Source organism: Lithobates pipiens, unplaced genomic scaffold, assembly GCF_037356315.1.
Source record: "Lithobates pipiens isolate NorthernLeopardFrog02 unplaced genomic scaffold, aLitPip1_a1.2 Scaffold_25, whole genome shotgun sequence".
Lineage (NCBI taxonomy): Eukaryota > Metazoa > Chordata > Amphibia > Anura > Ranidae > Lithobates > Lithobates pipiens.
In genome coordinates, this window is record NW_027507787.1 from 24,364,610 (window position 1) to 24,436,698 (window position 72,089).

Below are 72,089 nucleotides of genomic sequence, written 5' to 3' on the forward strand. Positions count from 1 at the left end.
TGCAGAGGCAGCAACCTTCCTTAAGTTTTGAAGATTGCACAGCAGAATCACAGAGAAATACAGCTCTGTATTTGAAAATAGCGCCATTGTGGCAGCTAATTGACGCTCTGCGCATGCACAGAAGCGTCCCGAGTGTTCCGGCGCCATTTTGGATAAGGGAACACACATTGAAAACATAGGGGAAAAAAAAAAAAAAACACTAGCACTGCACGTGCTCAGAGTGGCCGAACGGCGCCATCTAGGCTGGAATTACAGCATAGAGAAAACACCACTGAAGGAGAAACAAACGGCGGCCATGACAGGGGACTACAAGAGACAGCAATCCCAAAGGTAGAGAAAAAAAGGGAATATAAACCACCACTTACTATAGGAATAAAAGATGGATATTATTTAAATAAGAGGAATTAATAGGCAAAGGAAGAAGGGGAGTCCACTGCAAAGGTAAAAAAGCTTCTTTAAAGCTTTGGTAATGCCAGAAATCCAGTAGCCCCTTGAGACCACCAGAGCGGGGGTTCCCTCCATAGAAGCTCCTTTAGAGACTGTACAGGAGGGACTTCCAAACAGGAGAGGCTTGAACCTGCTGGGGCGAATGCGGTAGAGGAAAACTCTGTCCGTCCATCCTGTCAGGTGAGGATAAAAAAAGAGAATGCAGCAGGGTGTCTCCCCTTCAAATTTATAGTTAATCCAATCCTGTCAGGTTGTGGGGGCGGAGTCACAACCCAGTGTGTGCTGCCATGAAGGCATCAGGAAAATGTTTTTTTGACTGGAGCTACACTTTAAAAATGTACCGGTTCAAAATTACAAACAGATTCTTCTTAACAACAAACCTACAGTCCCTGTCTTGTTTGCACCGCCTGTATACTGCTGTTTTAAATGACTTTTATTCCTTTAAAATTTTAATTTTGTGCAGGGATTGTTCTAAGCACGGGAAACATGTGCCACTTTACAGGCATACTATAGACACCCCCAGGTACGATATTTAAAGGAATATTTCACTTTTTTTTCACTTTAAGCATCATTAAAATCACTGCTCCCGAAAAAATGGCCGTTTTTAAAACTTTTTTTTGCATTGATACATATCCCCTGGGGCAAGACCCCAAACCCTTTTTAGGACAAAAACTTGCATATTAGCCTTTAAAATTATCACTTTTGATTTTGAAAATTCGAGTCCCATAGTCTTTAACAGGGTTCTAAAGTTCACACAAATTTTCGGTCCATTCGCAGGTTCTGGATTGTTGCTCATCCCTACTCTGGAATATGCAGTTCTCTTTTCAGCTGTACAAAGGACTTTAGTTCACCATTATTATCATATAGTTGATGTAGATATGTCAGCCAAAAATTTGGCCCACCTAAATCCATCCTCTAAGGGAAAAATTGTGTTTAAACATGGGTTAAACCACAATGTAGCATTAGGTAATAGGTGAAGAGGAGTGTCCATCATATGTTTTATGCAGATCCCCAGGATCTGCTTAGCAGATCTGAGCATCTCTCTACCTCCTACAGTGGGGACCTCTCCTCTAAAGAAGAAATTTTGTAAGGTTTTATAAGAGGTTACCACTGCCCCTTCCACTGCAACTGCAGCATTATTCAACTGTGGGAACATTCACCAGTGAATATGTACCCTAATTGGGAGGCTAGATAGTATAGGCATAGATCAGAAACGACTGCATATTAACACGGTAACCCTCATACAATAAAAAGTATATGTATTGAATAACCAATAACCAATATGATGAGTTACTGCAGCAACAGCCGTTATGATGCCAACCAAAAAAAAAATGTAATTTAAAGGCTGGCAAAAAACAAAATAAAAAATGTAAAACTGACCAAAAAAGAACCTAAATTAAAGGCTGGCAAAAAACAAAATAAAAAATGTAAAACTGACCAAAAAAGAACCTATGGCCAATTATGCCACAGCTCAAATATGAAACAAAAACATCCATACAAGAATTTTGTTTCCAAAAACTTTAGAAGGACATTTTCACTTTGCAAGGGAATTTTCCCTTAGTGAATAAGATCATTTCATAATTTGGTAAGTTTTTTTGCATAGTACACTTTGTTTTTTACCTTAATAAAAGGGATAGACGAGATCTTCGAGGCTTGTGCTATCACACATTTGACAACTGTGAGTGATTCGTTTGAACTGAACAACTGTACATGTTTGTATATGGTAAAGCCAGGCACTGTTAATGTAACAAAATTAAACTTACTACGTGCCCCCAATAAATCCTCTAAACATTAATACCCAATTCTAAAATCATATCAACATGCCTTATCATAATATCTAAAACTGAGCTCTTAAAGAGGAAGTAAACCCTGATGGGTTTACTTCCTCTTTGATTCCCTGCAAAGGTAAAGCATAATGGACTACTATGCATTGCATATCGCATTATGCGTCACTTACCTAACACAGGATTCAAAAAGAACCAAAAACACTGCGCTATTCGAATGTGTAACCAGTATACAAACAGCAGCTAACACAACATCTAGGTGTACAAATGTGACATAATAAATTTTTGTGAAAAACGTGTAGCGCTTATTTGTTTTTACCACATTACAATGTGACCAATGTAATCAATACATGTGTTAGACTGTGCACAAAACACATAAAAAAGAAATATATAAACACTCAATTACTGTATATGTAAAGCTAGAATGTCCAAGTAAATAAATATGAAAAAAAATGTGTCCACAAAAGTGGAAAAACAGCATGAAAACAGATGAAGAGTTCTCCAGATTTTCCAAGGTTACTGTGTGTGACACGATGAAGTGAAAAACAGTCCTACACCTTCTCCAAAGGATAATCACACAATCACCGCGTGAACCCTCCACCACATAAAATGGGGGCTTACCAGATTTAATGGATCCTACTCAAAATTATATTTGGAGGATCATATGTGCTTGTAGGTATACATAGGCTATTTTTGGAGTGTTGTCTTTTTCTGGAAGGCTTTCAAGTGTAGCTATTTTCTCTGCGGTATGTCTCCATCCACATAGATCATCATAGGTAGTGGGATAGATATAAAGGAAGAGAGCAGGGACCAAAATAGTGTAACTCCGTTTTTCGTTTCAAATAATTTAATTAAAAATTATCAAACTCACGTGTACAAAGAACATAAGCGCTTTTTCAGTAAAATCTCAGGCTGCAGTGAAGTCCCGACGCGTTTCGTCTTAAGCAGACATCATCTGACCCCAGATGATGTCTGCTTAAGACGAAACGCGTCGGGACTTCACTGCAGCCTGAGATTTTACTGAAAAAGCGCTTATGTTCTTTGTACACGTGAGTTTGATAATTTTTAATTAAATTATTTGAAACGAAAAACGGAGTTACACTATTTTGGTCCCTGCTCTCTTCCTTTATATCTATCCCACTACCTATGATGATCTATGTGGATGGAGACATACCGCAGAGAAAATAGCTACACTTGAAAGCCTTCCAGAAAAAGACAACACTCCAAAAATAGCCTATGTATACCTACAAGCACATATGATCCTCCAAATATAATTTTGAGTAGGATCCATTAAATCTGGTAAGCCCCCATTTTATGTGGTGGAGGGTTCACGCGGTGATTGTGTGATTATCCTTTGGAGAAGGTGTAGGACTGTTTTTCACTTCATCGTGTCACACACAGTAACCTTGGAAAATCTGGAGAACTCTTCATCTGTTTTCATGCTGTTTTTCCACTTTTGTGGACACATTTTTTTTCATATTTATTTACTTGGACATTCTAGCTTTACATATACAGTAATTGAGTGTTTATATATTTCTTTTTTATGTGTTTTGTGCACAGTCTAACACATGTATTGATTACATTGGTCACATTGTAATGTGGTAAAAACAAATAAGCGCTACACGTTTTTCACAAAAATTTACCTAACACAGGAGCCAGCGAAGTCACCGCTATCCCCTTTAGTCCGGAGCATCCATCTTCTCGGTGGGTCTCGCAGCTCCGCCGCTGTCATTTGCATGCGCACGGGAGCCGCCACTCACGGTATATCCCTGTTGACAGCGGCGTGCTCAGTGCGCCTGTGCGCCGCTGTCTACGGCTCATGCGCCGTAGATAGCGGCGCCTGTCTTTCAGCAAATATCTCCTAAACCGTGTAGGTTTAGGAGATATTTCTTGGACCTACAGGTAAGCCTTAATCTAAGCTTACCTGTAGGTCAAAGTTGGTTGTAAGGGTTTACAACCACTTTAATATTTCCTCCCCCACTTGCCCCTTCCCCTGACTTCCCTGTCAAGATCAATGGCACATCTATCAGTCCATCCCCACATGCCAGGGTGCTAGGGTTAACCTTAGAATCTGAACTGTCCTTTCAAGCCCACATACAATCTCTGTCCAAATAATGCCGCCTTAGCCTTTGCAATATTTCCAGAATATGCCCTTTTTTAACTAATGACACCACCAAGCTTCTAATTCACTCCCTGGTTATCTTTCGCCTCGACTACTGCAACTCCCTCCTCATTGGATTACCTTTATATAGACTATCCCCCCTTCAGTCCATAATGAATGCCGCTGCAAGACTCACCCACCTTACCAACCATTCAGTGTCCTCCACCCCTCTCTGCCAATCTCTCCACTGGCTTCCACTCACCCAACAAATAAAATTCAAAGTACTAATAATAATTCACAAAGCCACCCATAACTCAGCCCCCAGTTACATCACTAACCTAATCCCAAAATACCAACCAAGCTGCTCTCTTTGATCCTTCCAATACCTCCTGCTCTCTAGCTCCCTTGTCACCTCCTCCCATACTCACCTCCAGGATTTCATCAGAACTTCTCCTATCCTTTGGAACTCCCTACCCCAATCTGTCAGACTGTCCCCTAATCTATCCATCTTTAGACGATCCCTGAAAACCCTTCTCTTTAAAGGAGCCTATCCTGCTTCTAACTAACACTGTTTTACTTCCTCATCAGATCATCCCCCACAGCTATTATCTTTTGTATGAATTGACCCTTCCTTTTTATTTGTAAGCTCTAACGAGCAGGGCCCTCTGATTCCTCTTGTACCAAATTGTAATTTAACTGTAATGTCTGCCTTATTTTGTTAAGTGCTGTGCAAACTGTTGGCACTATATAAAACATGTATAATAATAACAATAATAATAATACTAATAATAATATTATTCATGTGAAACTTAGACTATAGAGCTCATAAATTCTTAACACAAAATGCTGTGAAAAATGCTTTAAAAAAGTTTTTTTCAAAATTGCGTGCTAAGGTGTCAACAAGTCCCATAAACATGTATATAATCATAAGATTGCTGAAATATATATACTCTGGATCAAATAAAAAATAAAACCAAAAAGCAAAAATCCAATAATGATAATAAAATATATATAAAAACACACAATCCAGTTTACTGTGAAATCATGACAGTCTTTATGGCCATCCACCTTGCTGTATATTGAAATAATCATGCTCTTCTTCAGATATATCAAGCACCCACCAGAGCGCCTAGGTCACAAGGACCAATATCACCTTTTGTAACTTTAAAGGTTTTAAACCTCTTCCACAGTCATTAGCAATATTCCTCAGGCAAATATTACCAGTTATCATGGAATAAAAAGATAACAAGATGATTGTGCAACGCCATTTAATAAAAAAAAAACTATTTAAAACAAAGCAACAATCATTCTACTTACATTTAAAAGTGTCACTGGCCGAGAACCCGCTCTAAAAGCCTGCACAATGCCCCTGGCAATCTGGATCCGGTTTCCAAAACCGCTCTTCATCGCCGTTTACTGTAAACCACGCGTGTGTTCCGCGATAGCTGAATATGACATCACTGGTTATCCATGGCAATAGACAGCAACCCTGATTTCTATGTATTTTGCCTATAGAGGCATCATCAGGAAATGTTGAAACCTAAGCATGTATTTTTAAAAGTTTTTTATATAAAACATTTTTTGTGTTAAAAATGTATGGGCTCTATGGTCTAAGTTTTACATGAATAATATTGCACTTTTCCGAGACAGAATACCGATCGTACAAGTTACAGGTCTGGCCAGGAGTTTACAAAAATCCTGGAAATTCAGGCAGTCTAAATTTAAGAAACCTGCAAAGGATGGTTCTTCCAGCAACTGGGATTCCACTATGTCTTTTTGAGATTGGGCCTGCTCAGGCATGTCAGGTGGGGACTCATCTTCTCCACTTTCGGCATGTCTGGGCGGCCTCAATTCATGACTTCTGGACTGTCAAAACGGTCTCCTCAGGTCACACCCGGGTCTTCAGCAGCACCCCCAGGGTCAGTTTCATTTCTATGACTCTTCCATGTTCAGAAAAAAAGCAGATCCTATTAGCCTACTTAAGCTCCTTGTTGGAGCAAGGCACAGCCATTTCTGGTTCGGATGGCGAATGAGGCAAGGGCATGTATTCTCCTCTGTTCATGATACAGAAAAAGAATGGCACATGGAGACTGATCATATATTTGACTCATTTCAACCACTTCATCCGAAAAGAAAAATTCAAGATGGGGTCTTTACAATCCAGCAGTCGCTCCATCCAGGACCGGTGTCGATCGATCTGAAAGAGGCCTACTTCCACGTTCTGGTGGCAGCGGACTTTCAACAATTTCTTCGCTTTGCAGTAAGCAAACAGCACTTACAATTCACCTGTCTCCCCTTCAGTCTAACAACATCACCTTGTGTCTTCTCCAAGGTCTTGTTAGGTGTGGTGGCTTTGCTCCAAGTCAAAGGGGTTTGCCTTCATCACTACCTAGATGACCTCCTTCTCCTAGCTCAAAACAAATGTCAACTTTTATAGCATACAGGAGCCTGGTCATCTCCATCCTTCAAGAGTTTGAGTGGCTCCTGAATCTAGAGAAGAGTCATCTGGAACCCACACAGTCCCTCATGTTTCTCGGAGCTCACTTCAACACGGTGGAGGGCTCCATCTTGCTGCCCGAGGAGAAGATTGTAGTAGTCCGAGACAGAATTCGCTCAGCCCTCGCTTCATCTCATCTCTCTGCTCTCCAGTGTCTGAAGGTGGTTGGCACCATGGCAGCTACTATTCCCATGGTGAAGTGGGCACAGTGGCACACACGGCCCCTCCAAAAAAGGTTTCTACAAAAATGGTCTGAAAGCAAGAGCCAGCACATCCACCTTACTCCAGCTATGAGAGTGTCCCTCGTTTGGTGGCTTCAGGGAAAAAATCTTTGCAATTACCACTTGATCATTCCCATTACATGGGTTACGATACCCTCAAATGCCAGCAACAGGGGCTGGGACACTCGTTGCCTATCAGAAGTAGCACAGGGCAGATGGAACTCTCCTTCTCACAGGATTCTGTCCAACATCCTGGAACTGTGGGCTGCCTTTTAGATGCTTCTAGTGTTCCATCATCTAACAAAGAACTCCTAAGTGATGCTAAGGTTGGACAATACAACTGCAGTGGCCTACATAAGGAGGCTGGGTGGAACCCACAGCTGGTCCCTGCTACAGGAGGTGGAACAATCATGAGCTGGGCTCAGAGAAACTTGTCAAGGATCTCAGCAGACTATATACCTGGGATCCAGAATGTACAAATGGACTTCCTTTCTCGTGTTCAGATGAACAACAATGGGTGGTCTCTCCACAAAGGGGTGTTTGAATGGCTCCTGGAGGTGTCCTCAGAAGTTTACCTCTTTGCATTCATGTGCAACTACAAGTTGGCCAAGTACTGCTTGTGGCAGTAGTACTACTACAGGCCATGGTTTCCTCTCTTGACACTTCTCAGTTATTGGGACTCAATTCCCCTGCCACTCAGGCTGGATCAACTATCTCAGGGCACAACTCTGCACCCCTGTCCTTTTCACCTGCACCTCAGGGTTTGTTTCTTGAGGTGGGAAGGCTTGAAGCTCTAGTTTGTCCAGAAGAGGCCATTCTGACCCAACTTAATCCCAGAAGGAAAAGCACCAACAGGGTCTATGAATGTATATGGACCAGGTTCACAGACTACATGTCTTCCAGGCCTAACCCTTGTAATGCTCCACAAGTCCAGGACATTCTTCAGCTTCCTACAATCAGGTCTAGACCTGTCTCTAGCAGTGAGCCCACTTCGGGTACAAGTATCGGCCATCTCGGCATTCACAGGAGTTTTATGGGCCCATCACTCCCTTGTTCACCAGTTATTTAAAGGTGCTATCAGGCTTAGGCCTCAGAGGAAAGCAAGGTTCTGCAAGTGGGACCTCTCTCTTGTTCTGGCTTTCCTTTATAAGTTTGGATCAGATCCCGACAAGCCTCTCTCATTGAAAGATCTTACACTCAAGACCACCTTCCTGGTGGCTGATACTTCAGCAAAAAGAGTGTCTGAAATCAGAAATCTGGGTTGAAAGAAGCCTTTTGTAACTTTTTTTCCAGACAGAGCAGTGTTAATTCCCATGCAGGGGTCAAACCCTAAAGTGACCACAGTTTTCCATGAAAATCAAGAAATTGTGCTTCCCACCTTTAGGTCAACGGAAATTCAAGCTGCCCATCCCCTTGATGTGGGGCACACTCTGAAACAATACCTGGAAGTCACGACTCCCTTTAGACAATTTGGTTTCTTTGCTCAGAATTTGCCCACCCGGGTGTGTATAGCGAGTTATTTTCCACATGTATGCTGCCATGGAGCCTGTCAGGAAAACAGAAAATTTCTTATCAAATGCTTACCGTAATTTTCCTTTCCTGATAGGCTCCATGGCAGCAGGAGTCCCCAACCAATGCCTGGAGTAGACTAGTTACGGAACACAGCTGGTAGCCCAGAGCAAAGATTTATGGGAGAAGTGTCCTATAGGGTAGTTATGGAGACGGGGCTAACCCAGACATATGCTGCCATGGAGCCTATAAGGAAAGGAAAATTATGGTATTTGATTTTTTTTGTGTCTCACCTAAAAATCTCTCTACAGCTCAATATTTAATATCACGTTTAATACTGAGAATTACTAAAAATTATATTATTGACACTATTCTTATATATTCTAGATTACATAATATGTTGTATACAGTTTAAGAGTAATGTTAAAAAGATAAAGGATTTTCTCTTGACAAGTTGTGACATCTACATGGCACTGCATTAGTTGCATCTATTTACAGACCTAAAAGAGTTGATTATAGTTACTTTTATATACAAAGCTTTCATGTTGCTGAAAAGCATCTTGAAGAAACATCAAGGTTTCTGTGATATAGAGTATCTTAATCTGCTTTTGACAATTTGCAAGTATTGTTCCTCGAGGAATTGCTGAGGTGGAATCCGCTGTTTTATGATATTTCCTTCATTTTCTTTGTTTGTGAAAACTGCTCAGTTACTGCACATCAATAAATCACACACTTCTTATCTGCAAGGGCATTTCTATATCACTCCATTGTGGCTTTATGCTTGCTCAGAGCTGGAATGTTCAGTTGTAAAAATCATATTGAATAAAAGGCTGCATCTTGATCTGCCACTATAACGTACTGTTAACTATTTAAAGTATATGTCAGTCGTGACAATGAACTGCTCCTGATTTCCTTCTTTCTGCTCTCTTAATAATAGCATTGAAAGAACTGGCCTTGTCAGAAATTCAGTTCTAATCACCTGTTCACCTGTCTTGTTTACTCTGTCCTTGTTATCTCAAGAAACCCAATCAGCCCTCCCAGTTTTATGTTGCAGAAATGGAAGAGGGAAACAGGCTTTAAAGAGACCTTCATAGAAAAAAATTTGCTGCGCTAAGATAGTCTACCTGCAGCAGTCTCTAAACAGGCAAAACTCAAAAAAATGTACGTCTGCGCTTGGTCTGGTAAAACTAGCGTTCATAATGGATATAGCACATTCGTCATGCTGCAATTTTAAAAATTATTTAATGCAGCGCATTCTCTTTTTCTTTATAATGCTAGAAGAATGAAGATGTGTTGCTGCTCATATTCACACAGAGTTCTCACAAACTTCTTGCTTTATTATTTCTCCTGATTTCATGAATTTATATATTTATAATTTATGCTGCTATTTTTATTCATCAGATCTCCCTAATCATTTTTAATTTTTATGTTTTAATATTTTTTTAATCTAGAGCTCCTTTATTTATTTTGGTGATCTCCTTTTTTTTATTTTGGTGATCTCCAGAATTTTTTTGTGTGTCAACTTACCACAATGCCATTATTATCTTTTTATTTTATTTTTTAATCTCAAGGAGGTTGTTTGGTGTTGATGTCCCTTGTTCATTTGAGTATTTCTTTAGCAAAAAAAAAACTTTATTAGGGGTCATAACCAAATAAAGAGGAAGGCAACGCTGGAGAAACTGCTGAAATTGGCAAAGCCTTTGGCCCCCAGGACACATCAATTATTTAAAGGCAAAATTGGTGGCCTGAGGAGTCCATATATAAGGGAGCACAATCTGGTCCAGAAGTGCAAAAGATCAGGAACAGCAGCAGATGACATATCTGTCCTCAGGCTGTGGTCATACAAGAGCCTGCATCTTTTGTCAGACCAGACTGAACCCAGGCCATCATTCTCTGGTATTCCTTCCATGCTTTCTTCCAGGCTGTGGCTGTGGTGTTGGAGGTGTGGCAGAAGGAGGAGGGGGGTGGTTCAACTCACATAGGTGAGTTTTGTTGGTGAGTTGTCGTCTCAACCCCTTATTTAGTGTGATATAAATTAGTTCCTCACACAAGAGGCATTTTCCCTCCTCCATTTTATGCATTTTGCATGCAGCCAAGGAGGCAAAGGCCTCTTGAAGAGTGGGGGTGGTTTTGAGGGGCGCAAAAGCCTCCCCAATCAGCCTGAGTGCTGACTCCTCCACGTTCCTCCCCTTGCTGGGCCTTTTGGTTGGAAGGCGGAGGGGAGGGACCTGGGATTCTGTGAGGCTTCTAGGCTCCTTTTTTTTCCAAAAAAAGTGCACTTGTAAGACCGCTGCACAAATACGGTGTGAAAAAAGTATTGCAATGACCGCTATTTTATTCTCTAGGGTGTTAGAAAAAAACAGTATATAATGTTTGGGGGTTCTAAGTAATTTTCTAGCAAAAAAACAGTTTTAAACATGTAAACACCAAAATCTCAAAATGGGGCTGGTCCTTAAGTTTTGGAGAAAACTTACCTTAATATAGTCCTTCTGCAGGACCTGAATAATGGCAGAACAGGTCTCTGGAATAATGATCCCCAGAGCCTGGGGGGAGATGCTTGTGGAGAACTTGAGGTCCTGCAGGCTTCTCCCAGTCGCCAAGTACCTCAACGTGGCGACTAGCCTCTGCTCCAGAGTGATGGATTGCTGCATGCAGGTATCCTGACTGCTGATATAAGGGGACAGCAAAGCCAACAGATGGTGAAAAACGTGGTCGGTCATCCTGAGATTCCTGAAATCATCAGGATTATTTTCCCGGATCTCAAGAAGCAAAGGCATGTGCGTGAATTGGTCACGCTGGAGCAACCAATTCTTCCAGTCCATGAACTCCTCCCCACCTTGTTCATGGATTGGGCTTGTGTCAAAGCTAGAAGCCCAAAATCCAAGCCCCTGCACAGCATGAACTCTATGAAGAGTACATCCACGCAACATGGCTTCAAAATGGTCAGCTGGTCAGAACGGACTAACAGAAAGCACTGATAAACAGCAAGGCCTGAAAGAACGAATTGAAAATCAGCAACGAGCAGACAAGAACGCACTGAATATCAAACACGGTACTATAAATAGCACGAAGGAATAAAGGTGTAAAAAAATACTGCGCTGTGAAAAGATGTGTTCTACCCAGCTGCCAACGCTACTGAAGACTACACAGTAACATACAAAAATTAAAACAAAAAAGTGTGGCGCTTAGGTGGCAACAAACCACAGGAACCAGTAAGGCACTAATTCAAGCAAAGAAAATGGCATACACTTCAAAAAAAAAAAGAAAATATGTGTAAATTCCGTTGTATATCAAGAGATCTTACTCCCAGGTGGAAGAGTGCATGAATCTCATGCACACAAAAGGTTAAGGTAAAATTAATTTAACATATACAGTCCATCAAGTGAACATCTAACAGTCCTTGAAATGTGTAATATCAATCACAATTCCAAACTTGAGGTGACGTGAAAAAAGGTGAAATTCAACTTCTGATGTGTAGAATAATACCACCACCACCGTGATAAAGAAGGGGAGAGGAGGCTTACCAAATGACGTGGACTCAGAGGAAGGCTTACGCCTCTCGAGTCATATGGGCCTGTAGGTTAGCAAACCAGATAATCATACATCTAGTATGTAATCTCCCGCAAGTCTTCAGGTCATGAAATCATCCGTAGCGATCCTCCTATAGTGCTCATCCCACGAAAATAGGGGGCTCAGGTATCAAAGACCATGGAAGTAGAAAACTAGCATAGCGTGATACTGTTTTAACATCCAATTTATTAAAAAATAATAATAAAATTACACTCACATTTGGTTCAATCGTAATAACATAGTCAGAAAGTAGCGATGTCTGTAAGGGGGTCCACCCTTGGACCCCCTTACAGACATCGCTACTGGACTATATATGTTAAATTAATTTTACCTTAACCTTTTGTTTGCATGAGGTTCATGCACTCTTCCACCTGGGAGTAAGATCTCTTGAGATACAACGGAATTTACACATATTTTCTTTTTTTTTTTGAAGTGTATGTAATTTTCTTTGCTTGAATTAGTGCCTTACTGGTTCATGTGGTTTGTTGCCACCTAAGCGCCACACTTTTTTGTTTTAATTACTATAAATAGCACGCACTGACAAACAAATGCGAACTGACTACACACACTGAAAAGCAGATACAAACCCACAAGCACAAACTGAAGAGCAGTAATGATCTAAAGTACAAGTCTGAAAAGTGCAAATCGTCTCTAACCAAACTTCTACTAACACGCGATAAACACAAGATCAGCGGAAGGAGCCCAAAGGGTGGCGCACGTGATGCTGAACCTCCCTTTTATAATCCCATCGTATGTGTTGTACACCACCGCGTTCTTGACAATCAGAAATTCCAACAACTTTGTGCGACTATGGGTATGCAAGACAAGTTTGAGCCAACAACCGTTGCAAAAAATCTGATGGATTTTGTTGTCGGAATGTCCGATCGTGTGTACAGGGCATAACACTTCTTTTGAAATGATAATAAAAGAAATACAGGAGGAAGTAATAAAAATATTTTAAAAAATGCTAATTCCTTCTTACTCAGATGTCATCAGAAGAAATGTCCCCATTAGAAAATGTTCACTATATTTCTGTTCTCACAGTGTATTCACAGAGTTTTCTATATTAATATATATTAATATATAAGTATGTAAAGTTTATAATCTGCTACATTTGTTTTGTTTTTGTGATAGTTATAGGAGATTACACTGACATCATGGTTTGGTTAAAATATAATTGAAACTGTATTTATTCATTCATTCACACTTTTCTTAATGTAGTATTCATTGTAATAATATTATTTGTTTTCATTACTATAGAAAAGCATATATTGTGGTTTTTAAATTATTTATGTATTCTATATGTATGACAATTTTATTGAGGTATTTGAAATTATTATCTTCAGTTGCTGGGATGGATATTTTGGGTGGAGATCAAAGAACCATAGATTTAGATGAATATGTTTAACCTATAACAATAGAAAACTGTGGATAATTTGGAAAATGGCTTGGAAATAATAATAAAAAAAAAATGCACTTATGCTGGTACAGTGCCTTGAAAAAGTATTCACACCCCTTGACATTTTCTACATTTTGTCATTTTACAGCCAAAAACATAAATGTATTTTATTGGGATTTTATGTAATAGACCGATGCAAAGTGGCACATAATTGTCCAGTGGAAAGAAAATGATAAATGGTTTTAAATTTTTCAAATATATATGTGAAAAGTGTGGCGTGCATTTGTATTTCTCTCCCCTGAGTCAATACTTTGTAGAACCACCTTTCGCTGCAATTACAACTGCAAGTGCTTTAGGAGATGTCTCTACCAGCTTTGCACATCTAGAAAGTGATAATTTTGCCCATTCTTCTTTGCAAAATAGCTCAAGTTTGTCAGATTGGATGGAGAGCATCTGTGATTTTTTTCACACTTTGACACAGATTCTCAATTGGATTTAGGTCTAGACTTTGACTGGGCCATTCTAACACATGAACATGCTTTGATCTAAGATATTCCACTGTAGCTTTGGCTGTATGTTTAGGGTTGTTGTCTTACTGGAACGTGAACCTCCGCCCCAAGTCTTTTGCAGACTCTAAAGCCCCATACACACTATCAGATTTTCTGCAGAGTTTTTCCTTCAGATTTACCAAAACCATATAGTGCAAGGGCCTGCCCTATTGCATACAAATTGAAACTCCTAAGGTTTGACCTCATATTAATTGGTTTTGGTAAATCTACAGGAAAAAATCAGCAGAAAATCTGATAGTGTATATGGGGCTTCACAGGTTTTGTTCTAAGATTGCCCTGTATTTGGCTCCATCCATCTTCCCATTGACTCTGACCAGCTTCCCTGTCCCTGCTGAAGAAAAACATCCCCACAACTTAATGCTGTCACCACCATGTTTTGCTGTGGGGGTGGTGTGTTCAGGGTGATGTGCAGTGTTAGTGCTCCGTCACATATAGCGTTTTTATTTTTAGGCCAGAAAGTTACATTTTCGGCTAATCTGACCAGAGCATCTTCTTCCACATGTTTGCTGTGTCCCCCTCATGGCTTCTTGCAAACAGGATTTCTTATGGCTTTCTTCTAGCCATTCTTCCATAAAGGCCAGATTTGTGGAGTGCACAACTAAAAGTTGTACTGTAGACAGTTTCTCCCACTTGAACTGTGGATCTCTGCAGCTCCTCCAGAGTTACCATGGGCCTCTTGGCTGCTTCTCTGTTTAATGTTATCTTTGCCTGGCATGTCTTTCCATTTTCGGGTGATGGATTGAACAGTGCTCCATGAGATGTTCAAAGCTTGAAATATATTTTTATAGCCTAACCCTGCTTTAAACTTCTCTGCTTTGGCCTACATGATAATCACTAAGGTTCTCTAACAAACCTCTGAGGGCTTTACAGGACAGCTGTATTTATGCTGAGATTAAACTACATACAGGTGGACTCTATTTACTAATTAGATGACTTCTAAAGGCAATTGGTTCCACTACATTTTAGATAGGGTTATCAGAGTAAAGGAGGCTGAATACAAATGCACGCCACACTTTTCAAATATTTATTTGTAAAAAAAAAATTAAAAACATTTATCATTTTCCTTCCACTTCACAATTATGTGCCACTTTGTGTTAGTCTATTACAGTGATGGCGAACCTTGGCACATCAGATGTTTTGGAACTACATTTCCCATGATGCTCCACTACACTACAGAGTGCCTGAGCATCATGGAAAATGTAGTTCCAAAACATCTGGGGTGCCAAGGTTCTCCATCACTGGTCTATTACATAAAATCCCAATAAAATACATTTATGTTTCTGGTTATAACATGGCAAAATGTGAAAAATTTCAAGGTGTATGAATACTTTTTCAAGGCTCTGTATATATTTACTATTGAGAGGTACATCAAGGAAGGGGTAATGCCCAGGAGGTTACAATAGGATGTTCCACCAAACAATGCTGTGGAATAAAGAGACACCCTGTCCAATAGTTGTGTAAATCTTATGCTGCGTACACACGTAGCAGACTATCCGGCGGACTTAGTCTGGCGGACTTTCTGCCGGACTGTCCGCTGGACTTTCCGAACGAGCTACTTGCCCACCCACGGCACTTTTTCAGCAGACTAATATGGCGTACTAAGTCGGACTATCTGTCGTACTTTTGAAATGAACGGACTCGCGGATGAAAGTCCGCTCATTTTGAGCGCGTCTCTAGGTAGCCGGGGCCAGCGAAGGAGGCGTCGCTGGCCCCGTCACCTGGTATGGACTTAAAGGGGAACCCCTACGCTGAAAAATCGGCTTGGGGTTCCCCCCAGCTCCATATCAGACCCTTATCAGAGCACGCTACCTGGCCGGCCAGGAAAGGGGGTGGGGGAGAGCGAGCGCCCCCCTCCTGAGCCATACCAGGCCGCATGCCCTCAACATGGGGGGGTGCTTTGGGGAAGGGGGGCCGCGCAGCCCCCCACCCCAAAGCACCTTGTCCCCATGTTGATGAGGACAAGGGCCTCTGTCCGACAACCCTGGCCATTGGTTGTCACCAACGCCTTCTTCTAGCTCTTTTACAAGCGGTGGCCCGGTCTTCTGTCGCCACTGTCTTCTGGCCTTCTGTTCTTCTCTTCTGTTCTTCTCTTCTTCTCTTCTGGAGATGCTGCTTCGTCGCTCTCTACGGTCACAATAACAGAGAAGCGGCGTGTGGCGACTTATATAGGATGATGTCCCCGCCCATTATGATGTCACAGTCCCAGAGGATGCTGGGACTGTGGCATCATAATGGGCGGGGACATCATCCGGCGATGTCCCTATATAAGTCACCACGCACCGCGTCCCAGCCATTGTGACCGGAGACCGCGACAAGGCAACATCTCCAGAAGGAAAAGAAGAAAAGAACAGAAGAACAGAAGACAGCGGCAGCGGCGACAGAAGACTGGGCCACCGCCTGTAAAAGAGCTAGAAGAAGGCGCGGTGGCCTGGCAAGAAGAACCGAAGAGGGGGACAAGACCCCCGAAGTCGGAAGAAGAGGGAGGTGGTGAAGAAGAAAGCCGGTCTCGTCCGGCGAGAAGAACCCCGAAGACGAAAGAAGACCCCCGGAGCTGTGCAATAAACTATTTTACCCCTTGTGTGTTGTTTTTTTTAAACTTTTTTTCACAGGTGAATGGGTAGGGGTACATTGTACCCCATACTCATTCACATAGGGTGGGGGGCCGGGATCTGGGGGCCCCCTTATTAAAGGGCGCTCCTGGATTCCGATAAGCCCCCCGCCCACAGACCCCGACACCCCTGGCCGTTGGGGACAAGGTGCTTTGGGGTGGGGGGCCGCGCGGCCCCCCTTCCCCAAAGCACCTCCCATATTGAGGGCACGTGGCCTGGTACGGCTCAGGGGGGCGCTCGCTCATCCCCACCCCCTTTCCTGGCTGGCCAGGTAGCGTGCTCGGATAAGGGTCTGATATGGACCTGGGGGGGACCCCCACGCCGTTTTTTCGGCATAGGGGTTCCTCTTTAAGTCCATACCAGGTGACGGGCCAGCGACGCCTCCTTCGCTGGCCCCGGCTACCTAGAGACGCGCTCAAAATGAGCGGAATTTTCTCCGGGCGGGAAAAGTCCGTTCATTTCAAAAGTGCGGCAGACTGGCACACACACGGCCGGATTGTCCGCCGAAATGCGAGTCCAGCGGACAGATTGGATCACAAAAATACTTTCTTAGTCCGCCGGACTTTTGGGTAAAAAAAGTCCGCTGAAGCCCACACACAGCGGGATTGTCCGGCGGACTTGAGTCTGCTGGACTTTTCCACCTGATTGTTTGATCGTGTGTATGAGGCATTTGTGAAGAGCTAAGGTAATACAAGCAAGCTGGGCAGAATTGAGAAGGAAGGTCACATCCTGAAAGGTGCATTAGTGATAGAATATGTACACATAGTTGAGGCCGCGTACACACGCGGGGACTGTTCGCCCAACTTTGTCCGCTGAACAGTGTTTCGGCAAACAGTCCGCTCGTGTGTGGGCTTTCAGCGGACAGTTTCAGTGAACAGTCCGCTGAACAAGGTTTTTCGGAATTTCCGAAAAACTGTCCGCTGAAACCTTGTTTCAGCGAACAGTTCCCTCGTGTGTAGGCTTGTTCGACAAACTAAGTTCCGCGCATGCTCAGAAAGGCTTTACACGCCGAAAGTTATAATGCAGTGTATAGGACGTCGTATTTTTCGTCCCGTCGTACGTGCCGTTCACGTCATCGCGCACGGTTTCAGCAAACTGTTCGTACGTCGTGTGTGGCCATGTCCGTCCATGCTAATTTTGAGCGGACTGTTTGCCGAAACTGTTTGACGGACAAAGTTGGGCGAACAGTCCCCGCGTGTGTACGCGGCCTTAGATTACCTTCTAAAGATGCATGATCTGAGTGCACTTTTTTTGTAAGTATATTTCTTTATTTTTAATAAAATCCTTTTAAATAATAAACATGTTATATTGACCTGCTCTGTGCAGTATTTTTGCACAGGGCATCCCGAATCCTCTTCTTCTAGGGTCTTCCACTAATGTTCCTGGCTCCTCCTCTTCGTGGTGTGCCACCAGAGGAAGCCACTTCCTATGGTGCCAAAACTGCGAGCTCAATCCCAAGCCAGGCTACCTGTGTTCATAGACATAGATAGCAGGACTGGGCCCCACCCACTAATCTCTGGATTTAATTGACTATAGAAGGAACCAATGACTTCCACTGCTATCCATCTGCTCTGTGAGAAGGGACAAAGTGGAGAGAGCCACTTCTCTGGGGCACGGTACTGGATTGAGATTGAGCTCAGGTAAATATAAGGGAGGACTGGTGGGGGGAAATTAACACAAAGTTATTTACCTTAATGCAGAGGATGTATTAACCACTTCAGCCCCGGACCATTTGGCTGGCCAAAGACCAGAGCACGTTTTGTGATTCGGCACTGCGTCATTTTAACTGACAATTCCGCGGCTATGCGACATGGCTCCCAAACAAAATTGACGTCCTTTTTTTCCACAAATAGAGCTTTCTTTTGGTGGTATTTGATCACCTCTGTGGTTTTTATTTGTTGCGCTATAAATAAAAATAGAGCAACAATTTAAAAAAAGCATTATTTTTTACTTTTTTTTTTACTTATAATAAATATCCCCCAAAAATATATATCATTTTTTTTTTCCTCAGTTTAGGCTGAAACATATTCTTCTCATATTTTTGGTAAAAAAAAATTGCAATAAATCGCAATCGCAAATGAGTTTATTGATTTGTTTGCGCAAAAGTCATAGTGTCTACAATATAGGGGTTAGTTTTATGGCATTTTTATTAATATTTTTTTTTTACTAGTAATGGCAGTGATCTGCGATTTTTATTGTAACTGCGACATTATGGCGGACACATTTTTGGGACCATTGTCATTTTTACAGCGATCAGTGCTATAAAATTGCACTGATTACTGTAAAAAAAATTGACTGGCAGTGAAGAGGTTAACCACTAGCTGGCTAGGAAGGGGTTAAGTGTGTCCTAGGGAGTGAATATAACTGTTAGGGAGCATGGCTACGAGTGACACATCACTGGTCACCGCTCCCGATCACAGGGAACTATGATCAGTGACAGTATCACTAGGCAGAATGAGGAGATGCTTGTTTACATTGGCATCCCCCCGTTCTTTCTCTCCGGGTATCCCCACGGACATCGAGTCCGCAGGGCCCGCAATCCTACTCACGGAGCTTGCTGCCATTCTGCCAACATATATGTACATGCGGAGGTCAGACAAGCGGTTATGGTAAAAAGCCTTCTGCCTTTAGAACCACTTTAAGTTGTCTATGTTTCCTGTTGGTATCTATTCACCCATATTTTGGAAATTGTATTGATTGCCCTTGCATATTGCATAACAGCTGAAGATGAGTTTTTTTATTATTATTGAGAGTAGAATGGAACCCCAAGGATGTGTTTGGATCAGCACAGTCTGCACAGACAGGTGGAACTATAATGCCCTGTACACACGGTCGGACTTTCCGACGGAAAATGTACGATTGGATCTTGTTGTCATAAAATAAAAAACAACTTTGTTCGACCGTGTGTATGCAAGACAAGTTTGGGCCAAAATCCGTCTGAAAAAAATGAGATGGATTTTGTTGTCGGAATGTCCGACCGTGTGTACAAAGCATAAGTCACACTTTGTGCTTAAAGGAACCTACTAGGATTTTTGTCTTTTAGACTTGATGACCACAATAGATTATACTGTGATGTAAAAATATGTCATTGCAGTCACAGTGAATTTGTTAATATGTTTTCATCTTTTTCACTGATGAATTATATAATTGAATATGTGCTATAATTGTGTACATTTATTGTGTTTTTGTGGTGGTTATAAATAGGGATGAGCCGAACACTCCCCGGTTCGGTTCGCACCAGAACTTGCGAACGACCCCCCGCGTTCGGTACGAACGTTAGAACCCCATTGAAGTCTATGGGACTCGAACGTTCGAATTGGAAAGTGCTAATTTTAACGGCTAATATGCAAGATACTGTCCTAAAAAGGGTTTGGCGACCTGCCTCCTGCCTCAGGGGACATGGGTCACTGCAAAAAAAAGTTTTAAAAACTACCGTTTTGGCGGGAGCACTGATTTTAATGACGATTAAAGTGAAAAAAAAAAAGTGAAATATTCCTTTAAATATGGTGCCTGGGGGGTGTCTGTAGTATGCCTGTGAAGTGCCACGTGTTTCCCGTGTTTAGAACAGTCCCTGCACAAAATGACATTAAACGGAAATAACACCATTTAAAACTGCTTGCGGTTTTAATGTTATATCTGGTTCCTGCAATATGGTTGAAAATCATTCAGAAAAATGGCATGGGTAGCCCTCCCTGCCCATTACCAGCCCCTTTGGGTTTCGTACGCATATTAAGGGGAACCCTGTACCCATATTAAAAAAAAGGAAATGCGTGTGGCCCCCAGGCCCTATATACTCAGAACAGCAGTATACAGGCGGTGCAAACAAGACAGGGACTGTGAAGGTTTGTTGTGTTAAGTTGAATCTGTTTGTAATTTTCAACTGGTACATTTTTAAAGTGTAGCTCCAGTCAAAAAAACTATTTTTAAGCTTTTTGGAAAACATAGGGAAGGGTTATCACCCCTGTATAATATGTTTTGTCGTCCATCTTTTTTCATCTCACTTGCTGTTGTCTCCTTCCGTTTGCAAGTAGGAGATGTTTGTAAATTGGATGTTTGAAAGTAGGGGCCTGCCCTATATGCTCTGCAGAAATGGCGGAACAAGGTGTTGGTTTTGCAACAACATTGTAAGCCCTCAAAGTGACTCTTGGTGGGCGCTGGAGCGCCCTGCTGTGAACGATTATATCAAGAATTGTAATTACATGCCATTGTTGAACAGTGGTAGAAAAATTGACCTTTGGTGGTTGTGGTGCTGGTGCCACAACACTATAAGTCCTCACCGTTACTCTGGGTGGGCACAGGAAGGGGCCCTCCTGTGAAATATTATATCAAGAATTGTAATTACATGTCCCTGTTAAACAGGGGAAGAAAAATTGGGCCTTAGGCACTGGTGCCATCACACTGCAACCTCTGCCATATACTCTAGTTTTATTGCAGGAATTAGCCCTGCTGCAAAGCATTGCATCAAAAATTTTACTTAAACGCTCCTGTTAAACAGGGGCAGAAAAATTGGGCCTTAGGCACTGGTGCCATCACACTGCAACCTCTGCCATACACTCTAGTTTTATTGCAGGAATTAGCCCTGCTGCAAAGCATTGCATCAAAAATTGTACTTAAACGCCCCTGTTAAACAGGGGCAGAAAAATTGGGCCTTAGGCACTGGTGCCATCACACTGCAACCTCTGCCATACACTCTAGTTTTATTGCAGGAATTAGCCCTGCTGCAAAGCATTGCATCAAAAATTTTACTTAAACGCCCCTGTTAAACAGGGGCAGAAAAATTGGGCTGCTGGCATCACCCAGAACCAAAAATGTTCTTCCAACATATCAGCGGAGGAGGAAAAGGATAGACAATCAACATAACAGGACAGTCACTCAGCATCAGCATAGGCAGTCTTGAAGGGATGTGGTATTTCAAAAAAAATTATTCGGTTACATCAGCTTCAGGTGCTTGGTAGCTGTGGGTGATCCAAGACTGATTCATCTTGATGAAGGTCAATCGATCAACTGATTCGGTGGACAGGCGCACCCTGTGATCGGTAACGAAGCCACCAGCAGCACTGAAGGTGCGTTCCGAAAGAACGCTGGATGCAGGACAGGCCAGTAGCTCAATTGCATACTGTGCAAGCTCTGGCCAGTGATCCATCCTCAAGACCCAGTAAGCCAGAGGATTTTCAGTGGGAAAGGTGTCCAAGTCTGACCTTGCCCCTAGGTATTCCTGCACCATGTAAATTAGACGCTGGCGATGGGTGCTGGAACCAATCATACCTTGGGGCTGCGGACTAAAAAATTGTCTGAAAGCATCAGTCAGACGGCCACCTTCTCCACCGCTCCTTCTGACTGATGCCTCAGCAACACGTTGTCCAGGACCAGGAGTTTGTGACCTCCCAGTCTCTGGGAATGCGTTGCACAGAGCTTTCTGCAAGGCCTCCCGGAGATGTCTCATCCTCTGCTCCCTCTGCGATGGCAAGATAAGGTCGGCAACCTTACCCTTGTACCGTGGATCAAGGAGAGTGGCCAGCCAGTAATGGTCCCTCTCCTTGATCCGAAGAATACGAGGATCCTTCCGCAGGCTTTGCAGGATCAGGGAGGCCATGCAGCGTAGGTTAGCTGAGGCATTCGGTCCGGAGTCCTCTGGGTCACTAAGGACAACATGATCCGCAGCTACCTCCTCCCAGCCACGTACAAGTCCACGTGTTTCTTGGGACTGTAAATCATCCCTATAAGAATGCTGCTGCTGATGCTGATGCTGAGTGCCAGCCTCCACCTCCATGCTGACACAATCATCCTCCTCCTCCTCTTCCTCCTCCTCACCCTCTTCCTGTGTGATGGGTGGCACAGCAGGAACACTGTCTGGATAAAGGGGGCCTTGAGAGGCAAGGAAGTCCTCCTCTTCCTGCCTCTGTTCTGCCTCAAGTGCCCTGTCCATTATTCCACGCAGCGTATGCTCCAAGAGGTGGACAAGAGGTACAGTGTCACTGATGCATGCACTGTCACTGCTCACCATCCTTGTGGCCTCCTCAAATGGTGACAGGACAGTGCATGCATCCCTGATCATGCCCCACTGGCGTGGTGAGAAAAAACCAAGCTCCCCTGACCCTGTCCTGGTGCCGTAGTCGCACAGGTACTCATTGATGGCCCTCTGCTGCGTGTGCAGCCGCTGCAGCATGGCCAATGTTGAGTTCCATCTGGTGGGCATGTCACATATAAGGCGGTTCTTGGGCAGGTTCAACTCCTTTTGGAGCTCAGCCAGCCGAGCACAGGCATTAAATGATCGGCGGAAATGCACACAGACTCTCCTGGCCTGTTTCAGGACATCCTGTAAGCCGGGGTACCTGCCCAAGAACCGCTGCACCACCAGGTTAAGGACGTGAGCTACACAGGGCACATGGGTCAGTTGTCCCTGTCGGAGGGCGGAGAGGAGGTTGGTGCCATTGTCGCAAACCACCATTCCTGGCTTAAGCTGGCGTGGCGTCAACCACCTCTCGGCCTGCCCCTGCAGAGCTGACAAAACATCCGCCCCAGTGTGGCTCCTGTCCCCCAAACAAACTAGCGCAAGCACGGCATGGCATCGTTTTGCCTGCGTACTTGCGTAGCCCCTGCAACGCCTACGGAGCACCGCTGGTTCTGAGGACAGAGCACTGGAAGAGGCCATGGAGGAAGAAGAAGAGGAGGGGGTGGAGGAGAGAGGTGTGTCACAACCAATAGTAGCATTTTGGAGGCGTGGTGGCGGAACAACCTCCAACACTACTGCACCTTGTCCTGCATCCTTCCCAGCAGCCAGAAGGGTGACCCAATGGGCCGTGAAAGACAGGTAACGTCCCTGTCCATGCCTGCTGGACCATGAGTCAGCGGTAATATGCACCTTACCGCTGACCGCCCTGTCCAGCGAGGCAAGGACATTGCCTTCCACATGCCGGTAGAGAGCCGGAATCGCCTTCCGTGAGAAAAAGTGGCGTTTGGGGACCTGCCACTGAGGAACTGCACATTGTACAAACTCACGGAAGGGGGCCGAGTCTACCAACTGAAAAGGCAGCAGTTGAAGTGCTAGCAATTTAGCCAAGCTAGCATTCAACCGCTGGGCATGTGGATGGCTGGGAGTAAACTTCTTCCGCCGGTCCAGCAGCTGGGGCAGGGACATTTGCCTGCTATAATCGGATGTGGATGTACCACTAGCAGAGTTCCCGGAAGTACTTGGCTGTGACACACCTAATTCTACACCTTCATTCCTCTCAGAGCAGGTTTCAGAGAGGACTGAAGGTCTAGTGGGGTTAGAGATGCCAGCTGATGAGGAGCAAGGAGAGGTCCGCTTTGTTCTTTGGTGTGGGTCTTTCAGGTACGCTTGCCAACGAGCTGCATGGCAGGTCAACATATGTCTGGTCAAGCATGTGGTGCCCAAGCGGCTGATGTTTTGGCCACGTGAGATACGCTTGAGACATATGTTGCAAATAGCAGCGGTGCGATCTGATGCACTCGTCTCAAAAAAGGCCCACACCAAAGAACTTTTAGAATAACGCGCAGAGGAAGCGCTCTGCGCAGGCGGAGCTCTGCGGTGTGATTCCGTCGGTGTGCTGCCCCTAAGCTGGCCCCCGGAGGGCATCCTGCCTCGTTGGACATGTGCCTCATCCTCCTCCTCCTCCTCCTCCCTCCTTCCAGGCACCCACGTGGAGTCAGTGCCCTCATCATCCCCTCCCTCTTCATCACTGTAGCAAACCTGGCAGTATGCTGCAGCTTGTGGAACATGACTGCCAGATTGCTGTGCTTCTTGAGCATCCTCTCTCTCTGCGCTCACGCTACTGCCTTCCTCTAGCTGAGTGTCATCATCAGAGCCCACCAAACACTGGGCATCCTCCTGGAGCATGTACCCAACACTGTGCTCAAAGAGTTCAGGAGACTCCTCAGGAGGACGTGGTGGGTCTAGGGAAGGAGTCACTGATGATGACATTGAGAGGAGGGACGACGATGTGTTGGCAGCTGCTTTTCTACTACCCTGAGACTGGGTGAGAGAGGAGGAGGAGGATGAAGAGGGCTTGGTCATCCACTCTACCAAGTCGTTGGCATGTTGCGGTTCAACATGTCCAGCTGCAGAAAAGAAGGACAAGCATGTCCCATGGCCACGTGCTGATGACAATGCACCGTGTCCACGACCAGCACTGTTGTCTCTAGACACAGAGCCTGCTTGCCCTCTTTTATCGGCTCGCGCCTGTCTGCCTCTCCTTGCTGGCCTTCCAGACATGGTAATGGCCTGAAGGGAGTTGGGTAAAACAGTGGTTGGGTAGTTTATATTGTGCTGGAGGCACACAACACCCACTAACTCCTGCAGATGCCTTTTTTAAAGAACAGCAGAGTTAAAGGGGTATATACAGATGTATACTGTGCTGTGCTGGAGGCACACACAACTTCCAATAACTCCCGCAGATGACAATCAGGCCCAAATAGAGAACAGCTATGTAGGTGGATAATAGCGGTATGTACTGGGTACAGAGCACGCACACAGCACGCACTATCTCCTGAGTGACACTACTGACTGCAAGCTCTATTGTTAAAGATGGACCACTAGCTATATAGGTGAGGTGAATATCACGGTGTATACTGCGGTCAGGGCACGCAGACAATAACCAGAAAACAGCAGAGTTAAAGGGGTATATACAGATGTATACTGTGCTGTGCTGGAAGCACAGCACAACTTCCAATAACTCCCGCAGATGACAATCGGGCTCAAATAGAGAACAGCTATGTAGGTGTATATAGTGGTATGTACTGGGTACAGAGCACGCAGACAGCACGCACTAACACTACTGACTGCAAGCTCTATTATTAAAGCTAGATCACTAGCTATATAGGTGAGGTGAATATAGTGGTGTATACTGCGGTCAGGGCACAGACAGTAACCACTACACAAGAGCAAAATAGTAAATCAGCCAAAAACGATTGGTGTGTAACTGTGTTGAAGGTACACAGAACACCCACTGCTTCAGATGCTAACAAACACTACACGAGGCCGCCTGAAAGGCGGCTTTATATAGTGTGGGGCGTGCACTACACAGGCTGAGCTATGATTGGCCACAGGCAGGATGCCTGTGTCCAACCATTGCTCTCCTCGCTGCTGGCGCTGCGATTGGCCAAGCATGCGGGGTCACAGTGCATGCTTGGCCAATCGTGAGACAGCAATGCATTGCGCCATCGCAGTGCATTGTGGGCCACACGAATTTTGCCGCGAACGGCCCAAACGTTCGGAATTCGGCGAACGCACGAACGACCGATGTTCGAGTCGAACATGCGTTCGACTCGAACACGAAGCTCATCCCTAGTTATAAATGTTTACACTGCAGAATCTGGTTTGTTCACTTGAGCACATATGATTGACACTGGGTTCACTCATTTACAGTTCATGTAATGTCACATAATACCACAGTTATTATTACTATTGGTAATAGTTCAGCACTTATTATGGTTATAGGGAACTGTAATGGTTTATCGCTACCCAGATACTGTGGAGACAGCTGTAGCACACTTTATCTATAGCAATCAACTTCTGGTATGTGTTATATACACCTTTTGGTATGCTTAATTGCTATAGAACTAATGTGCCTCCAGAACCTTCTTGCCAAGATTTGAGCTAGCCACCCATTCCCCCACAGGTGTAATGGATGTGCAGTAGATATGTGAATATGTTTTAGTCCGAATGCAATTTCGCCCGAATCTCGGGTATTTTCGTTACCGTTTTAACAAATGATAACGTGCATAATCCGAAAACCAAAAGATCCGACATGAACAAATGCTTTATTTTCGTTTTCATTGTGACAACAGTTTGACATGGATAGGAGATTCAACATAATGCTGACAATTGACATCTGTGTCCATCGAACCTGTGGTCGAATGTGCCTAACCTTAGCTCTATTAGTCCAAGATTTTTCTACATGGAGAGAAAAGATTCAACATAGAGAGAAAAGGTTCGACATTGAGAGAAAACATTCAACATTATAGAGGCAATAGCAAAAAAGGTTGAATGTGTCTAACCTAACTCTTTTAGTCCGAGATTATTCGACATAGAGAGAAAAGATTTGACATGAAGATTTGACATAAAGATTCGATGCAGCAGTCGCCGCAAATGGACATTTATGGTGAAATGCTCCACCCATAGGCTATAGAAGAATTCTAATGTTGGTTGACTAGTAATAATAAATAATAAATATAATTATTACTAGTGTCATACAACATTAGAATTCTACTATAGCTTGTAGGCAGAACATTCGACCAGAAATGTACGATTGCAGCGTCGTAAAGTTTAGCTGCTCCATCGAATCTTCTTAGAACATTCGACAGACAACATAAGCCTTCAATGACAGATTCTACCTTAATTATTTTGGAATTTTGGACTAATGCATTTTTTAACAAAACAAAATAAATAAAAACGCATTTTGGGATTAACTAAATAAAAAAAATTTCGAACGAAAATTAAATTTCAAAACGAAAAATTTCAGTGTGTACATGTCTAGTGTGCAGACATAACTAGGTGTATTGAGCAAGCCTGGGAAGTAATAAAGTGGTTGTAAGGAGATTCCATAATACATTGCATTATTGATTGTTGATTCTGAATATTGCTTTTATCCTGCTTATCTGCTTAAGTGATTCAAAGAAACTTTTCTTGATACAATTTAGAGAATCTAATTCAAACTCATGACAGTATTGCTTAATAACTGAATTATCTCATGGTCATGTCTATCTATTTCTGTTAAATGTCTTCATTTCAGGAAGCATCTGTATGTGGTTTTCCTCTCTGTACACTGTTACTGGGTATGAACAGGCTAGATTTGGTTTTTAGGAAGTTGTGGCCGGTCAGCAGACGGTGACAGAGAGTAAGGAATTATTGAACTGGAATAAGCTTTGAAATACAGAGGTTAAGGTTAAGGTCACAAGACATTACAGAATAATGAGCTAATGAACAATGTGAGCTAATGTGTATAATTTTGATTGGTCCCCAAAATTGGGGCAGAGTCTTGTAAAAATAGTATAAAACGGCAAAACCAGAATTAAAGAATGTAACCATTTCAGCATACCAATTGTGTCTGTATGATGAGTCATTGGTTATCCGCCGGCGAGGACCTCCACTGAGCCATCTCTAAGAGCCTAGGCCATAAGGAGAAGACGGGCGACCTAACAGTTTTGGTACCAGGAGTGGGGTCTGGCGTTTGTTTGAACAGGTAAGACACATTCTGCTCCTTTTTACCTATTTTTGGTGAACTGGTGTTGGTGCTTGCCTTGTTCAAATAACCTTGTATATCCACCCACTTACATAACTGTGCCTTCGCAACGGGCTAGGCTGGCCCCTTGGAAGGTTAGAGGGGCTCGCAGGTATTTTGGTTTTTTTTAGAGTAGTCTGACTAGGCTGGTCTGACTGTATTGAGTATGTTAGGTAGAGGTAGAGGTATATATAATAAGTGTGTTTAAAACTCGGGAAGTATAGGATACGCCCGCAGTATAAGGAGTGGCTGAGTGGACGCCCAATCTTTTTGGGGAAATATTGTGCACTTATAATAACATGTTGATATAATGTAACTTTATTTGGCCATTGTATATATATATATATAGATTTTTGCTTGTTTTTCTTTTAGGTACCACCGTAAGTATTTAGGGTGTATAGAGAATTAGAGATAAGTGTATGGTATATATATGTATGACAACTGAATGTAAAGTATTGTATTGATTTGAAGGGTTTTATTAAGGCATTACACATATATGCACTAAATGAACAACATAAATCAGGAACCCGATTGTAGTGAGATAGCGCCCGCCTGCCCACGTTGCACCTTTGGTTTACTGTTCCTTAGTGTTGACAGGACGTGGATCCTGCTAACTACTAGACCAACTGGGTTCTCATACCGACTTGGTGCAAGGGGAGTATATCCTACCACGAGGAGGGGTTTCCTATACCGAGTACTGAGGGTTAACCTTCATAGCTATATCAGCCCCACAGCAATAACAGACGAGGGGACATATTCACAAGTCAGGGAACAGATTATAGCACAAACAGGTTGCTTTCATCTCTGTCCCTGTACTAGACACACCCTACCAAGGTTATTAGATGGGGAATTCTGCAGCAACCCAGACCACGGCCAACCCATCCCCCTATGAGTATGTTAAAAACACACTACCGGGGCCACAGGTAGAACCTTTTTGGACACAGGTCAGAGAACGGTGCCAACAGCTGGGAATACATGACCCAGGACCACTAGGTCCCTGTTCAGAGGATGAATGGAAAGAGGTGAGCAAGGTGTGTCAGGTGCACAAGCACTCTTATCCACCTGGGAAATGGGAAGACACCCAGTACATGAAAGATTGTTACAAAACATGGAATAAATGCTTAGCCAAGTACAAAACAAAGTATGTAACTAAAGTCCCCACAGTAAAGCCTGTAAACTCACCCGCCCTATCTCAGCAACCTGAGGCACCACCACCCCCCCCTTATGTGATGGTTAAACAGGAAGATGGAACATTGGGTCCATGTCTTCAGCTGTATCCATCTTTAGACTCAGCAGTGTTGGCCACCATAGTGTATGGGGCAGCTGATCAGGCACAAGTTACACGATGGGAAAACGAAAGTAGAAGCAGGAAAGAGGAAGTCCGGGCAGAAGGTATACAAAGTAGGGAAGAAGAGAGGATTAGAAAAATGGAAAGGGAATTAGAAGAGAAGTTAAAAGAGCTTAGAGAAAGAAAGGAGGAAATAGAGCAGAAAATGTCTAGAAGGGAGGAAGAGCTAGAAGAGTACAAAAGAGAGCTGGATAAGAGGGAAGGTGAGATGAGAGAATATTCTGCGATAACTAAGGAAGAAAGGGATGGAAAGACCCTGAAAGAGGGGGAAGAGGAAGGAGTCGGGAAGTTGAGCCCCAGGGAAAAGGAATGGGAGGAGAAACAGAAAGAATTTAATAAGAGACAGCAGGAAGAGGAAGAAAGGATACAGAGGAAAAGGGAAGATTTAGAGGCATACGAAAGGAAACTAGAGAAAGAGGCAAGAAGGATTGAGGAGGCCAAGGGAAAGATAATTTCACAGCCATCCACCACACTCAGAAGCCAAACGAAATCGGCCATAAGCCAGAAACCCCCACAGGAGGAAAGGGAGCAGGGTGAAAAAGAAATAGACATGGAACAGGAAAGTCTAGGTGCCACCTTTAAAGCACCGCTTATGCATATAGGGGAGACGGAAGTCCATATTCCCCTACCTTTAGGCACACTGTCAAAAATAAAGGAATTATGCCCCAGCCCAAAGAAAAGCCCAAGGGAGGCTGGCGCTTTCCTTGCAAAATACAGTGCAGGGACAAGCTTGGATAAGGAAGATATAAAAGGGATCCTTAGTATAATTGACCCTGACAGTCCAGAAGGGCATCCCGTAGAGGCCTTATGGACAGCCCACATAAAGGAAGATAAAGATTGGGTATCTTTTTGGAAAAGCATGGGGAATCACTGGTCTACTATATACAAGGGTTCATCCGCACTCCAGGAACTTATCCTAGCAAAACAGGGACCAAAGGAAAAATTCTATGAATTTTGTACCCGGGTGTATGGCTTGTGGAAAGCAATAGATAACGCTACCCCCCAATTGTTCACCTCCACCATTATGGCTGGTGGCGATACGAAGGTGACACAGCTGCTTAAATTCACTAATCCAAAGTGGGCAGAACAAGCCCCAGATGAATTTATGAAGGATACTAGATCACGAGAAACATCAGGGGTATTTGAGCAGAAGGGTGGCATTTTTCCCTCCCTGACACCAACCCAGACTCCGCCCACCCACATAATGACAATGCAACCTTATCCACCAATGCAATCTTATCCCCCAGATCAGGCTTACCCACCAGACAAGGGATGCTTTAACTGTGGGGAACTGGGACACTGGAAGTCCCAATGTCCCTACAGAATTGGAACAAACGCTCAGAGAGGAAGAGGTAAGAATCTAAACACCACCCCACATCGCCTTCAGGATATCAGGTATCCTCACCCACCACAACCCCAATACCAGCCTCAGCCTCATAGACCACCCCCACGCATCCCGATGCAGTGGCCATCCGCTCGGCGGACCCCACAATAGGGATGCCAAGAGAATGTCCCGTCCCTCAGCCTTGTGTGTTATAATCCATCGTGGAAAAGTCTTCCGCAGGTACTATTGCGGGTAGACAATCACCTGATATGTCTATTATTAGATTCAGGGGCTACATTCAGTAGTTTGAATGATGCCATATATGACACACCGCACTGTACTGAGGGAAACTCTATTGGTATAAATGGGACATCAATTACCCACCCCATCACTCCACCATTGCCCGTGGCTACTCCAGAAGGGCAGGAACTATGTACCCAGAGTTTTGCTGTCCTTGTGGATTGTCCAGTATCTTTAATGGGGAGGGACCTACTCTCAAAACTGAATATCACCATTAAATTTGACAGAGGGGGCTCCCTCACTGCCAGCTCACCATTTTGCGATTTACATGCTCCAAAGAGACACACTTACAGGGGACTCTTTGCATCATTACCACCCACTCTAGAAACACATGCCATATGGGCAGAAAACAAAGGGAGTGTGGGTTTTATTAACTGTACACCTTACACACCACAAATGCGTCCAGACGCCAAAGTACAATATCATAAGCAATACCCCCTGCCACTCGAAAAAATTGAAGGCATCACACCATTAATCGATGATTACATAGCAAAAGGGATTCTGAAACACATTATAAGCCCCTGGAATACACCAATCTACCCTGTGAAAAAGGCGAATGGGGAGTGGAGGCTTGTACAGGACCTAAGGGCCGTCAACAAGCAGGTTATACCTCTGCCACCTTTGGTGGCAGATATTTCTTTCATCTTTTTGAAAATACCTGCTGATTCCCTTTGCTACACAGTAGTGGACCTGGCAAATGCATTTTTTAGCATCCCGATCGATGAAGGGGTATTGCCCATGTTCTCATTTTCATGGGGGAAAAAGCAGTTGACCTGGTCAAGATTACCGCAGGGGTATGTGGACAGTCCGGCAGCCTTCTCCATGGTCCTTAATGAGACAGTTAAGTCATGGACTGCTGAGCGCGGGTCGGTACTAATACAGTATGTGGACGACTTGCTCCTGTGCAGTCGATCTGCTGAAGATTGTGCGGTCGATTCCACATCTCTGTTACATCACCTGGCCAGGTCTGGCCACCTAGCATCGCGGAAGAAGATACAATGGTGTCAAAGTCAGGTAGAATACCTGGGATGCATTCTGAAGGAGGGAACCAGGCTAGTATCCCCCAAACGTGCCGCAGCCCTGCAGGCTCTCAGTCCTCCGAGAGACAAAGCAACCTTGCTGTCATTCTTGGGCGCAATCGTATATTGCCGCCAATGGATCCCAGATTGTTCATATTATGATGGCATTCTGAGGGAGGCTACCTTGTCCACCGCCCCAAAGACAATAGATTGGACAACAGAAAGGCTCCATGCTTTTCAGGCCTTGTTAAAAAGTCTGACTCAGGCCCCCGCCCTGGGATTGGTAGAATATGGCAAACCTTTTCAATTATACTGTGTGGTGTCGAGAAATTCTTTTGCTGCGGTTTTGACACAGCAACATGGAACCGGGTACCGGCCAGTCTCCTATCTCTCAAAAAAGTTGCCTACCCAAGTACAAGGGATGCCATCTTGTTTACAAAACCTTGCTGCTTGTGCAATGGCAGTTCAAGAAGCTAACAAATCAGTATTAGGCCATGAGCTGACTCTCTACACTACTCATTCAGTGACTCACCTCCTGCAAAACATGAACACGCAGCATATGACAGCACAAAGGCTTAGTGGGTATGAGATCACACTTCTGAATACTGATAACCTCACCCTCAAACACACACCACCAAGTAATCCCACTGTCCGCCTTTTGCATTCTTTGCTCAGGCTGCCACGAGACCCTGATCAGAAACACAATTGTGTTAAACAGGTTGCAGCAATAACCAGCCCTCGCCCAGATCTCACTGATATTCCCCTGCCAGGAGTACAGGACGTCTTCATAGACGGCAGCTGCTCCCGCCCCTCTGATGCAACATTCCTGACAGGGTACGCCATTGTCCAACTCCCTGATGTGGTGTTGGAAGCAAAAGCTTTACCACCCTCCTCGGCACAGGTAGCAGAATTGGAGGCGCTCACAAGAGCTTGCATACTTTTCTCAGATCAGGAGGTAAACATCTACACAGATAGTAGATACGCTTTTGGGGTCACGCATGACTATGGCGTAATATGGGCAAATAGAGGATTTAAAACTGCTGACAACAAGCCAATTGCTAACTCTACGCAAATTAAAGCACTCTTGCAAGCGATTCTTCTCCCAAAGCGGATAGCGGTCATCAAGGTAAAGGCACATTCATCAAATAACAGCAGAATTTCCAAAGGAAACGCGCTGGCAGACAGAGAAGCAAAAAAGGCCGCTGCCCTATACATTGGTCAGCCAGCCCCCACAACAATGTTCTTCAAAGAACATTTTACATCACCCAACTTTAAAACCATTGTGGCACAAATACAGGGATTAGCTACAAAGGAGGATGTTTCTTTTTGGGTCAAGGATGGCTTGACCAAGGACCAAGAAGGTCTTTGGTCAAAAGAGGGGAAGATATTGGGCATACCAGAAGCAAGCAGTGTTCTCATACTTTCCTATCTCCATGGTCCAGGACATATAGGTACCACCGCCCTAACAAACATATACACAAAGTCTTTCTGTACAAACAACTTAAATAAACAGGCAAAACTCCTCACCAGCAGTTGTATGACCTGTGCACAAAACAATGTCCAAGGGAAACATCATGGATTACATGGCCACCTGCCCCCACCCCTAGGTCCCCTAACAGATTTACAAATAGACTTTACACACATGCCCAAACAAAGAGGCAACTTGAGATGCCTTTGCGTGATCGTATGCAGGTGGTCAGGCTGGGTTGAAAGTATTCCGTGTACAGGTGAGACCGCTAAAATTGCTGCCAAATGCATACTGAACCATTGGGTTTGTAGGTTTGGAATACCAACGGCCATATGGTCAGACAGAGGACCTGCCTTCAGCTCCTCTGTTACACAGACTTTAGCTAAGCTACTAGGCTTACAGTGGAAACTGCACATCCCTTACCACCCACAAAGTGCAGGGGTAGTGGAAAGAATGAACAGGAACATTAAAGACAAGTTAAAAAAGGCTACGGGGGGCACCATGAAAGGATGGTTGGATTACCTTCCTTCTGTCCTATTTCAGATCAGAACAACACCACATGCCAGAACAAAACTCTCGCCCTTTGAGATTTTGATGGGAGTTCCTGCAAACATAGAGCTGCCCCTCTTAGATCAAAACACTGACATTAACATCTATTCCCAACAGGAAATGTACGTGAAAAATCTGGTAAGTATGCTACAGGAAATGAACGAACATGTCTCTGTCACTTTTTCTCCTCTTTCCACAGAGCCGACACACCCCTTCATCCCAGGAGATCAAGTGCTAGTCAAGCAACTGGCCCACAAAAAGAGGATCGGACCAATCTACTCTGGACCTTGGAAGATAGAGAAGGTTTCCAGAACTGCTGTACTGACCGATCTAGGAAACACCTGGATCCACGCCAGCCGGCTAAAGAAGTGTCCACAGCAACCCCAGACCCCAGACCCGCCTCCAGCACCCCAGGACTCCTCTGACCAGGAACAGCAACCAGATTTGAAGGACGTTCAAGAAGGCATAAAGCAAATCTCTCTGAACAACGAGACAAATCCCTCACCCACAGGAAGAAACGAGTAGCAGAACTTTGTACACAGTACCTGACAAAAATGATTTCCACTTTTGTGTCAGGAAAAACATTATGCTTCTGGACATGTCTGATTCTGATAGTATTCATACCTGTTTGGTTAATAGCAAATTGTGTGTACCATCCAGAAGATTCAGGGCTACTAGAAGGCATATGTGGGAAAGCACAGACAGCCAATGCACCACCTAGTTTAAAATATAAAAGAAGTATACACCCCACTGAACCCCCTTCAGGTTTCACCGACAGGATGTTGTTGTTAAAGTTTAAGTACAGTTATGCACAAAAGTCTGGTTTTGAGAAATGTTGGATATGCAGCAAACTCCACCCTAGTACAGCCAGAATCCCATTAATGGCCATTCCCTTAAACATCACTCCTTTCCTGAATGGAACACCCCCTATTGTTCTTGCCAATGTCATAAGGAAAAGTCCCAAAAAGCCCCTCAGTTTTCAAATCGTGGGTAGAAGCCATGCTCCAGATTGGTGTTTCATAATGGGAAACATTTCCAGGGGAGCTGAGGTGTGCAAATGGTCGAAACTTAATGTCTCCATGGCTTCCCTTACCGATAACTCATTTTTTCACACCACAGACCCTGTGATTAATGCTACCATCTATGACCTTTTTAATTCTAGCTCCCACTCCCCGGTCACACAGTTATTAGCTCTGCTGATGACATCTGGATATTCAAAAGGCGCAAGGACTATTGTTAGTCAACGACCCTTAGCACTAGGCAACACAACCTACATCTGTTGTGGCAAGCTCTGTTACCCATGGATTCCTGAGGAACCCCAAGGGTGGTGTTATCTTGCTAAAATAGTCCCTATAATGGGAGTAGTGGGGGATAATGGACAAGGACACCTACTTAAAGCTAGTACCCACCCAAGATACCCTCTAAAACACCATGTGAAAAGAGAAATGTTCCTAGAAAAAGACATGACCTGGGCCTGGTTTCCTTCCTGGACAGGATGGGGAATAGATTTGATGAAGAAACTAAACAACTACACTTCAATCATAGATGAGATCTTGGAAAAGGACTCTGATGACATCACAAAACTAAACCTAGAAACCAGAGCAATTAGAAAACAACTAGAGCTACATGACCTGGCTATAGAAAGCATGAGTGCAGCCCTCACTGGCCTCTGTGAAATTACTGAGGACTATGAATGCTGCACCTGGATACATAACACGAGTATCGAGATCCCTGATTACTATGACATAATTGCACAACACAGAAAAGAGGTAAACAAGCTACAACAGGATGCAAGGGACATTGGGAAAACATGGGACCCTTTCTCTACAGGGTTCAGTTTAGGAGGTCTCACTTCATGGTTGAAGAACACTGCAATGACTATTTTCACCATACTGCTTTTCGTATTGTTCTTGTATGCATGCTTCATGTTACTCAAATGCCTCTGCAGGAAGGGTAGCGAAGCACGTTCCGAAACCATGAAGCTGACTTCCATTTCCAGAGATCCCACTGTATGGTACGAGAGTCAGGAACATGAGGCCGGAGGATATGAATCCATGAGGCCTAACAGAAAGGTAGAGAATGACCATTTCGATGATATCGAATGGTCAAAGGGAGGATTGTAAGGAGATTCCATAATACATTGCATTATTGATTGTTGATTCTGAATATTGCTTTTATCCTGCTTATCTGCTTAAGTGATTCAAAGAAACTTTTCTTGATACAATTTAGAGAATCTAATTCAAACTCATGACAGTATTGCTTAATAACTGAATTATCTCATGGTCATGTCTATCTATTTCTGTTAAATGTCTTCATTTCAGGAAGCATCTGTATGTGGTTTTCCTCTCTGTACACTGTTACTGGGTATGAACAGGCTAGATTTGGTTTTTAGGAAGTTGTGGCCGGTCAGCAGACGGTGACAGAGAGTAAGGAATTATTGAACTGGAATAAGCTTTGAAATACAGAGGTTAAGGTTAAGGTCACAAGACATTACAGAATAATGAGCTAATGAACAATGTGAGCTAATGTGTATAATTTTGATTGGTCCCCAAAATTGGGGCAGAGTCTTGTAAAAATAGTATAAAACGGCAAAACCAGAATTAAAGAATGTAACCATTTCAGCATACCAATTGTGTCTGTATGATGAGTCATTGGTTATCCGCCGGCGAGGACCTCCACTGAGCCATCTCTAAGAGCCTAGGCCATAAGGAGAAGACGGGCGACCTAACAGTGGTGAACTTTGAATACAGGCAAGGTTTAAACAGTGATGAAGCAAGCCAGGCATCCATCTCCAGGAACAAAGACAGGAGTTTAATCAACAGTATGCCACTGGTCAATGCCAAGGGATACATAAGCCATGTATCAAAACCAAAACATAATATAGAGTAAAGATCAGATGGTCCTGCCACAGTAGAAGAAGTATCAGAACACCCAAAATAAATATGTACTAAGAAAAATCAACCCCTAGCTATTCATATACCACCCAACAACTCCCTGTATGGATGACTCTGTACTATTAGTGACACATCACAGGGCATACCCTTTCGGCTTACAGATGCTGGAGTCAAGGAAAGACTAGATAAACTTAATATAAATAAATCACCAGGACCAGATGGCTTACACCCAAGAGTCCTCAATGAACTCAGTAAGATTAAAAGCCAGATCATTGTTCCAAATCTTTGCAGACAGCATACGAACAGGAATTGTACCAACTGATTGGGAAAAAGCCAATGTAGTACCAATGTTCAAAAATGGACAGAGACAAATCCCTGGAAACTACAGGCCAGTCAGCCTAACATCAATCATAGGTAAATTATTGGAGGGGATGATTAAGGGACTATATCCAAAAACTTTATGAAAAAATAAATAATTTGTAGTTTTCATAATGGGTTTAGGAAAGGTCCTCCCTACCATCTAAACTGGGGAAGGCCTGTCTATTTAGTTTACCTGGATTTTGCAAAAGCATTCGATACAGTCCCCTATAAGCACTTAATTTCCAAGTAGGTATGTAGGCATGGACCATAAGATTTGTTCTTGGGTATAAAACTGGTTACAAGGGTGGGTCGAAAGGGTGGTGATAATTAACGTGTACTCAGACTTGTCTGGAGTGGTAAGTGGGGTACCCCAGGATTTTGTCTTGAGACTAATTCTATTCAATTTATTAATAAATGATATAGAGGATGGAATAAATAGCTCCATCTCAGTTTTTTGCGGATGACACAAAATTAAGCAGGGTGATAACTTCACATCAGGATACAGAAATTTTACAGAAAGACCTGAATAATATAATGGAGTGAGTTAATACATGGCAAATGAGGTTTAATGTGTAGAAATGTAAAGTAATGTACTTGGGGGCAAAAAAACATAAAAGCAAACTACTCACTAGGGTGATAACCACTGGGGGAATCAAGGATGGAGAAAGATTTAGGGGTCCTAGTAGATGACAAATTGAGCGCTATCATGCAATGTCAGTCTGCAGCTACCAAAGCCGGCAGATTATTATCCTGCATAAGAAAACCAATATTTTTTACTTTTTGCTATAATAAATATCCCCAAAATGTAAAAAAAAAAAAAAAAAAAAAAAAAGTTCTTCATCAGTTTAGGCCAATATGTATTCTTCTACATATTTTTGGTAAAAAAACCACAATAAGCATAGACTGATTGGTTTTCACAAAAGTTAAAGCGTCTACAAAATAGGCAATAGATTTAGGGCATTTTTATTATTTATTTATGTTTTACTAGTAATGGTGGTGAGCTGCGACTTGTAGTGGAACTGTGACATTGCGGCAGACAGATCAGACACTTTTAACACTTTTTTAGGACCATTGACATTTATACAGGGATCAGTGCTATAAAAATGCACTGATTACTGTGTAAATGTCACTGGCAGAGAAGGGGTTAACACTAGGGAGCGATCAATTGGTTAAATGTGTTTCCTCATGTGTGTTTCTAACTCTGGGGGATGTGACTGGCTCGAGGAGGAGACAGATCGCTGTTCCTAATTACTAGTAACAACAGGTCTGTCTCTCCTCCCCTGTAAGAAAGGGGATTTGTGTGTTTACATACATGTAGCACTAACCCCCGAAGGAGCTGCTGGTTATTTATGGGCTTACCGTTAACTTCCGTTCTCCTTGTGACACGTCTAGGGGATGTCCCATGGTAGATGACCCAGTAACTTGAGACTGACTATAGATCCACTTGAATGGATTTTATTTGCAAAAACTCAAACCATTGAACAGTCTTTCAACTTGGGATCAGAGGGTTGGAAAAGGTAGTTCAGGTACTCACAATGTCAAAGTCCAAAAAACGTTAAAGAACTTGCATACTTTGACTGCAGCCAGAGAATAGCCATTCGCAGCTGGATGAACACTCAGGTTGGACAGTCCCTCTCTCACAAGGCCTAGCAACCATCAAGGTGCTTACTCAAGAACAACGTCTTTGTCACAGATGTTGTTGCAGAACACGTAGAGAAACTAAGCTGTAGAACACTTGTGGGATACCTGGATCTTTCAGCCTGCTTGGCGATATCCACAAGACCGGATTCTTTCAGTAACTTCAGCCCTTCCAGGCTCTTGTCAAGAAAACCAACCCATATGTGGTATTCTTCTAAAGTGTCCTCCCCTGGAATGCTCGAAGTACAATGGGTCTCTCCCGAACCAGAGACGGCACCCAACCACCTCAGAATCCTCCTTTTAGTTTCCTTGCCCTGGGCTAGCCAGCCCCGAGGCATCAATGTTGGGTGGATCCGCACCCCAGGCCATAGCCTTCCTAGGGGCCAGTCAGGAGGACCAGGACCATGTAATCAGCACATCATACTGGACCGGAATCCCGAACCACGTGACGTCTGCATCTTAAATACCCTCTCCCAGAGGGCACTGCAAGAGGGCCACTCCCACTGACCTGGCTCTGAAAGAGAGTAACTTAAGCACCTCACCAGACCATAGTTCCACACCTGCCACCCGAGACAGTGCCCCCTGTGGCCAGGCTGAACATCTCACAGTCCAGTCAGACTGTCAGACAGTCATTAGACTGATACATAAGTCTAATTTAGGCAAATAGACCCAAACCAAACTGTAGTTTGGGTAAAGTTTCATTTTGAAAAACACATAGCGCTTGCTCTTCAGGAGCCTGCCGCTACATACACAAATATCCATTCTGGATCTTGTGCTCGTGATCGCGGGTGGCCGGCAGACTTTGCGGCTGCCAGCCATGCACATTGAGTCCCCCCTGCCTGCTATGGCTCTTAACCACTTTGCGCCCGTGCTATAGCCAAAAGACAGCTGCAGCACGGACGCTAACTGCCGGGAGGCCATCCCTGGACGTCCTCCTGTTTACTTCCCCAATGCGCTTGCCCCCGCTAGCGTGCATCGGGAAGTTCTGTGCTGGCCATGTCCCCCGGACACAGCCAGTCACAGATCGCTGTAAACGGCCAATCACAGCGGCCATTTACAGTGTGATCGGCGTGCCCAATGAGAGATGATCTCATATGTAAACATATGAGATCACCTCTGATCGCCGGCTCTCCCTCCTCACACAGACAGCGTGTGCGGAGGGAGAGATGAACCGCTGCATCTCTGCAGCGGTCTGTGAAAAAATAAATAAATAAAAATACAGTGCCCATCTGTTCCCACTGCCACCTGTCCCCACTGCCACCTGTCCCCACTGCCACCTGTCCCCACTGCAATCTGCCCCCACTGCCACCTGTCAGTGCCATCTGTCCCCACTGCCACCTTTCATCAGTGCCATCTGTCCCCAGTGCCACCTGTCATCAGTGCCACTTGTCATCAGTGCCACCTGTCATCAGTGCCACCTGTCCCCAGTGCCATCTGTCCCCAGTGCCACCTGTCTCCAGTGCCATCTGTCCCCAGTGCCACGTATAAGTGCCATCTGTCATCAGTGCCACCTGTCATCAGTGCCACATCAGTGCCACGTGTCATCAGCGCCACATAGTGCCATCTGTCATCAGTGCCATATCAGTGTGACATGTCATCAGTGCCACAGACTAGTGCCATCAGTCATCAGTGCCACGTATCAGTGCCATCTGTCATCAGTGCCACCTGTCAGTGTCACGTGCCATCTGTTACCAGTGTCATATGTCATCAATGCCAGGTATCAGTGCCATCTGTCATCAGTGACATGTGTCATCAGTGCCACGTATTAGTTCCATCTGTCATCAGTGCCACGTATTAGTGCCAAGTGTCATCAGTGCCACGTTTCATCAGTGCCACGTATAAGTGCCATCTGTCATCAGTGCCACATATTAGTGCCATCTGTCAGTGTCACGTGTCATCAGTGCCACGTATTAGTGGCATCTGTCATCAATGCCACGTATCAGTGCCACGTCGGTGTCACGTGTCATTGTCCGGGTGCTCCAGGGCCTTCAAAAGTGTAATAGGTAGTCAACAAGTTAGATGTGTAATTTATGCTCCTAGAACACGTGATGGCGCTCCCTGCATGTTGGGCCTCTCTAAGTGGCCAGGCTGTGGAAAAGTCCCACACATGTGGTATCGTAATACTCAGGAGGAGTAGCAGAATTTATTTTGGGGCATTATTTGTCTTATACACAAGCCACGTGAGAGAAATAACCTATTACAATGATAATTTTGTGGAAAAAATTAAAATAAAATAAAAAATCTTAATTTTGCAAAGAATTGTGGGAAAAAATGACAACATCAAAAAGCTCACCATTCCTCTTACTAAATACCTTGGAATGTCTACTTTCAAAAAAGGGGTCATTTGGGGGGTATTTGTACTTTCCTGGCTTGTTCGGGTAACAAGAAATGAGCCACCAGTACATCAGATGTGATCAATTTTGTGTGATTCGTACCATAGCTTGTAGACTCTCTAACTTTCACAAAGACCAAATCATATCCACTCATTTGGGTTATTTTTACCAAAGATATGTAGCAGTATAAATTGTGGCCAAAATTTATGAAGAAAACTTAATAATTTGCAAAATGTTATCACAGAAACAAACAAAAATGTGTTTTTTTTTCAAAATTTTCGTTATTTTTTCATTTATAGCGCAAAAAATAAAAAACCCGGTGGTAATCAAATACCACCAAAAGAAAGCTCTATTTGTGAGCTTTTGTCCTTTGTCCTTTGTGAAAGGACAAAAAATTAATTTCGGTACAGTGTTGCATGACTGAGTAATTGTCATTCAAAGTGTGAGAGCACCGAAAGCTGAAAATTGGTCTGGGCAGGAGGGGTGTTTAAGTGCCCAGTTGGTTAAAGGAGCCGACATACATAATAACGGCGGCTGGTTGACAAGTGGTTAAAGAACACAACATAACATACAGGGATATGGTAAATAATTATAGACACTGACACATGTACACCTACACAGGTTGAACTGGATGGACTATTGTCTTTATTCAACCTCTTACCTACTATGTAATAGACATGTGCAAAAGGAAAAAATTTGTTTAGTTTCGTTTTAATTCGTTAATTCATTAATTTCATTTCGTTATATTCGTTAACTTCCTTAAATTCGTTTTCGGATTTCGTTTAGTTTTCTACCGAATTCGAAAAATTGGCCACATTCGAAAATATTTCAACGAAATTCGAAAATATTTCTACCGGATTCGAAATGATTTCAACATGATTCGACATTATTTCAACCACATTCGAAAATATTTTGTGACCCGACTTTAGGGCCGACTTTAGGGCCATGTATCTTGGGGTCTCTTAGTGCTAGAAACTCCAACTTTGGATATGTTGTAGTGCTAGTACTATTGTGTTTGCATACCAAATTTGGGGTTTCTAGCTATAAGTGACCCCGAGATATGTGGCCCCAAAATCGGGTTGCAAAATGTTATTAGTTAATAGAGCAGAGATTTGGTATCCAAATTTGGTATGCAAACACAATAATACTAGCTCTACAACATATCCAAATTTGAAGTGTCTAGCACCAAGTGACCCCGAGATACATGGCCCTAAAGTCTGGTCACAAAATATTTTCGAATGCGGTTGAAATAATGTCGAATCATGTTGAAATAATTTCGAATGCAGTTGAAATAATGTCAAATCATGTTGAAATAATTTCGAATGCGGTTGAAATAATTTCGAATCATGTCGAATTCATTCAAATTCATTCGTTATATTTCTTTAGTATTCGTTGTAATTTGTTATATTTGCATCCGAATGTCCGAAAGATGCAAAATTCGGCCGAATTTTGATTCGTTACGAAACGAATTGCACAAGCCTACTATGTAATTATGTAACTATAACTACGTGACCATTCAGCTAAAAGAATATGCTAAATATATCCCTTACAAGCAACCTTTGATTCATAAATGCTTATTTTGGTTATGTAACAGATAAAAAATATATATAAAGATTTTAGATGAATACAAGTAAACATATTTGAAGTTAGCATGATGAATACAAATAGCAGCAGCACATATTAGGAATATTTTAATAGACTTGATAATCAAGAAGCCACAATATTGAATGAGACTCAGAGATAAAATCACATAAAATTTTAAGAAAAACAAACCTACAAAAACAATTTTTAGTTATGAATCGTTTTGAACGAAGTATAAATTATCTCATTGGGAAAGTGGAAAGACACAAGGACATAATAAAGTGAGAACATGAACATGAAATAAAAAAGAGAGAAAAACAAGAGCTAGTATAGATGATTTTACAATAAAGAAAAGAACATGAAAAGCTACACAGAACAGAAGAGCTGAACAAAAAGATGGCATTTAGAAATTAATTCAAACAGGTTCTTTTAAAAAAAGAAAAGGCTTCCACAACAAATGAAGATATGTAGCAATAGCAATAGAAAATGGTCATAAAGAGAAAACACTAACATTCTGGATAAACACATAAATAACTATTAAACAATAAAAAAAAAGCAAAATCAGAAAATGGAAATCAAAAAGTTTTAAGTTGATAGCCCAACTGCCATTTTATGAAGAAATATAAACAGACATCAAACAATTTATAATAGAACAAAGCACCAGGAGAGAATGATGTAAATCCAGTAGTGATAAAACAAGGACATACAGTTTTATGGAAGTATATAGCACATTAAGTAATAATTCAGCTATAGAAAGAGGTAAAGATGTACTGTAAAAAGAATTTGGAAATAATTATTATTATTCTGAAGAAAAAAGAGGAAAACAATTAGATATTTTTGCAGTGTTTCCTTGCTAAATACCTCATGATTACGCAGTGAGGAACAATCAGAGATTAGATTAAACGTTTATGTGGGCAATACTGGGAGGCTATAAATAATGATGATTTAACCACTTAAGCCCCAGACCAGTTTGCAGCCAAAGGACCAAGCCCCTTTTTGCGATTTGGCGCTCTGTAATTTTAACTGACAATTGCGCGGTTGTGCGACGTGGCTCCCAAACAAAATTGGCATCCTTTTTCCCCCATAAGTAGAGCTTTCTTTTGGTGGTATTTGATCACCTCTGCGGTATTTATTTTTTGCGCTATAAACAAAAATAGAGCGACAATTTTGAAAAAAATTCAATATTTTTTACATTTTGCTATAATAAATATCCCCCAAAAATATATAAAAAAAAATTTTTCCTCAGTTTAGGCCGATACATATTCTTCTACATATTTTTGGTAAAAAAAATCGCAATTAGCGATTATTGATTGGTTTGCGCAAAAGTCATAGCGTTTAAAAAATAGGGGTTAGTTTTATAGCATTTGTATTAATATTTTTTTTACTAGTAATGGCGGCGATCAGCGATTTTTATTGTGACTGCAACATTATGGCGGACACATCGGACATTTTTGATACATGTTTGGGACCATTGTAATTTATACAGCAATCAGTGCTATTTAAATACACTGATTCTTGTGTATATGACACTGGCAGTGAAGGAGTTAACCACTAGGGGGCGAGGAGGGGTTATGTTTGACGTTATGTGTTTTTTTTATTGTAGGGGGCGTGGTCTGGCATGTGATGTCACTGATCGTCTTTCCCTATAACAGAGAACAGACAATCGGTGACAGCCACAGTAGGAAGCATGGGGAGAGGTTTGTTTACACAGACCTCTCCTCGTTCTTCAGCTCTGTGACCCGATCACGGGACACCAGTGGCGATCAGGTCCGGTGGTCCCATGGCCATGGTCACGGAGCTCAGGACCGGGTCTCCCGACCCACGGTTGGGCACTTAAAGAGCAACGTACCGGTACGTGCTTGTGCCCAGCCGTGCCATTCTGCCGAGGTATATGTGCAGGAGGCGGTCCTTAATTGGTTAAAAGAAAAAAGAGAAATAGCAGTGATTGGGTTGCAGTGCCAACATCCAACTGGACAAATGCAAAAAGAGAGGAGTTCCCTTTGGTGTAGGACTTTAGCGGCACTCAAACAGTAATTAGAAAATTGTATAAAGATAGTCATATATTTATTTAGAAAATACAAAGGTAAAAACATGAATCATGGAGTGTACATATCAACCATAAAATAAAAACAAAAGAACACTGCGCTATCAAAATGTTAAGAAGCAGCTAACACACCAAATTGGATATTTTGTTCAAAACAGTGGAAGAAAAAATAGCGTAAAGTGTAGCGCTAAAAAGAAAATATTGTGCATAGATCTATAAATAGATATCACACATACATGCAAAACCACATGAACTCACGTGATTCATACAACATGTGTTATATTAATTATAGCGGGGTTCCACCCTAACCCCAACCCTCCCTCCGCCGGTGTCACAATTGGCACCTTTCAGGGGGGAGGGGGGTGCAGATACCTGTCAAAGACAGGTATTTACACCTACTTCCGGGCGTAGACACCCACGGGAGTCTATGCCTCTTCCTGTCCCTGCACGCTGTCTGCTGGGACACACACGGGTCCCAGAGACAGCGCGGACAATTCCTATTGCGCTGCGTGACTCGCGCATGCACAGTAGGGAACCTGGAAGTGAAGCCGCAGCGTTTCACTTCCTGATTCCCTCACCTAGAATGGTGGCGGCAGCAGCCGAGAGCCGAGCGATCGATCGGCCTCACCTGCCGGCATCGCTGGACCCCGGGACAGGTGAGTGTCCATTTATTAAAATTCAGCAGCTGCAGTATTTGTAGCTGCTGGCTTTTAATATTTTTTTCCACAGTGCAATCCCGCTTTAACAGCAAAAAGTGTCATACCACTTCCATATAACTGTGTGCTTATATGTCCAAACATATATGTAAATAAACAGATAATCAATGTGAGAAAATTATAGATATGAAAAGTCCTTTTAAAGGAAGAAAATTCAAGTCCCACGTGTGCAGTTGAATATCAGATAGACCATGCAATCCTAGAGGTACAACATGCAAACACCCGTGTGGCAATACCACCACCTTAGTAGATGCGGGCTTATCAGATGTTTTCCGAAATTACGCTATATGGCCTTATCTTTCCATCCTATATGTTCACCGTTTGGAGTTTGGCCTTTTATGTAATTGGAGAGAACCTGTTAATATCTATTTGTGTCTGGAAGAAATTTTCCCAATGAATTTTGGAATCCAGTACTTGGGAGTTCTACTTTCCTACAGTTACCACAAAAGCGTGTATGACCCTTGGAATATACATTCTTTAGGGTCAGAAACATCTGGTTCACCATTTGGAGTTTGGCCTTTTATGTAATTTGAGAGAACCTGTTAATATCTATTTGTGTCTGGAAAAATTTTCCCATTTCATTTGGGAATCCAGTACTTAGGAGTTCTACTTTCCTACAGTTACCACAAAACCCGGGAGAGATGATCATCCATCGCTGGATAGCAAGAGTAGTACCACCGCTGGAATCTTTTGAATTTTTTTTTATTGTTAATAAAGGACTTTTTCAACGGTGTGTGTGTCTTTTTTAACATTCTTATACACTTTCTTTGTGAAATGGTAGGGGTACTTTTGTACCCCCTTATCATTTCAAATGGGGGGCTGGGATTTGGGGGTCCCCTTGTTAAAGGGGGCTTCCAGATTCTGATAAGCCCTCTGCCCGCAGACCCCCACAACCACCGGCCAGGGTTGTGGGGGGTGAGGCCCTTGTCCTCATCAACATGGGGACAAGGTGCTTTGAGGGGTCACAGACCCCCAAAGCATCCTCCCAATGTTGAGGGCATGTGGCCTGGTACAGTCCAGGAGGGGGGGTGCTCTCTCATCCCCCCTCTTTTCCTGCGGCCTGCCAGGTTGCGTGCTTGGATAAAGGGTCTGGTATGTATTTTTAGGGGGAACTCCACGCCATTTTTTTTTTATTTTGCGTGGAGTTCCCCTTAAAATCCATACCAGACCTGAAGGGTCTGCTATGGATATTTAGGGGGAACCCCACGTCATTTTTTATTTATTTAATGCGGGGGTTCCCCTTAATATCCAAACCAGTCCTGAAGGGCCTGATAATTGAATTTTGGGGAACCCCACACTTTTTTTTTTTATCAATGACTTTCAATGACTGTTCTCTGTATTACGGGGAGCCGACAATTCATTATAGCAGCGAGTGATTTTAAATTACTTTTTTTCCTGCAGAAATGACACTTTGTGCAGGGACAGTTCTAAGCACGGGAAACATGCGCCCCTTTACAGGCATACTATAGACACCCCCCAGGTATGAAATTTAAAGGAATATTACACTTTTATTGTTTCATTTTAAGCATTATTAAAATCACTGCTCCCGAAAAAACTTCAGTTTTTAAAACTTTTTTTTGCATTGATACATGTCCCCTGAGGCATGACCCAGGTCCCCAAACACTTTTTAGGACAATAACTTGCATATCAGCCTTTAAAATTAGCACTTTAAATTTCTAACATTTGAGTCCCATAGACTTTAATAGAGTTCTAAAGTTCACACGAAGTTTAGGTCTGTTCGCAGGTTCTGGTGCAAACTGAACTGGGGGTGTTCGGCTCATCCTTAGTATTGAGCAGTGAAATAAGAAGCCACACATTGTTAAATATAAAACATTTTACTCCAAGCACATTCACATGTGCAATGTATAAGGTTTTATTTAACAAACCAACATCTTTGGTGTATAACATGTATGTATGAGGCCGCGTACACACGGGCGGACTGTTCGCCCAACCTTGTCCGCTGAACAGTGTTTGGGCGGACAGTCCGCTCGTGTGTGGGCTTTCAGCGGACAGTTTCAGCGGACAGTTGGACGGACAAAGTCTTTCGGAAATTCCGAAAAACTGTCCGCTGAAACTGTGTTTGAGCGAACAGTCCGCCCGTGTGTGGGCTTGTCCGCTGTACTTTCGAAATGAGCGGACTGTTCCCGCTCGGAAAGTCCGCCCATTTCGAGCGCGTGTACAGGTAGGCGGGGCCCGCGAAGGAGACGTCGCGGGCTCCGCCGCCTGGAATGGGCTTAAAGGGGAACCCCAACGCCGAAAAAAATCGGCGTGGGGGTTCCCCCCAAGTCCACACCAGACCCTTGTCTGAGCACGCTACCCGGCCGGCCAGGAAAGGGGGGCGAGCGAGCGCGCCCCCCCTCCTGAGCCGTACCAGGCCGCGTGCCCTCAACATGGGGGGTGCCTTGGGGAAGGGGGGGCCGCGCGGCCCCCCCACCCCAAAGCACCTTGTCCCCATGTTGATGAGGACAAGGGCCTCTTCCCGACAACCCTGGCCGTTGGTTGTCGGGGTCTGCGGGCGGGGGGCTTATCGGAATCCGGGAGCCCCCTTTAAGAAGGGGGCCCCCGGATACCGGCCCCCCACCCTATGTGAATGAGTATGGGGTACAATGTACCCCTACCCATTCACCTGTGAACTAAAGTACAATAAAAAACACAACACAGAGAAAAAATATTTTATTGCACAGCTCCGGGGGTCTTCGGGGGTCTTCTCGCCGGACTCCTCCGCTATGTGTGTGTAGCTCTTTTGCTAGCGGAGGAGTCCGGCTTTCTTCCTCCCCGCCGCCGGCCTCTTCTCCCGACTTCGGGGGTCTTGTCCCCCTCTTCGGTTCTTCTGCCGGGCCACCGCGCCTGGTCCGGTGGCCCGGTCTTCTGTCGCCGTCTTCCGTTCTTCTGTCGCCGCCTTCCGTTCTTCTGCCGGGCCACCGCGCCTTCTTGTAGCTCTTTTACAGGCGGTGGCCCGGTCTTCTGTCGCCGCTGTCGTCGCCGCCGCCGCCGCCTTCCGTTCTTGTTCTTCTTCTTGTTCTTCTTCTTCTTCTCCTGGAGATGTTGACTCGACGATCTCTCCGGCCGGAATGCCAGAGCCGCGCTGTGCGGTCACTTATATAGTGACAATGGGGCGGTGTCACATGGTATATGTCACATGGGTTGGTCACATGGTGACCCCGCCCCCTTACGATGTCATAGTCCCCATGTGACATCAACCCATGTGACCAACCCATGTGACATATACCATGTGACACCGCCCCATTGTCACTATATAAGTGGCAGCGGAGCGTGTCCCTGGCATTCCGGCCGGAGAGATCGTCGAGTCAACATCTCCAGGAGAAGAAGAAGAAGAACAAGAAGAAGAACAAGAACGGAAGGCGGCGGCGGCGGCGACGACAGCGGCGACAGAAGACCGGGCCACCGCCTGTAAAAGAGCTACAAGAAGGCGCGGTGGCCCGGCAGAAGAACCGAAGGCGGCGACAGAAGAACGGAAGACGGCGACAGAAGACCGGGCCACCGGACCAGGCGCGGTGGCCCGGCAGAAGAACCGAAGAGGGGGACAAGACCCCCGAAGTCGGGAGAAGAGGCCGGCGGCGGGGAGGAAGAAAGCCGGACTCCTCCGCTAGCAAAAGAGCTACACACACATAGCGGAGGAGTCCGGCGAGAAGACCCCCGGAGCTGTGCAATAAAATATTTTTTCTCTGTGTTGTGTTTTTTATTGTACTTTAGTTCACAGGTGAATGGGTAGGGGTACATTGTACCCCATACTCATTCACATAGGGTGGGGGGCCGGTATCCGGGGGCCCCCTTCTTAAAGGGGGCTCCCGGATTCCGATAAGCCCCCCGCCCGCAGACCCCGACAACCAACGGCCAGGGTTGTCGGGAAGAGGCCCTTGTCCTCATCAACATGGGGACAAGGTGCTTTGGGGTGGGGGGGCTGCGCGGCCCCCCCTTCCCCAAGGCACCCCCCCATGTTGAGGGCACGCGGCCTGGTACGGCTCAGGAGGGGGGGCGCGCTCGCTCGCCCCCCTTTCCTGGCCGGCCGGGTAGCGTGCTCGGACAAGGGTCTGGTGTGGACTTGGGGGGAACCCCCACGCCGATTTTTTTCGGCGTTGGGGTTCCCCTTTAAGCCCATTCCAGGCGGCGGAGCCCGCGACGTCTCCTTCGCGGGCCCCGCCTACCTGTACACGCGCTCGAAATGGGCGGATTTGCCTCCGCCTTACGTGGGCGAGTCCGTTCATTTCAAAAGTTGAGCGAACTGTTTGCCCAACCTTGTTCGTCAAACAGTCCGCTCGTGTGTGGGCAAGTCCGCTCATGCAAATTTTGAGCGGACTGTTTGATGAAACTGTTTGCCGAACAAGGTTGGGCGAACAGTCCGCCCGTGTGTACGCGGCCTGACAGTACATAGCCTTTTTGTGGCTAAACAGGCATGTTTAAAACCATAACATCCACAACTCAGGAACGTACAAAGTTCAACTTTGATAAAGTGAAGGCAATATGCAACATTAGTATGTCAAAACTGTGTTGATTTTTCCTTCATCCGATGGGGTGATGTTACCCCTGTAAAAGCCAAATTTTGAAGATGCACACAAATTGGTACTCAAAAATGTGGATTTCCATCATGATCCCATGCCTAAAATGTGTGTCTTTTCCCTACATCTATTTTGATAGATTTAGGGAAAAGAAACACAGTGTGTCAACATGTGCTATCTGCCATCATGGGATATCAATGTATGCATTTTGTGGGTGCAACCCCTTCCTCGCAACTGAAGTAGATGAGAGGAAGGGATTGCACCCACAAAGTGTGTACATTGATATCCCATGATGGCTGAAAGCACATGTTGACACACTGTGTGCATCTTAAAAATTTGGCTTTCAAATTACTTTAAAATTTTGATGGAAACGTAAAAAATAACGACAACATTGACTTTTTTTGGGGTTATATTTTAGCTAAAACATCAATGATATTGCTGAGTCTTTTTTCAACATCATTGTTGCTTTCCCTGACCTTCTCCAATTCACGATTGCACATCAGGATATGTGCACTTGCACTGTTAAAGTGTGTTTCTTCTTCCACAATATCCACATCACCTAAAAAAAAAAATATGTGCAGGCATACATCTATTACCTGAAGCTGTGGTCTCAGACACTGACCTGTTGTGGTCACTATTTCGCCCACTTCATGTACCTCGGAATCCATATCTTTATGGTGTGTGGGGATTTCCCTTTTTTCAGGAGATGTGGGGTTCCTGGTGTCCTCAGATGTCCCGATTCTTTTCTCCCCTATATGAATACAAAAAAGGTATACTTGGCACACAGATATTTGAGGCAGGAAATAGTAATATGAAACATTGCTTGGAAGTGTTGTAAAATTGTCTGTTTTGGCAAAGTTCCAAGCTGAAGACATGATTTTTTCCCTTTCCAAAGCTGGAATAATTACGTGTTTTGTTAAAGTTTCACACATGGAGAGATCCCTAGTATCCACTGGAGCACCTGCGTGGGACACCATAAAAAGGGTGTTCTGGTGTCCCACACTAGTGCTCCTACGTCCAGATGTGTAAACAGCTGCTGAGTGTCCTCTCTTTACACTGAATTAAGTTTGCATTACATTATAGTTACAAAAACATGTAGACAACAATGTACTAAACTTCTTTTCATAGAAATATGCATGAACAAATGTAGTTAACCTGCATCTGACAAAAACGTTGTATTAGCGGTCAAACGATGTTTAATATGAACGATTACTGTGCCCATGAACCTCAAACTTGCTATTTTAAACTGTACAACAGTAAAGAAAAGCACATGGAGCAGCACGGAATTAATTGTAATAGGAACACAGGACAAATACTTACTTTTTAGAAGCAGTTTCCTGATCCTTCTGTACTGATTGTGCTCCCTCAATTTCAGGTCTGACCAGTGTTTCCACAATTGCACTTTGGATCATATTACCCCAAAATTCCTGTGCAGACTTCTCATGACTTTAGTCATGATCTTGGCCATTCTCATATTTCGGTTTGGGTAAGGTCCATGCTTCCCATCATAGTTGGCCCTCTTCAAGATGTCCACCATCTCCACCATCTCTACAAAGGACATATTTGAGGCCTTATATCTCCTCCTGGATCTGGACATTTCTTGCTCCGGGCTTTCATCATTGCTGCTCTCTGCATGCACCTGCTGTCTCTACACCATGTGCTCTCTCACTGCGCCGAAAGAGAAGGGGTGGGCAGTACACTAGAAAGAAGGTCAGGGGCAGAGTTTCACACATGTGCAGTGTATATAAAACATAACACGCGTGTGTCGTAAGTACGATTTATGAGCGGAGGACCGAGTATGGTAAACGACGATCATGCAAACGAAGGGACAATTGTAACTGGGTGCATCAGTGGTTAGTGGCCTATACTACTGCTTATAGATTGAGGCCTATATTGAGACAAGATCAGGAGAGTTTAGCCTTACATTAGGGTTTGTCTTGTGTTGTGTCTTGTAGAGAAAATGGATACATTTACTGACTCGGGCTTCCTGACAAACTTTATAGATCGGTATAGGGAGTTTCCCTGTCTGTGGTAAGTCAAAAACAGAGAATACTCCAACAAGCTTAAGAGGAAGGCAGTGCTGGAGCAACTGTTGGAATTAGTGAAGCCTGTGTATCCCACAACAGACATCAACTATTTGAAGACCAAAATGAGTGACCTGAGGAGTACATATAATAGGGAGTGCAAGAATGTCTAGGATTCCATGAGATCAGGAGCATCAGCAAATGACATATAGGTCCTCAGGCTGTGGTATTATGACAGACTGTGTTTTTTGTCAGACCAGACAGAACCCAGGCCATCACTATCTATACTTCCTTCCACACTTCCTTCCACATCAGATGAGGCTTCAGAAGTCTATTTGTTAACACTCAATTTTCAACAGCCATGAGCTCAAAATTGTGTGTGATTGATGAACAAAAAACTAAAACTATGTCCCATTCATACACAGGAAAGTCTCAGTCAGGAGGAGGCCGTGGAAAGTCTCAGCCAGGAGGAGGACATGGAAAGCAGTCTGACTAAATCCTAGGTTCCTCCCTCCACTTTACAACAAAAAGGATGAGGAAGGCGGGGAAGCTGGAAGCTGCGGTCCTCACAACAGCCCCTAGTGGCCCGAGTCCTGGAAGGAATGGAGGAGGGCCAACATTTCATCTGTGAGGAGGTAATACTTGAGGCCCTAAACAAGGGGATGAGGGGTCAACTCACAAATAATAGCCACGTGTGTGAGTTGGACCATATTCCTTCAACACCTCCAGCAACACCACCACCACCACAGCCACCCAACCCACTACAGCAGCCTAGAAGGAAGCGTGGAAGAAGTGTTGAGAGTGATGGCCTGGGTTTGGTATGGTCTGCCAAAAGATGCTAGCTGTTGTAAGACCACCGCCTTGGGACATATATATTATCTGCTGCTGCTCCCGATTTCTTGCAGTCCTGGAACATATTGTGCTACCTATTAAATGGACTCCTCAGGTTACCAATTTGGCCTTTAAAATAATTGATGTCTGCCCTGTGGTACAAAAGCTTCACCAATTCCAACTGTTTCTCCAGCGTTGGCTTCCTCTTTATTTTTTTAGGACTCCTAATACATTTTAAATTTTTGTTTTGACAAATACTTGGCAATGTGTTTTACTTCAAAAGGGACAGTTTGTTTGTGAGTAGGCAGGTACATTTCAGAAATACAATGTCAAATTAACAAGGGACACCAACACCAACCAACCTATTTGAGGTAAAAAAATACAAGATAATAATGGTGTTGTGGTAACTTGACAGTCAAAATGAAAAAAAAAAATTATGGAGATCACTATAAAAAAAAGAAAAAAAGATTATTCTGGAGATGTTGATAAAAAACAAACAAAAATAAGGATTATTCATGAGATCACGAGAAATAATAATAATAGCAACTTCATTATTCTAGCATTATAAAGAAGAAGAGAATGCGAGGCATTGAAAGATTTCCAAATTTTCAGCGTGACGAATGTGCCATCTCCATTATGAACGTTAGTTTTACAAGACAGATCGCTTCCGTCTTGTACTTGATTCTGAGCATGCGTGGACTTTTATGCAAGGACTTGTGTACACATGATCAGACTTTCTGACAACAACGTTCTGTTATTAAAAAATTTGAGAGAGTGAAAGGAAGGGGAAAATACTGCACTAAACCAAAAATAAAGTGCGAATAGCAGCTAACACTCAAACAAAGTCCAAAGCAATATACAAAAAATTAGGTTAGAGCTAAAAAATATGACCATATGAGTGGAAACATATGAGCATGTACCTGAACAGTGCAATAACTAAGTGAACTGGTGACTAGGGATGAGCCACGTAGCATCAGAGGGGGTGGGGCCACCCGTTTACGTAAACTGGTGGCCTCGTCCCCTCTGACACTACGGGAAAGCCATAGGAATGTCCCTGTGAGACGGAGGGCGACGAGGTCACCCAGCAACGTCATCGTGTAGCCCCGCCCTCAGGTATAAAAGAACTGTCACCTGAGAGGCCGGTCATTACGACGAGTGCCTCCCATGGAGGCAGATCGGTGGCAGCGTGTGGCTTTTTTTTTTCTTTTTTGGTCCGTTGGAGTGAGAGAAGATGAATGGACTTCGTGGGACACTTATTTTTTATTTTTTAATAAAGGACTTGTCCCAAGCCGTGTCTTGTGTTCTTTTAACATTTTCACACTTTTTAAAAGCAATGTGGGAAGCAAGAAGATGCTGGACCGATACTTTTCAACTCAATAGGTCTTCCACTGGGGCATAAGTAGAAGACCTATTGAGTCGAAACACAAATGTTTTTTGTGATCACTTTTATACCCCATAACCTGCATTTCTTTGTAAGATATTATACTTCAATGAACCATATTTGGTTGGACTGTGCCATATGGAGCCCTTTTTTCTTTTCCATTTTATATTTGGGCATTGATGACCATTCCCTCATACCTTCATTCCTTGGATTGGCTTGGCTGTCGGGTGTTCATTGCTTTTTAAATAAACGATCCAGAGTCACAAATTGATCAGTGTATCCAAAATTCCCGACCAGCAAATGTTCGATGGAGCGTACACAAGGTCAGACTTTCCGACAATAAGCTCACATCAAACATTTCCCATCGGAAAGGCCAATCGTGTGTACGCGGCATAAGACTTTGTTGCTTATCATCCCACAGGGAATACTGACTGATAAGAACTATTAGCCTATGGTTATATGATCAATTTTTTCTCATTTATTTCCTTTTAATTACCACCTCAAGTTTAACCACTTGAGCTCCAGAAGGTTGAACCCCCTTTATGGTTATGACCATTGTTTGCTATTCGGCAGTTCGCTGCTTTAACTGGTAATTGCACTGTCAAGCAACACTGTACGCAAATTAAATTTAAATAATTTTTGCATGCAAATAGAGCTTTATATCTATCTATCTATCTATCTATCTATCTATCTATCTATCTATCTATCTATCTATCTATATATATATATATATATATATATATATATATATATATATATATAGTTATAGATATTCTACTTTATAACTTTATAAAACATATTGGTTAAAAAAAAATTCCAATATAAGTATATAAATTGGTTTGTGTGAATGTTATAGTGCCTACAAACTATGATATACAGTGCCTTGAAAAGTATTCATATCCCTTGAAATTTTCCATATTTTGTCATGTTACAACCAAAGAACATAAATGTATTTTATTGGGATTTTATGTGATAGACCAACACAAAGTGGCACATAATTGTGAAGTGGAAAGAAAATGATAAATGATTTTCGAAATTTTTTACAAATAAATATCTGAAAAGTGTGGTGTGCATTTGTATTCTGCCCCCCTGATTCAATACTTTCTAGAACCACCTTCTGCTGCAATTACAGCTGCAAGTCTTTTAGGTATGTGTCTACCAGCTTTACACATCTAGAAAGTGAAATTGTTGTCCATTCTTCTTTGCAAAATAGCTCAAGCTCTGTCAGATTGGATGGGGAACATATGTGAACAGCAATTTTCAGGTCTTGCCACAGATTCTCAATTGGATTTAGGTCTGGACTTTGACTGGGCCATTCTAACACATGAATATTCTTTGATCTAAACCATTCCATTGTAGCTTGGCCTATATGTTTAGGGTCATTGTCCTGCTGGAAGGTCAATCTCTGCCCCAGTCTCAAGTCTTTTGCAGACTCTAATGCCGCGTACACACGATCGGAATTCCGGCCAGAAAAAGACTGATGCGAGCTTTTCATTGGAAAATGCGACCGTGTGTATGCTCCATCAGAATTTAGCTGTCCGAATTTCCGTCAGCCAAAAATGTATAGCATGTTCTCAATTTTCCCAACGGAAAAACGTTCTATTGTTAATTCCGATCGTATGTATGCAATTCTGACACGCTAAAAATCACACATGCTCAGATTCAACTAAGAGACAGAAGCTATTGGCTACTGGCTATTGAACTTACTTTTTCTAGTCACGTCGTACGTGTTGTACATCACCGCGTTTCATTGGAATTTGGTGTGACCGTGTGTAGGCAAGACAGCTTGAGCTGAATTCTGTCGGAATTCCATCGGGAAAACCATCAGAGCTTTTTCTGATGAGAATTCCAATCGTGTGTACGCGGCATCACAGGTTATCTTCTAAGATTTTACTGTATTTGGCTCCATCCATCTTTCCATCAACTCTGACCAGCTTCCCTGTCCCTGCTGAAGAAAAGCATCCCCACAATATGATGCTGCCACCACCATGTTTCACGATGGGGAGTGTGTGTTCAGGGTGATGTGCATTGTTAGTTTTCCGCCACACATAGGGTTTTGCTTTTAGGCCAAAAAGTAAAATTTTGGTGTCATCTGACCAGAGCACCTTCTTCCACATGTTTACTGTGTCCCCCACATGACTCCTAATGGCTTTCTTTTAACAGTGTTAGTTCCCCGTCACATATAATGTTTTGTTTTTAGGTCAAAAAGTTCAATTTTTGGCTCACCTGACCAGAGAACCTTCTTCCACATGTTTTCTGTGTCCCCACTCTTCCATTAAGGCCGGATTTGTGGAGTGCACGACTAATAGTTGTCCTGTGGACAGATTCTCCCACCTGAGCTGTGGATCTCTGCAGCTCCTCCAGAGTTACCATGGGCCTGTCAGTTTAGGTGGGCAGCCATGTCTTGGTAGGTTTGCAGTTGTGCCATACTCTTTCCATTTAAGGATTGATGGCTTGAGCAGTGCTCTGTGAGATGTTGAAAGCTTGGGATTTTTTTTATAACTTAACCCTGCCATAAACTTTTCTACAACTTTATCCCGGACCTGTCTGGTGTGTTCCTTGGCCTTCGTGATGCTGTTTATTCACTAAGGTTCTCTAACAAGCATCTGCGGGCTTCACAGAACAACTGTATTTATACTGAGATTAAATTACACACAGGTGGACTATTTACTAATTAGGTGATTTCTGAAGGCAATTGGTTACACTAGATTTTAGTTAGGGTTATCAGAGTAAAGGAATCTGAATACATATGCACGCCACACTTGTGTTTTTGGTTGTAACTAGGGATGAGCTTCGTGTTCGAGTCGAACGTACGTTCGACTCGAACATTGGCTGTTCGTCCGTTCGGCGAAATCCGAACACTTGGTCCGTTCGCGTCAAAATTCGCATGGCGCTCACGGCCCACAATGCACTGCGATGGCGCAGTGCATTGCTGGCTCATGATTGGCCAAGCATGCACTGTGACCCCGCATGCTTGGCCAATCGCAGCGCCAGCAGCGAGGAGAGCCATGATTGGCCACAGGCAGTATGCCTGTGGCCAATCATAGCTCAGGCTGTGTAGTGCACGCCCCACACTATATAAGGCCGCCATTGAGGCGGCCTCGTGTAGTATGTTGGCATCTGAAGCAGTGGGTGTTCTGTGTACCTTCAACACAGTACACACCGATCGTTTTTGGCTGATTTCCTATCTTGCTGTTGTGTAGTGGTTATTGTCTGTGCCCTGACCGCAGTATACACCACTATATTCACCTCACCTATATAGCTAGTGATCTATCTTTAATAATAGAGCTTGCAGTCAGTAGTGTTAGGAGATAGTGCGTGCTGTCTGCGTGCTCTGTACCCAGTACATACCGCTATAATCCACCTACATAGCTGTTCTCTATTTGAGCCCAATTGCCATCTGCAGGAGTTATTGGAAGTTGTGTGTGCCTCCAGCACAGCACAGTATACATCTGTATATACCCCTTTATCTCTGGTGTTCTATAAAAAAGGCATCTGCAGGAGTTAGTGGGTGTTGTGTGCCTCCAGCACAATATAAACTACCCAACTGCTGTTTTACCCAACTCCCTTCAGGCCATTACCATGTCTGGAAGGCCAGCAAGGAGAGGCAGACAGGCGCGAGCCGATAAAAGAGGGCAAGCAGGCTCTGTGTCTAGAGACAACAGTGCTGGTCGTGGACGCGGTGCATTGTCATCAGCACGTGGCCATGGGACATGCTTGTCCTTCTTTTCGGCAGCTGGACATGTTGAACCGCAACATGCCAACGACTTGGTAGAGTGGATGACCAAGCCCTCTTCATCCTCCTCATCCTCTCTCACCCAGTCTCAGGGTAGTAGCAAAGCAGCTGCCAACGCATCGTCTTCCCTCCTCTCAATGTCATCATCAGTGACTCCTTCCCTAGACCCACCACGTCCTCCTGAGGAGTCTCCTGAACTCTTTGAGTACAGTGTTGGGTACATGCTCCAGGAGGATGCCCAGTGTTTGGTGGGCTCTGATGATGACACTCAGCTAGAGGAAGGCAGTAGCGTGAGCGCAGAGAGAGGGGATGCTCAAGAAGGACAGCAATCTGGCAGTCATGTTCCACAAGCTGCAGCATACTGCCAGATTTGCTACAGCGATGAAGAGGGAGGGGATGATGAGGGCACTGACTCCACGTGGGTGCCTGGAAGGAGGGAGGAGGAGGAGGAGGAGGAGGAGGAGGAGGAGAAGGCACATGTCCAACGAGGCAGGATGCCCTCCGGGGGCCAGCTTAGGGGCAGCACACCGACTGAATCACACCGCAGAGCTCCGCCTGTGCAGGGCGCTGCCTCTGCGCGTTATTCTAAAAGTTCTTTGGTGTGGGCCTTTTTTGAGACGAGTGCATCAGATCGCACCGCTGCTATTTGCAACATATGTCTCAAGCGTATCTCACGTGGCCAAAACATCAGCTGCTTGGGCACCACATGCTTGACCAGACATATGTTGACCTGCCATGCAGCTTGTTGGCAAGCGTACCTCAAAGACCCACACCAAAGAACAAAGCGGACCTCTCCTTGCTCCTCATCAGCTGGCATCTCCAACCCCACTAGACCTTCAGTCCTCTCTGAAACCTGCTCTGAGAGGAATGAAGGTGTAGAATTAGGTGTGTCACAGCCAAGTGCTTCCGGGAACTCTGCTAGTGGTACACCCACGTCCGATTATATCAGGCAAATGTCCCTGCCCCAGCTGCTGGACCGGCGGAAGAAGTTTACTCCCAGCCATCCACATGCCCAGCGGTTGAATGCTAGCTTGGCTAAATTGCTAGCACTTCAACTGCTGCCTTTTCAGTTGGTAGACTCGGCCCCCTTCCGTGAGTTTGTACAATGTGCGGTTCCTCAGTGGCAGGTCCCCAAACGCCACTTTTTCTCACGGAAGGCTATGTCCTTGCCTCGCTGGACAGGGCGGTCAGCGGTAAGGTGCATATTACCGCTGACTCATGGTCCAGCAGGCATGGACAGGGACGTTACCTGTCTTTCACGGCCCATTGGGTCACTCTTCTGGCTGCTGGGAAGGATGCAGGACAAGGTGCAGTAGTGTTGGAGGTTGTTCCGCCACCACGCCTCCAAAATGCTACTATTGGTTGTGACACACCCCCTCCTCTTCTTCTTCCTCCATGGCCTCTTCCAGTGCTCTGTCCTCAGAACCAGCGGTGCTCCGTAGGCGTTCCAGGGGCTACGCAAGTACACAGGCAAAACGATGCCATGCCGTGCTTGCGCTGGTTTGTTTGGGGGACAGGAGCCACACTGGGGCGGATGTTTTGTCAGCTCTGCAGGGGCAGGCCGAGAGGTGGTTGATGCCACGCCAGCTTAAGCCAGGAATGGTGGTTTGCGACAATGGCACCAACCTCCTCTCCGCCCTCCGACAGGGACAACTGACCCATGTGCCCTGTGTAGCTCACGTCCTTAACCTGGTGGTGCAGCGGTTCTTGGGCAGGTACCCCGGCTTACAGGATGTCCTGAAGCAGGCCAGGAAAGTCTGTGTGCATTTCCGCCGATCATTTAATGCCTGTGCTCGGCTGGCTGAGCTCCAAAAGGAGTTGAACCTGCCCAAGAACCGCCTTATATGTGACATGCCCACCAGATGGAACTCAACATTGGCCATGCTGCAGCGGCTGCACACGCAGCAGAGGGCCATCAATGAGTACCTGTGCGACTACGGCACCAGGACAGGGTCAGGGGAGCTTGGTTTTTTCTCACCACGCCAGTGGGGCATGATCAGGGATGCATGCACTGTCCTGTCACCGTTTGAGGAGGCCACAAGGATGGTGAGCAGTGACAGTGCATGCATCAGTGACACTGTACCTCTTGTCCACCTCTTGGAGCATACGCTGCGTGGAATAATGGACAGGGCACTTGAGGCAGAACAGAGGCAGGAAGAGGAGGACTTCCTTGCCTCTCAAGGCCCCCTTTATCCAGACAGTGTTCCTGCTGTGCCACCCATCACACAGGAAGAGGGTGAGGAGGAGGAAGAGGAAGAGGAGGATGATTGTGTCAGCATGGAGGTGGAGGCTGGCACTCAGCATCAGCAGCAGCAGCAGCAGCAGTCTTATAGGGATGATTTACAGTCCCAAGAAACACGTGGACTTGTACGTGGCTGGGAGGAGGTAGCTGTGGATCATGTTGTCCTTAGTGACCCAGAGGACTCCGGACCGAATGCCTCAACTAACCTACGCTGCATGGCCTCCCTGATCCTGCAAAGCCTGCGGAAGGATCCTCGTATTCTTCGGATCAAGGAGAGGGACCATTACTGGCTGGCCACTCTCCTTGATCCACGGTACAAGGGTAAGGTTGCCGACCTTATCTTGCCATCGCAGAGGGAGCAGAGGATGAGACATCTCCGGGAGGCCTTGCAGAAAGCTCTGTGCAACGCGTTCCCAGAGACTGGGAGGTTACAAACTCCTGGTCCTGGACAACGTGTTGCTGAGGCATCGGTCAGAAGGAGCGGTGGAGAAGGTGGCCGTCTGACTGATGCTTTCAGACAATTTTTTAGTCCGCAGCCCCAAGGTATGATTGGTTCCAGCACCCATCGCCAGCGTCTGATTTACATGGTGCAGGAATACCTAGGGGCAAGGTCAGACTTGGACACCTTTCCCACCGAAAATCCTCTGGCTTACTGGGTCTTGAGGATGGATCACTGGCCAGAGCTTGCACAGTATGCAATTGAGCTACTGGCCTGTCCTGCATCCAGCGTTCTTTCGGAACGCACCTTCAGTGCTGCTGGTGGCTTTGTTACCGATCACAGGGTGCGCCTGTCCACCGAATCAGTTGATCGACTGACCTTCATCAAGATGAATCAGTCTTGGATCACCCACAGCTACCAAGCACCTGAAGCTGATGTAACCGAATAATTTTTTTTGAAATACCACATCCCTTCAAGACTGCCTATGCTGATGCTGAGTGACTGTCCTGTTATGTTGATTGTCTATCCTCTTCCTCCTCCGCGATATGTTGGAAGAACATTTTTGGTTCCGGGTGATGCCAGCAGCCCAATTTTTCTGCCCCTGTTTAACAGGGGCGTTTAATTACAATTTTTGATGCAATGCTTTGCAGCAGGGCTAATTCCTGCAATAAAACTAGAGTATATGGCAGAGGTTGCAGTGTGGTGGCACCAGCACCAGTGCCTAAGGCCCAATTTTTCTGCCCCTGTTTAACAGGGGCGCTTAAGTACAATTTTTGATGCAATGCTTTGCAGCAGGGCTAATTCCTGCAATAAAACTAGAGTATATGGCAGAGGTTGCAGTGTGGTGGCACCAGCACCAGTGCCTAAGGCCCAATTTTTCTGCCCCTGTTTAACAGGGGCGTTTAAGTACAATTTTTGATGCAATGCTTTGCAGCAGGGCTAATTCCTGCAATAAAACTAGAGTATATGGCAGAGGTTGCAGTGTGGTGGCACCAGCACCAGTGCCTAAGGCCCAATTTTTCTGCCCCTGTTTAACAGGGGCGTTTAAGTACAATTTTTGATGCAATGCTTTGCAGCAGGGCTAATTCCTGCAATAAAACTAGAGTATATGGCAGAGGTTGCAGTGTGGTGGCACCAGCACCAGTGCCTAAGGCCCAATTTAACTGCCCCTGTTTAACAGGGGCGTTTAAGTACAATTTTTGATGCAATGCTTTGCAGCAGGGCTAATTCCTGCAATAAAACTAGAGTATATGGCAGAGGTTGCAGTGTGGTGGCACCAGCACCAGTGCCTAAGGCCCAATTTTTCTACCCCTGTTTAACAGGGACATGTAATTACAATTCTTGATATAATATTTCACAGGAGGGCCCCTTCCTGTGCCCACCCAGAGTAACGGTGAGGACTTATAGAGTTGTGGCACCAGCACCACAACCACCAAAGGTCAATTTTTCTACCACTGTTCAACAATGGCATGTAATTACAATTCTTGATATAATCGTTCACAGCAGGGCGCTCCAGCGCCCACCAAGAGTCACTTTGAGGGCTTACAATGTTGTGGCAAAACCAACACTTTGTTCCGCCATTTCTGCAGAGCATATAGGGCAGGCCCCTACTTTCAAACATCCAACTTACAAACATCTCCTACTTGCAAACGGAAGGAGACAACAGCAAGTGAGATGAAAAAAGATGGACGACAAAACAAATTATACAGGGGTGATAACCCTTCCCTATGTTTTCCAAAAAGCTTAAAAATAGTTTTTTTGACTGGAGCTACACTTTCAAAATGTACCATTTGAAAATTACAAACAGATTCAACTTAACACAACAAACCTACACAGTCCCTGTCTTGTTTGCACCGCCTGTATACTGCTGTTCTGAGTATATAGGGCCTGGGGGCCACACGCATTTCCTTTTTTTAATATGGGTACAGGGTTCCCCTTAATATGCGTACAAGACCCAAATAGGCTGGTAATGGGCAGGGAGGGCTACCCATGCCATTTTTCTCAATGATTTTCAACCATATTGCAGCAACCAGATATAACATTAAAACCGCAAGCAGTTTTAAATGGTGTTATTTCCGTTAAATGTCATTTTGTGCAGGGACTGTTCTAAACACGGGAAACACGTGGCACTTCACAGGCATACTACAGACACCCCCCAGGCACCATATTTACAGGAATATTTCACTTTTTTTTTTCACTTTAATCGTCATTAAAATCAGTGCTCCCGCCAAAACGGCCATTTTTAAAAACATTTTAGGCATTGACCCATGTCCCCTCGAGCAGGAGCCAGGTCCCCAAACCCTTTTTAGGACAGTATCTTGCATATTAGCCTTTAAAATTAGCACTTTTCATTTCGAACGTTCGAGTCCCATAGACTTCAATGGGGTTCTAACGTTCGTAACGAACGTGGGGTCCGTTCGAAAGTTCTGGTACAAACCGAACCAGGGGGTGTTCGGCTCATCCCTAGTTGTAACATGGAAAAATGTGGAAAATTTCAAGGGGTGTAAATACATTTTCAAGGAACTGTATACAGTATGTGCGTATATGTGTGTGTGTATATATATTAAATGTCTTAAAGGGCCCGTTTTTTTTTTTTTACCTTTTTTTTTTTTTTTTTACACCTAGGGGGAGGGGGGGGGGCGGCGCCCGGGCGCCCCCTATGGGCGGGCCGCCACTGTTTTACAGCTCACTTAACTATAAAGTAAATTTTTTTTGGACTGCAGCACACCATTCAATTGAGCACAGAAACACAAATAGGTGGATAATAAATCCACGTATGCACAATTTATTTTTTAGGTTTAATATTTTGCGCCGGTACCCTTACACATATAATATATATATTTATAAATATATAAATATATATATATATATATATATATATATATATATATTTATTTATATTATATGTGGGTCAAAAATGGTGGGTGAGATTTACAAATGATCAATCAAGTCCTTCCCAGGGACTTGATATAAAAAAAACAAAAAGGGATTGCTGCACAAACAAGTGAAAATTCATTCATAAAAAGTTACATTACATCAGGTATAATCAGGTGACGTTTCGGGCTAAACATGATATCGCCCTTCCTCATGACCACACACCTGCAATGAAAAATATAACAGTCTACATATATAAAGATTTATGGCTAACACATGCCACTAATCAATTAATTAATTTCAGCTGGAATCATTCTCTGTAGTGAACCCTTTGTATTTCTTATAAACCATTTACTATCTATAGACATTTGGAACAACAGCTGAAAAACGGGACAATAGGATCCTTCCCTAGATGATAATATGCTGGATAATATAGTTCATCTATAAAAAATACATAAAAACAATCATATATATATATATATATATATATATATATATTGTAATGGACGCCGTGGCTGGGTCCTGGAAGGACGCTATATTTCCCCTCTGTTTGGGTTGTGCTCTCTTTAAGGGAATAAAATTGATTAACCCACCTGTTAAGGAAGTGTCTTTAAAAAGCAAGACAGGAAGTTGTAGATGGGTGTGGAGGAGTGGAGAACACATGGTGGATAGTGTTTGTTCTGGGTTACAGCAACTGAAGTGGACAGCAGTGTCCTGTTTGGAAGGCTCCTGGCAGGGGAAGCTACCTGCCAGCAAGATCAAGCTCTGTTTGGATAGAGACAGCTATTCTGAACTGTGCAAGTCGGTGAGACTAAAAACTTTTTCCTTTGTGTTTTTGGCTGCTGTAAAGCGATTTAAGTTTAATAAACCCTTTGTTGTGAGCAAAGCCTGTGTCCTGCGATCTACCTGGTCCCCCGAACATTACAAGTGGTGCTCGAATGCGGGCAGGACAAAGTAACAGGCGTTTTTTCTTGCTATTTTTTTTTTTTTTTTGTGTGGATTTGAACTGACATTTAAAGGGACAGTACAGTGAATTTATGTCCTGGGTTAAAGCTGCACAACTACGGAAAGCTGAAACCATGGAGGAGCTAATTAAACAGCTGTCCTTGGCGAATATACAAGCGCAGACCCGCCATGAGGAAGCTAATCAGCGCTTAGCAACCCAGCTGGAGGTACAAAAAACGCAGCTGGAGGTACAAAAAACGCAGCACAACGAGGCACTGGCTTTGCAGCAAGAAAATACTCGCCTGTTGGTGGCCCAGTTAGCAGCCCAGCAAGCGACCCAACAAGGGGTTATGCAGGCTCAGATGGCGGCCTTAAAAGAAGCAGTGCAGCAGCTTTCTCAGGGCCGTGAACAAGTGGCCGTTGCCCCTGGCAACCAGGTGACCATAAGGGCAAGCCATTTCTTGCAGAAGTTGTCCCTGAGTGATGACGTAGAGGCGTTTCTGGCAACATTTGAGAGGACGGCAGAGCGAGAAGGGTGGCCCCAGGACCAGTGGGCCGGCTTAATTGCTCCTTTCCTCACCGGAGATTCTCAAAAAGCCTATTTTGACCTACCACCAGAAGATGCTAAAAATTATCAAAAACTAAAGGCAGAAATACTGGCTCGGTTGGGGGTGACTACGGCCGTTCGGGCCCAACGAGTGCACCAATGGAAGTATCGTTCAAACCGGCCACCGCGATCTCAAATGCATGACCTGGTGCAACTAGTAAAAAAATGGCTGCAGCCCGAAGTGTTGTCTGGCCCCCAAATTGTGGAGCGGGTCGTGCTGGACCGATACTTAAGGTCACTGCCAGATGACCTTCAACGGTGGGTCAGCCATGGAGACCCCAAAACCGCAAACTGCCTTGTTGAGATGGTGGAACGATGTACGGTGGTGGAGGATCTGCTTGGCCCCACCAAGCGTCAAGGGCCCAGTCTGCCACGGCCCTTCCGACCAACTGCCGCCCTTCGAAAGGATGTCCCCAGGAGCCCTGGAACCAACCCCCCGGAAGGCCAAGAGTCACACCCGTTACCCCCTCAGCGACCTGTTCCTGATCGGAGAGGAGGGGATGTACAATGTTGGCGATGTCATGCCTGGGGCCATACCCGGGCCCACTGCCCATTGCAGGAAGAACCCATGGAATGCGGGGTTCTTCGGAGGGGGTCTTTTTATGCCCATAAATCGTGTACAACACATCTTGACCTTGGAGAGAGGAATTTTGAGTGTGAAGTCCAAGTGAACAACCACCCTGCATGGGCCTTGCTGGACTCTGGAAGCATGGTAACCCTGGTTCACCCTAGAGTAATTGGGAAGATCGGTCCGGTAAGCAAAATTTTGCGGGTTGTGTGCATTCATGGGGACACTAGAGAGTACCCTCTCATCTCGGTGTCCATCGCCACAGCATGTGGCACTGGTACTCAAGAGGTGGGGGTGGTAAAGAACTTGGTACATGACGTTATCATAGGACGAAACTGTCCATTATTTGCAAAACTTTGGAGACAAGGAGAACTATCTGAAAGGTCCAGAGACTGGGAAGAAACTAGTCCCTCTGTTCCTGTTGTAGAGGGTAATAACCCTGAGATGCCACATGTTCATAATATGGACCCAGTTGATAAAAACGCCAAGACTTTGGTTAATAATGATGAAAATAGTGCTGATACTGTTAAAGATGTCAATATGTGGGGTTCTCAGACCTACCTGAACACTGAGGGGGGGGGGACCTTCCCCGCTTCAGGTAATGCTGGGGGAAGACGATGAGGAAATGGCCTCTACCCCTGACTTGCCAGATTTGGGTGTTCCCCAGGGGGCATTTGGTACTGCCCAGATGCAGGACCCCACTTTGGCCAGGGCACGGGAACAGGTTGTAGTAATAAATGGGGAGCCCCAAGAGCCAGGTGCTAATGAGCGGTGGCCACATTTTTCAATATGTAATGAATTGCTTTATCGGGTTACTAAAGTGAGAGAAAATGTGGTAGAACAATTATTGGTACCCCAACAATATAGACGCAAGGTCCTGGACCTGGCCCATGATGATGTTTTAGGGGGACACCTGGGAGTTGAAAAGACGGAGGCACGGATCGCCGACCGGTTTTACTGGCCAGGCTTGAAAGCAGAGGTAAGGAGATACTGTACCTCTTGTCCCACCTGTCAGTTGACCGCTCCGGCGACCCATTTCCGGAGCCCGTTGGTCCCTCTGCCCATAATTGAGGTCCCATTCGAGAGGATAGCCATGGATATAGTGGGTCCCTTGGTAAAGTCGGCTCGAGGTCATTCTTACATACTAGTGATCCTCGACTATGCCACTCGATATCCTGAGGCGCTACCCCTGCGGAATACCTCCTCTAAGGCTATTGCACGGGAGTTATTCCAGTTGTTTACACGGACAGGTTTTCCCAAGGAAATACTCACAGACCAGGGCACCCCGTTTATGTCGAAGGTTATGGCTGATGCATGCAAACTGTTCCGGATTAAACAGCTGCGCACATCGGTCTACCATCCCCAAACAGATGGATTGGTAGAACGTTTTAATAAGACCCTTAAGTCTATGCTCAAGAGAGTGGTACAAAGGGATGGGAAAGACTGGGACTGCCTGTTACCAGCTCTCCTGTTTGCTATCCGAGAAGTGCCCCAGGCCTCCACTGGGTTTTCACCCTTTGAATTGGTATATGGGCAGAGACCTCGCGGATTACTGGACTTTGTTAAAGAAGAATGGGAAAGTGAATCAATTCAGCATAAAAGTGTTCTTGAATATGTCTCTCAAATGCAGGAGAGGATCTGAACGGTGATGCCGCTAGTTAAGGAACACTTACAAAAAGCCCAGGAGGCTCAACGACGGGTCTATAATAGGGCAGCCAAAATTAGGAACTTCCAAGTGGGGGATCGAGTAGCAGTGTTGATTCCCACTGTGGAAAGCAAATTCTTGGCCAGATGGCAAGGCCCTTTCGAGGTTGTAGAAAAAGTGGGAGAGGTAAATTATAGAGTCCACCAGCCAGGCAAGAGGAAACCCTTCCAGATATATCATGTAAACTTGTTAAAGCCCTGGACAGACAGGGAACCAGTGACCTCCCTGGCTAGTACAAAACTTGAGCCTCGGGTTGGGGTGGAGAGTGTCCAAGTAGCAAATACCCTGTCTAAAACCCAAAGTCAGCAGGCAAAGGAGTTCTTGCAGAGAAATAAAGAAAAATTTTCAGACTTGCCAGGGCTCACTAGTGTTATAGAGCATGATATTGTCACAGAACCAGGAGTCAAAGTTTTTGTCCGGCCCTACCGCATCCCAGAGGCTCAAAGGAAGGCCGTTTCAGAGGAAGTTAAAAAGATGTTAGACCTAGGGATTATTGAGGAATCGCAGAGTGAGTGGTCGAGCCCGATTGTGTTGGTACCGAAGCCCAACGGGACTCTGCGATTCTGCAATGATTTCCGGAAACTTAATGAAGTTTCCCGGTTTGATGCCTACCCCATGCCCCGGGTAGATGAGCTTATCGAGAGACTAGGTCCAGCCAGGTATATCACTACGTTAGACCTTACCAAGGGGTATTGGCAAATACCGTTGACTAAGGCCGCTAGAGAGAAAACAGCTTTTTCTACCCCAGAGGGGAGTTTTCAGTACAAAAGGATGCCTTTTGGATTGCAAACTGCTCCAGCCACGTTCCAGAGAGCAATGGATAGGATTTTACGACCTCACCGGAAGTATGCCTCAGTATACTTGGACGATATAGTCATTTTTAGCAAAGACTGGGAATCACATTTGCCCAAAGTGCAGGCAGTGCTGGACTCTCTTTGGAAGGAGGGGTTTACAATAAACCCTGAAAAATGTGCTTTGGGAATGGAGGAGGTGAAATACCTGGGTTATATCGTGGGTAGAGGGGTAGTGAAACCTCAGGTCAACAAGATAGAGGCTATACAGAATTGGCCCCGCCCCCTCACAAAAAAGCAGGTACGTGCATTCCTGGGCATGGTGGGATACTACAGAAGGTTTGTACCCAACTTTGCCACATTGGCGGCTCCGTTGACCGATCTGACTAAGGGTCGGAAATCGGTCATGGTGGAGTGGAATGCAGACGCTGAGAAGGCTTTTTTGGAGCTCAAGTCGGTGCTGTGCCAACACCCTGTCCTGGTAGCACCTAATTTTTCAGAAGAGTTTGTTGTCCAGACTGATGCTTCCGATGTAGGATTGGGAGCGGTGTTGTCACAGGTTATTCATGGCGAGGAACACCCGATAGTCTTCCTCAGCAGGAAGTTAACACCAGCAGAGAAAAACTATGCCATAATTGAACGAGAGTGTCTGGCCATTAAGTGGGCTCTGGAATCCCTCAGATATTACCTTTTGGGGAGGAAGTTTAGGTTGATTTCTGACCATGCCCCTTTAACATGGCTGAGACAGGGAAAAGGGACTAATGCCAGGGTTACCCGGTGGTTCCTGGCACTCCAGGAATTTAAATTTGTGGTGGAGCATAGGCCCGGGAGACTGCATCAAAATGCAGATGCCCTCTCCCGAGTCCATTGTTTGAGCTCCACTGTTGCCTCCACCTCCTTGGCGTTGGGGCACAGGGGGGGGATATGTAATGGACGCCGTGGCTGGGTCCTGGAAGGACGCTATATTTCCCCTCTGTTTGGGTTGTGCTCTCTTTAAGGGAATAAAATTGATTAACCCACCTGTTAAGGAAGTGTCTTTAAAAAGCAAGACAGGAAGTTGTAGATGGGTGTGGAGGAGTGGAGAACACATGGTGGATAGTGTTTGTTCTGGGTTACAGCAACTGAAGTGGACAGCAGTGTCCTGTTTGGAAGGCTCCTGGCAGGGGAAGCTACCTGCCAGCAAGATCAAGCTCTGTTTGGATAGAGACAGCTATTCTGAACTGTGCAAGTCGGTGATATATATATATATTTATGGTCCAGAGCCCTCAGACCGATACGGATAAGGATGACAAACAAGGTTAACATAAACTCGCTTACTTGAAATGGACCTGAAAGTGTGCCCTGGTCTAACGTACGGTATGCCAAAATAAGGGGGCATACCTTAAAATGAAATGAATATGAAATGGGTGAAATGAGTACTCACTTGAGGAGTATGCTTAGAGAAATGCCCTGATAAAGGGGATGGGTGGGCGGGTATCGCGCACCGGAACCGACGAGGAAGACGGGCGGACGGCTGGTTATATACTCCACCGGGCTCCTCCCATAATTTCAGGCCACCATACTGGCCTTTCTATTTATGGTCCAGAGCCCTCAGACCGATACGGATAAGGATGACAAACAAGGTTAACATAAACTCGCTTACTTGAAATGGACCTGAAAGTGTGCCCTGGTCTAACGTACGGTATGCCAAAATAAGGGGGCAAAACATCCAGGTAGGGGTTGCACTTTGTTGAATCAAGACTGTCACTGGGTGAGTTTGACAAAGGCCTGGGCCATCTCTATTTGCAGATTGGGTATGTAACGGGCAAAACAGGAGGACTTCCATCTACCCAATTTCTTGATAACATGGACCGGGACCCCTTGGCAAGAGGCCGTAGAAGCTGCTTCGATACGGAATGAATGTCCGGAGTAGTGAGCAGGATTGAGGTGAAAGATGCCCAGGAGTATCCTGACATGCTCCATGCACTGGGCTGCGTTGAGAGTTTTCATGTGAAAAGGCAGAAGCGGGCCAGTTCCTGATTGGTTGGCCAAAAAGGGGCAACAAGCGGATGAGAACAGTGGCCGGGCACCAGCGGTTGTTGGTTTTATAGAAGTGTATGTCCATACCCGAGCCAAGCTGCCGCGTCTTGGAGACTGCTAAGTGTAAGATGAAATGGTCCTCGTATCGGACCAGGTGGTGCTTGTACAGCATGCGTGCTGTGAGGCTACTACAAGTAAACTGGCTTGGCCGTAAGGAGCCGTAGAAGGCCAGGTGTATGGCTGCTTGTAAATGCCACTCATGTGGAGACCGTAAGGTGAAGTGGCCAGGATATCTGACATAGTTCTAGAACATCTCCTGTGAGAGGCGGTGGTTTGGTGCCGGCCATCGGCTGGCGCTTCTGGACACTGCGCATACCAGCCCGAACGGTGTGGTAAGAAAATAAGGAGGGTACGGTAGGGCCCTGGAGGGACGTGAAATGTTGTACACCGGTCAGGTATAGCCGGATCGTATTAACGGATAACACCAACTGCGAGTGGCAGTAGGAAATGAAGGCTACGACTTGCTTGACACGGGACGTCACTGTGCTGTGATACGTGATGAAGCGGTTAAAGGCCTCCAGGCTGACTGATAGGCCTCGAGGGTATTGCGGGAAAGGGAGTGATCGACAAGTTGGGTAGCCGCTAGGAGGTGAGGGGCTAATCCAGGGTTAGTTGAGACCAGTCCGGGATAGCTGCTGATGTTGGTCCGGCTCCGGGTACCTGATCGGAAAAGAGACAAGGTTAAAGCGGGAGAGGGCGTCCGCTGCCTGATTGAACTTACCGTGGATACAGGAACAATGGATGTTGAACTGAAACAACAACAAGAGTTGGACCAGTTGACGTAGGAAGGACACAATCAACAGAGAGGACGCCTTGGCGCAGCCAGGAATTGCCAGTAACTGGGGAGGCCGGGGGGCTGCGAGCCGGAAGTGGCCAAAAAACAGCCGCAAGCCCGTGGAGGCCGCTGCGTCGGTCATCACCTGGGGCGAAAGGGATGACACGGAGGGAATGAACAGGGAGACGCCATTCCCAGACGACAGGAATTCCTCCCGCATAGCAAGGACTGTTATTGCCGTGGGATCCAGGCTGAGGACTTGCTCTGGATCCTGTGAGAGGGACAGTAAGACCAATAGGCGTGACACAAGGCGCGACCCTGAGGGATGATGCGCATAGCGAACTCAAGATGCCGTGTAGGGACTGTAGGTGTCTTTTGGACGACTAGACTGGAGAATATGCGAGGATATAATATGCCCCTAAAGATGGCAGTTGTGATGGCGAGCGTTTGCTGTTGGCTATGGGCTGATGCCTCTGGACGCCTCGTGGTGGGGATCTTGCTGTATGGGCCGTAACGACAGATGGCTCTCCGTGTACTGTAAGGATAAGAAATGCTGAACGCTGGCTAGAAATAGCCTGGGCGTGCTACAGGAAGAAGCCAGTTGCGTGTGACAACATGATCCTGGTGCGGGACGGAAGCTGAACTCAACTGTCCTAAGGAAGAGACGGATAGACAGACAACAGTGAGTAGTTTGTAAGAAAAGCCACAGGAGACGAGTGGCCAATTAAGTGCTGCTGAAAATGACGTGTAGCCAGTTTGTGTGCCACTGAGAACGTGCTTGCCAACGAATGATTGCAAGAAGTTATGCCAAGTCGCGAGCCTTGGCATGACTAAAAGTCGCGTTTAAACATGTGCTTGCGACAATTGCCCGGGAGTTTGTCACTGGAGATGTATACGTAGTGACTGTGAGCAATTCGTGTTACCGCATGTGCACTGCGAAGACTACAGGAGTTGTGCTTGAATGCATGTTTGGATGCGTGCTTGCGATGATTGCAAGATGTTACCCAGGATGCGTGCTTGCCACGACTGCAAGATGTTATGCTAGGATGCGTGCC